General features: G+C 44.7%; 4 protein-coding genes across 12 annotated transcripts; all 4 read left to right on the forward strand.

Moving 5' to 3' along the window:
- The first annotated feature begins 2,911 nt into the window (after nucleotides 1-2,911).
- LOC120318628 (zinc finger protein 883-like) lies at nucleotides 2,912-14,783 on the forward strand. 5 transcript variants are annotated; one of them, XM_039366485.1, is made up of 6 exons: nucleotides 2,912-3,281; nucleotides 4,327-4,450; nucleotides 5,776-5,843; nucleotides 6,670-6,796; nucleotides 11,052-13,634; nucleotides 14,324-14,783. In XM_039366485.1, exons 1-5 carry the CDS (start codon nucleotides 3,171-3,173, stop codon nucleotides 13,001-13,003), a joined length of 2,382 nt encoding a protein of 793 aa, XP_039222419.1. In that variant the 5' UTR covers nucleotides 2,912-3,170; the 3' UTR covers nucleotides 13,004-13,634; nucleotides 14,324-14,783. The 5 variants fall into 5 exon arrangements, with proteins under 5 accessions (XP_039222419.1, XP_039222420.1, XP_039222422.1 ...); XM_039366486.1 differs by having other exon boundaries at nucleotides 4,333-4,450; XM_039366487.1 differs by having other exon boundaries at nucleotides 2,929-2,962; nucleotides 4,333-4,450.
- A 4,206-nt stretch (nucleotides 14,784-18,989) lies between these two features.
- On the forward strand, nucleotides 18,990-27,058 carry LOC120318629 (zinc finger protein 436-like). Of its 2 annotated transcripts, none has more exons than XM_039366492.1 (5): nucleotides 18,990-19,450; nucleotides 20,891-21,014; nucleotides 21,173-21,237; nucleotides 22,941-23,067; nucleotides 24,415-27,058. In XM_039366492.1, exons 1-5 carry the CDS (start codon nucleotides 19,076-19,078, stop codon nucleotides 25,866-25,868), a joined length of 2,145 nt encoding a protein of 714 aa, XP_039222426.1. In that variant the 5' UTR covers nucleotides 18,990-19,075; the 3' UTR covers nucleotides 25,869-27,058. The 2 variants fall into 2 exon arrangements, with proteins under 2 accessions (XP_039222426.1, XP_039222427.1); XM_039366493.1 differs by having other exon boundaries at nucleotides 20,897-21,014.
- Nucleotides 27,059-28,505: 1,447 nt separating this feature from the next.
- Nucleotides 28,506-42,481, forward strand: LOC120318625 (zinc finger protein 260-like). 3 transcript variants are annotated; one of them, XM_039366482.1, is made up of 6 exons: nucleotides 28,506-28,741; nucleotides 29,939-30,056; nucleotides 30,989-31,056; nucleotides 34,006-34,132; nucleotides 38,765-40,440; nucleotides 42,069-42,481. In XM_039366482.1, the coding sequence occupies exons 2-6, from the start codon at nucleotides 29,948-29,950 to the stop codon at nucleotides 42,336-42,338; spliced, it is 2,250 nt and encodes a 749-aa protein (XP_039222416.1). In that variant the 5' UTR covers nucleotides 28,506-28,741; nucleotides 29,939-29,947; the 3' UTR covers nucleotides 42,339-42,481. The 3 variants fall into 3 exon arrangements, with proteins under 3 accessions (XP_039222416.1, XP_039222415.1, XP_039222414.1); XM_039366481.1 differs by lacking the exon at nucleotides 42,069-42,481 and having other exon boundaries at nucleotides 29,933-30,056; nucleotides 38,765-41,390; XM_039366480.1 differs by lacking the exons at nucleotides 28,506-28,741; nucleotides 42,069-42,481 and adding an exon at nucleotides 28,761-29,099 and having other exon boundaries at nucleotides 38,765-41,390.
- A 1,565-nt stretch (nucleotides 42,482-44,046) lies between these two features.
- LOC120318623 (zinc finger protein 665-like) lies at nucleotides 44,047-54,542 on the forward strand. 2 transcript variants are annotated; one of them, XM_039366475.1, is made up of 6 exons: nucleotides 44,047-44,239; nucleotides 44,796-45,339; nucleotides 46,292-46,418; nucleotides 46,816-46,886; nucleotides 50,177-50,303; nucleotides 52,176-54,542. In XM_039366475.1, the coding sequence occupies exons 2-6, from the start codon at nucleotides 44,935-44,937 to the stop codon at nucleotides 54,212-54,214; spliced, it is 2,769 nt and encodes a 922-aa protein (XP_039222409.1). In that variant the 5' UTR covers nucleotides 44,047-44,239; nucleotides 44,796-44,934; the 3' UTR covers nucleotides 54,215-54,542. The 2 variants fall into 2 exon arrangements, with proteins under 2 accessions (XP_039222409.1, XP_039222408.1); XM_039366474.1 differs by lacking the exon at nucleotides 44,047-44,239 and having other exon boundaries at nucleotides 44,547-45,339.
- Nucleotides 54,543-58,675: the final 4,133 nt, after the last annotated feature.

Genomic DNA, 58,675 nt, shown 5'->3' on the forward strand with positions numbered 1-58,675 from the left:
TGGTATAGGGTTTCCTGCCTGAGCAGGGGGTTGTACTTGATGACCTCCAAGGTCCCTTCCAACTACATTATTATTAAATGTCTAATACATTCTACACATTATTAATACGTTACAGCAACACTATAGAAATGTCATGTCCAATTTCTAGTTAAGATGTCTCTGTTAAAATATTGTGGATTAGTACAGTGTGCAAGTCACAGAAAAAGCTTATTTATGGGGCTGTGGCATCATATTACCCTGACTGCTCTGAGAGCTTTAGGGAAGGTGGGGGGTTGATACCCTGCAGGTAGCCCTGAGGTACAGTGGGGGGGCAGAAGAGGCTCCGAGCATCCCCATCAGACTGAGGTTTTAAAGCCAGCCTTTGATTCTTTGATGGCCAAACAGTACTTTTTTGTGGCTTCTACTGGTCCTCCCTCCAAGATGCTAAATTAACCTTGATATAATCACTGTTGCTTTGTGCAGAAGAGAGCTGAGTGCAAGAGAATAACCCTGTCCCATGTCTATGGAGATTCCCAGTCATCCAGGTGATGGTTGTTCCAAAGGTGCTTTTTCACGAGGGGTCAAAGAGGCCATCTATGTCAAAACTAAAAAAGCCCTCTCTCAACAGAGGGGGAGGGATACGACATCATCTATCTCCAATCTACAATACGGTTCTTTCAGCAGTTCCAAGAAGGCTCCACGCCCATTTGCACCACCACTTGAGGACACAGAGAAATTTCCAAGTGGACTCAATGACTCTTTTAAAAAGAATGCAAATGACCAGTTGTCTTCAAGGAGTATGAATAATAATAATAGTAATTATTATTATTATTATTATTATGGATCATCGCACAGTCAGCTAGATGTTCAGACTGGATTTGGCATTTTGTCTACCTATCGAGTCCTTACCCAGGACCTGGGATAGGCAGATGTGGATGTTTGATGGTATTACAGGTATCGTTTCAGGATGGAAGCAGTTCCTAGTAAGGCCGCCTTTTGCAGTTGACTAGGAGCGAATTTGTCAATGCCCATGGTGTTCAAGTGGCGCTCCAGTTGTTTTGGGATTGCACCCAAGGAGCCTATTACTATTGGTACTACCCTTGCTTGCTTTTGCCACAGTCTTTCTATTTCTATTTGTAGGTCTTTGTATTTTGTTATCTTCTCCAGTTCTTTCTCTTCTATTCTGCTATCTCCAGGCACTGCCACGTCCACTATCCATACTTTTTTGTCTTTCTTATCGACAATTATTAAGTCTTGGGGTGTTATGTTTGCAGTTGCTTGTCTGTTTGAATTCCTAAATTATTATTATTATTAATATAATAATAATAATAATAATATAATGATGTTAGAAGGGTCATCTAGTCCAACCCCCTGCTCCAGTAGGAAACCCTATACCATTTCGGACCAAATGGCTGTTCCAGTCTCTTCTTAAAACTTCCAGTGTTGGGCTTCACCGCTTCTGGTAGGTAGGTTTTCCACTGTTTAATTGTTTCTAACTGTCAGGAAACGTTTCTCCTTTAGTTCTAATTGCTTTCTCTCCTGGATCGTTTCCACCCGTTCGTCTTGTCCTGCCGTCAGGCACTTTGGAGAATAGCTTGACCCCACTCTTCGTTGTGCGTCCCCTGATCCTTCTAAGAGAGGTGAAACATCTTCAGATAAAAACCAGAAAGTGCGTTTCTCTTGAAAAAGCACCTTTGGTTGCTGCAGTGACTAAAATGAATTAATCAGTGTTAAGCAAATCTGGCTTTCCCCTTGGGCTTTGCTTGCCGGTTCATAAAAGGGGATCGTATGAACCCCTGGGAAACACTGGAACTGTCCCTACGTATGACCAGTCTGCAAGCATCTGAACGTAAAATAGCCCATGACCCTGAGGATGCGGCACGGTAGTTTAAGTGTGAAAAAGGGTTCATTTTTTCCATGCTGATGTAACTTCCGAACGTTCACTAAATGACTGTTGTAAGGCGGACTACCAGTGGTAGCCACCTTGGCTCTTTTAATGCCTTGCGGACTTCCAACTCCCAGAATTCCTGAGCCAGCTACAATGGAAGTTGAATCCGCGACGCATAAAGAGCCAAGGTGGCCTACCCCTGGCCTATACCAGGGTAGGCAACCTCGGCTCTTTTTTGACTCATGGAGCTTCAACCTCCAGCTAGTGCTGACTCAGGAATTCCTGGGAGTTGAAGTCCATGAGTCATAAAATAGCCCAGATTGCCTATCCAGGGGTAGGTAACGTTTGGCTCTTTATTACTCGTGGACTTCAACTTCCCAGCTATGCTGACTCCGGAAATTCTCTGGGAGTTGAAGTCCATGAGTCATAAAAGAGCCCAGGTTGCCTATACCAAGGGGACAAGGGAGCTTCAACTGAGCCATGCTGGCTCAGGATTCCTGGATTGAAGTCCACCAGTCATAAAGCGGCCTAGGCCTTCAACTCCCAGATTCCTATCCGTCCTGAGCCAGCCATGCTGAGGGGAAAGGGAGAGGTTTCCAAGCTGAGCCAGGCTGGCTCAGGAATTCTGGGAGTTGAAGTCCATGAGTCATAAAAGAGCCAACGTTGCCTACCCCTGGTATACCAAGGAGGGTGGCCGGTGCGGGGGGGGGGAGAGGGATCGAGAGCTCGACAATAGCGCCCATCTCACTCCCGGGGATTCCCCCCGCAAACCTGCCCGGTCTTCAACCCTCCAGCGCTCCTACTATAGCAGCTTCCACCCCCCAACCCCCCCCCACACACTTCGGAATGTAACGGAGCATGCGCGAGGGATTTTTGCCAGCACTTGCTTCCCGCAAGACAAAAGGCGCAGAGGGATGGAAACCTTTTAAAGCGGGGTCCGGGGGGGGGGTGTTCGCCGGAGGCGAGCCTCTCTAGGAAGAGGCGCACGCTTGCCTCGTCGGAGGCGGAAGGGGCTTTGCGCTGCGGCGTGCGTGGGGAGGGGGCGCGGCGTGCGGGGAGGGGGTTGCCGCTCCGCTTTCCCTGCCTGCCCAGCTGGTGCGTTTCCCTTTCCCGGGAAGGAGGAGGAGGAGAGCGAGAGCTTGGGCCGCTGGGGCTGCCGGACGTCGGCGGGACCCTAGCCGGTCTTCTGCAGCCCCTGCAGCAGCCGCTTTGCCCCGGGTGGCTGAAGCCCGAGCCGAGCGGCCAAGTTGGACTGGCGGACCGGGGGATCCTGGAGCGGCTCCTGGCCGCGCAGTCCACGGAGATGGCGGGCTGGCTGCGGGAGTGCCGGGCGGAGAGCGGCGCCCAGGCGGGTGCTCCGGCCGAGGGCTGCTCCCTGCTCAGCCCGGCCCGGGAGGAGCGGAGGCGGCGGCAGGTGAAGAGGGGGGGAGGATCCCCTCCTGGGAGGAAGGATCCCAAGGGGATCTGGTTTCCTTTAACTGCCTTGTCCTTCCATGAGGATCTCATCCTGGGAGGAAGGATCCCAAGGGGATCTGGTTTCCTTTAACTGCCTTGTCCTTCTGGGAGGATCCCCTCCTGTGAGGAAGGATCCCCTGGGGATCTGGTTTCCTTTAACTGTATGGTCCTTCTGGGAGGATCCCCTCCTGGGAGGAAGGATCCTAAGGGGATCTGGTTTCCCTTAACTGCCTTGTCCTGGGAGGATCTCCTCCTAGGAGGAAGGATCCCAAGGGGATCTGGTTTCCTTTAATTGCCTTGTCCTTCTGGGAGGATCCCCTCCTGGGAGGAAGGATCCCAAGGGGATCTGGTTTCCTTTAACTGCCTTGTCCTTTGGGGAGGATCTCCTCCTGGGAGGAAGCATCCGAAGGGGATCTGGTTTCCTTTAACTGCCTTGTCCTGGGAGGATCCCCTCCTGGGAGGAAGGATCCCCTGGGGATTTGGTTTCCTTTAACTGCATGGTCCTTCTGGGAGGATCTCCTGGGAGGAAGGATCCCAAGGGGATCTGGTTTCCTTTCATTGCCTTCTCCTGGCAGGATCCCCTCCTGGGAGGAAAGGTCACTTTGCCTCACCTTGCTCAAGTGCATCAATAGAGGACAGACCTTGGTTTTCCCTCCCTTTCGCTCCCAGACCTCTGGTTCCCCACCCAGGTTATTCCATAGGATGGAGAAGGGAATCCTGAGGGAATTTGCATCTCCAACTATGGTTATGACACAGTCCAGCTTTGGAGACACAAATGCAGGTCGTGACAGTAGAAGAGACTCTGGTTTCCTTCCACTTTTGGTCCTAGAGTGATGTTTCCCCATCCAAATTATTCCACAGGGAGAAGTGGAATCCCAAGGGAATTTGCATCTCCCAACTAGGGATATAACACAGGCCAATTTTGGAGACACAAGATGATCCCCTTGTTCCCATGTTCAATTGTTTTAACTTTTGTTCTTCTTTGACCCTGGTTATATTTTAAGTTGCAGGGCCAGCTGATGAAGATGGCCATGATACCTTCTGAAAGCAGAAAAGCTCTCTCTGGTCTCTCTGTGGAGCAGCTGTTGGGCTTCTCAGAGGAGGATCCAACTCTGGTCTTGTTGACAGGTAAGTGACAGGTTACTTCTGAGGCCATGAACCTGAAGTCATTTCATTCTTGTGTTTCTTCTACACAAAAGCCTGGCTTTAATTTTATAGTGCTTCCCTATAGGTGGCTCACCCAGGTTACAGATCTTCCAAATAAGGAGCTGTGGCGGCACAGTAGTTAGGATGCAGTATTGAAGACTCACTCTGTCTGCTGCCAGGAGTTCAATCCTGACTGGCTCAAGGTTGACTTAGCCTGCTACCTTTCCGAGGTCGGTAAAATGAGGACCCCGATTGTTGGGGGCAACAGGCTGACTCTTTAAATCGCTCAGAGAATGCTGTAAAGCACTATGAAGCGTTATATAATAATAATAATAATAATAATAATAATAATAATAATAACAACAACAACAACAATAATTCTGGCTGCTCAAGACCAAGCCTTAAGGACAAATGACAACAACAACAACAACAATAATTCTGGCTGCTCAAGACCAAGCCTTAAGGACAAATGCATATAAAATCAAAATTGAAAAGACAGCAACAGACATTAAGTGCCGCCTATGCAAAGAAGCTGAAGAAACAGTGGACCACCTGGCAAGCTGTTGCAAGAAGATTGCACAGACTGACTACAAGCAGCGGCATGACAAAGTAGCAACAATGGTGCATTGGAAGATCTGCAAAAAATATCATTTGCCTGTAAGCAAAAACTGGTGGGATCATAAAATAGAGAAAGTCATAGAAAATGATAAATTAAACTGCTCTGGGACTTCAGAATTCAAACAGACAAGCACCTGCAACATAACACCCCAGACTTAACAATTGTCGATAAGAAAGACAAAAAAGTTTGGATAGTGGACGTGGCAGTGCCTGGAGATAGCAGAATAGAAGAGAAAGAACTGGAGAAGATAACAAAATACAAAGACCTACAAATAGAAATAGAAAGACTGTGCAAAAGCAAGCAAGGGTAGTACCAATAGTCATAGGCTCCTTGGGTGCAATCCCAAAACAACGGGAGCACCACTTGAACACCATTGGCATTGACAAATTCGCTATTAGTCAATTGCAAAAGGCAGCCTTATTAGGAACTGCTTCCATCCTGCGACGATATCTGTAATACCATCAAACATCCACATCTGCCTATCCAGGTCCTGGGTAAGGACTCGATAGGTAGACAAAATGCCAAATCCAGTCTGAACATCTGGCTGACTGTGCGATGATCCATAATAATAATAATAAAAAAGTTGGAAGGGACCTTGGAGGTCATCTAGTCCAACCCCCTGCTCAATCCTTATTAAGTCCTTATGCTGTTGCTATTACTTATCCATCTCCTTTTATCTTGATCACAGGGACCCCAAGGTTGTTGATGGAAACCACTGAAACATCTCCTTTGTGTGGTGGAACTGCAACAGCTCAGGTTGGGAGCCTCATTTAGGGCAGGAAAATTGGGGGGGGGGATTTGTGCCATGAGAGTCCACACATAGGTTATTAAGGAGGTCAAGTGTTGAGATTAAAATTTAGCTTGATTCCTAACTTCCAAGATGTCCCAAAGATGCATTTTCATGAGGCAACTGTTCTTCCTTTTTTCTCTTTGAAGACGTTTTGCTTCTCATCCAAGAAGCTTCTTCAGATCTCACTGGATGGTGGGGACTGGAAGGATTTTAGGCTCCACACCCATTTCCAAAACTCACTCAACAAATTTCTCACTTAGCAACATAAATGTTGGGCTCAGTTGTTGTCGTAAGTCGAGGACTTCCTGTAAATCCTTTGTATCTGAGGTATATGCAAAACAAGGAATTATCTAGCCCCCCCCCAAAAAATGAAAGCACTGGAGTCATTTTTAATTTGTTAAGTTCCATTAAAACATTAATAGGCCGACTGACACCCCATTAAACAAATCAGAGCAGTTACATTAGGGCACATGTCGAAGCAGGTCCAGTTAAAAGTTTTATATATGTGAGGTATGGATTTTTTTATATCAAAATGGCAGTTTGTGGGGGGGGGGAAATGAAAGTTTTGACACAAAAGGAGATGCGACAGACTGGTTTATCTGAGATGAATTGTGGAAAGAAGAAATTCTAACCAGACAGGTAGCTGGTCAGAGAGACAGCTATTAAACCTGGCAGTACACTGTGTCAGAAAAGGAGCATTTTTCTCCCTTGTGAAACTCACTTTTAGGATAATGTAATTTGGGAGAGAGGCTTCTGGCACTTCTGCTGAGGAACATTTTCTATGATTTTCAGGGTTCAGTGTCCTTTGAGGAGGTGGCTGTGTATTTCACAGAGGAAGAATGGAGGCTGCTAGATCCCAGCCAGAGAGCTTTATATGTGGATGTCATGCTGGAGAATTCTAGGAATGTGGCCATTCTTGGTAAGGACCCATTTTGCTCTGGGTTTAGCTAATTGTGGGAAGTCTTTTTATCATCCAAACGCTGACAAAGCACGTTCAAGATTGAGGAAGAAATTCTGTTTTTTTATTTTGTTTTTTAACATTGTTGTTGTTAATTGCGAAGTCGTGTCCGACCCATCGCGACCCCATGGACAATGTTCCTCCAGGTCTTCCTGTCCTCTATCATCTTCTGGAGTCCATTTAAGTTCACACCTACTGCTTCAGTGACTCCATCCAGCCATCTCATTCTCTGTCCCCTTCTTCTATTGCCCTCAATCTTTCCCAGCATTAGGCTCTTCTCCAGTGAGTCCTTCCTTCTCATTAGGTGGCCAAAGTATTTGAGTTTCAACTTCAGGATCTGGCCTTCTAAAGAGCAGTCGGGGTTGATCTCTTCTAGGACTGACCGGTTTGAACGCCTTGCAGTCCAAGGGACTCGCAGGAGTCTTCTCCAGCACCATAGTTCAAAGGCCTCAATTCTTTGGCGCTCAGCCTTTCTTATGGTCCAACTTTCACAGCCATACATTGCAACTGGGAAAACCATGGCCTTTACTATACGCACTTTTGTTGGCAGGGTGATGTCTCTGTTTTTTAACATAATTCCAAATAAATGGAAAATTTGGTAGATGCTTCCATTGGTAGATGCTTCACAGGATTCTTTCTCAACTGAGCTTTTATTCTCATCTTAAAGTTTACTTATTTATCAGAGGATCATCATGTTGGAAAGGATTCGCCTTTGCACAGTTCAGGGGACACCAGCCTAAGAAACAAATGTCACACAGGCTAAAACTGGTTTTATAGTATACCTCTAGAAGCCAAAGTAGGTTCTTCTCCCTCTCTTGAAAGGGAATAATGGACTGTCAATGCAGACCAGACTAGGAAGTCAAAGTCATGCATGACAATACTACTTTTATTTGCAATAGTGGCGAATATCTGTAGGTTGGCTGTAGGATGAGGGTGAAGGTTCGTTCTCCGAGCATGTGGGTTGGTTTCTGAACGTTTCGTTACCAGGCTAGGTAACATCATCATCATCATCATCATAAAGTTGGAAGGGATCTTGGAGGTCATCTAGTCTTCAGCAGAGTTTAGGGCATCTCAGGAGATGCTGCAGTTACCAGCTGGGATTGCTTACCAGAAGTAGAGTAGAGTAGTAGAGTAGAATAGAGTAGAGTAGAGTAGAGTAGAGTAGAGTAGAGTAGAGTAGAGTAGAGTAGAGAATTGGAAGGGACCTGCTCATGCAGGAAACCCTATACCATTTTGGACAAATGGCTGTCCAGTCTCTTCTTGAAAACTTCCAGTGTTGGCGCATTCACCGCTTCTGGAGGCAGGTTGTTCCACTGGTTAATTGTTCTAACTGTCAGGAAGTTTCTCCTTAGTTCTCGGTTGCTTCTCTCTTTGGTTAGTTTCCATCCGTTGCTTCTTGTCCTGCCTTCAGGCGCTTTGGAGAATAGCTTGACTCCCTCTTCTTTGGGGCAGCCCCTGGGAACAACTGCCATCATTCTTACTCAATGCTGAGTAAAAAGGGTTGTGAGATTATCTGCTGAGAAATAATATTAATAATAGTAATGATAATAATAATAATAAAGTTGGAAGGGACCTTGGAGGTCATCTAGTCCAACACTCTGCTCAGACAGGAAACCCTACACCATTTCGGACAAATGGCTGTCCAGTCTCTTCTTAAAAACTTCCAGTGATGGACCATTCACCGCTTCTGGAGGCAGGTTGTTCCACTGGTTAATTGTTCTAACTGTCAGGAAGTTTCTCCTTAGTTCTAGGTTCCTCAAGGTCATTCCTTCTGCACGTTACAAGTTCTTATCCTTGCCGGAAATAACTCAATTTCAGTTTGTATTTCAAACATTGTATTTTCAGAAAGTTCTTGACGGGCCAACTTCGCTGTGGGACAGATAGGGCGGGGACTTATCAGATGTCCTTTTCCCTGTTACCTGAAATGTCCTCATGAATTTCAGCCAGTGTGTGACTATACAGTGTAGGATATTTCTGAAGATGCATTTGCTTGGATAAATGTCAAGGGATGAGACGAAGAGGCTACACCCACAGAAGGCACATTAGGATTTATAGATGGCATTTAACACCGGCGAGATTGGCCAAAATGCAATATGCGAGTGATAGTGGGTGCTCCTCGATACACCCACATTACACCTATCCTCCGTGAGCTGCACTGGTTGCCTATTGGTCTCCGGGTCCAATTCAAGGTGTTGGTTATTACCTTTAAAGCCCTATATGGCTCAGGGCCAGGCTATTTGCGCGACCGCCTACTACCTCATAGTTCCCTTCATCCGGTTAGATCCCACAGGCTGGGCCTCCTTCAGGTCCCGTCGGCCAAGCAGTGCCATTTGGTGGCCAAGCAGTGCCATTTGGCGGGGCCACGGGGGAGGGCTTTCTCTGTGATGGCGCCCACATCTTGGAACCAGCTCCCCCCGGAGATTAGGACCGCTCCCACCCTGTTGGTTTTCCGTAAGCTGCTTAAGACCTGGCTTTTCCGGCAGGCCTGGGGTTTATAAAACCTGACCCCTGGATGACTGTCTTTGCATTGTTTGTTTTGTTATGTTTTATATTGTTTTATTGTTAGCCGCCCAGAGTCCTACGGGAGTGGGGCGGTTTATAAATTTTAAAAATAAAATAAATAAATAAATAAATAAATAAAAACATGGACCCGAAGTGCTGGAAATGTAAAATCAGAGAAGGAACATTTTATCATATGTGGTGGCTGTGCCCTAAAGCAAAAAACTATTGGGAACGAATAAGAGATTGGATACAGGAGATAACGGAGGTACAAATGGACTTCAAACCGGAATTATTTCTTTGGGGCATAATAAATTTAAAGATTGAAAAACAACTCCAACACATCACTATACACATATTGACTGAGCGCGGATAGCATATGCTCAATGTTGGAAGAGTGAAAATGCACCCACAAATGACAGGATTATGTATAAAATCTTGGAATGTGCAGAAATGAATAAACTTACACTAGAATTAAAAGACAAGGAGGCGACAGAATTTTATGAAATTTGGAATAAATGTTATAATTGGCTAGAACAGAGAAAGAAAAAGATATAATTAATGATGTAAATAAAATGTAAATAAGATGTAAAGAATGGTTAAAATGTACAGCACTGTTCTGTTAAAAGAAAAGATTTATGTTTATGTATTTTAAACATATTGGTGTATGGTGTATGTATTTTAAACATATTGGTGTATGGTGTATGGTGAAAAATAAAAAAATAAAAAGGGCACTTTAGACTCAGCTCAGGAGTTCATGGCCACCGTGACAGCCAAGGGTCCATCCTGCTTATCCAATGCATAATATTTGTCACTTGCTTGACCTGTTGTTTTTTTTTTCTGGCTGTGCAGTGGCAAAGTGATCTGATTGGAGGGGAGATTTCCGTTTCTCCACTGTCATGGTCAAATCACCCTTTGCCACTCCGCCCTGGCTGACCCCGAGGCCTTCCAAGAGAGAGAGAATAGCCCATGTAATTTGAAGAATGTATGGTCTGACCTTCTTGGGAGGTAAATTTTAGAAGGCCTCAGAAGCCTTCTGAACAACCCGTATTATTTGAAGAACGATATAAAAGCCCTTGGGAAGAAGGGCTGTTGCCTCACTAGGGCCAGGCCAGCCATGCCTCGTCATCATCAGGAGGAAGACGGTGAACATCAGCCGGGGGCAACAGGGCCAGCAAGGATAGAGTGGCAAGGCCAGAAGGATGAGGGCAGGGGCAGTGTGTTAAGTAAGGTGAGCAGAGTGTAGGCCAGCAAAGTGGTGGAACAAGAGGAGTTTGAATAGAATTCTTTATTGGCCAAGTGGGATTGGACACACAAGGAATTTGTCTCCGGGGCATAAGTTGTAAGTGTAAATACAAATGAGTGATAAATCATGATCATGAATCGTGAAGTGGCAAAATGGTGGCTGGCCAGGTGTAGAGATAAGCAGGGGAGGGGAGTTGAAGCACCCCTGTAGTTGTGAGTGACGAGGGTCCACATTTTGTTTACATGATCACAGGAGCATTGAAACAGGTATCATTTTGGAGGCTGGGGATAACTACCATTTGTTCATTGCCGTTGTAACTTTGACGGCTGAACAAATGGTCTTATATTTAAGAGAACCACACAAAGAGGAGCCTAGCAAAGTCTTGGATATGCGGAAATCACAGGTGTACCATTTTCTAGGATGAAAGTAATGATTAACTTTTCTTTTTTTCTTTTCTTTTTTTCAAATTAGCTTATGGGCAGGAGCAGCAGAATAACAAGAAGCCTAGCATAGTGGTTTTCCAAATGATAAAGTCTGAAGAAGACACGCTTGGAAATCGAGGACCATCACAAAGGAGTACAAAAAGTTGCCGAATGAATGAAGGAAACAAAATGTCTCCTGCGGGTCACAATGAAACCCGTGACCTCCCAATCCAGCAAATTCCCCAACGAGAAGCAGGAAAGTATCTCAGATGTGCCAAAAGAGACCGAGAGAAATCTGATTTCAGTAAACATTGTACAGTGCAGAATAAAGAGGAGGAACATGAATATGAAGAGGACAGACAAAGTTTCGATCGTATCTCTTCTCTTGCTCAACGTAACCCATCATATATCAAAGAGACGCCATACATATTTATAAATTGTGGGGAAAATTTCAGCTTGAACAGTCCTCTTATTTCCCATAAAAATAAGAAACCATATGAGTGTGCAAAGGAATTTAACCGGAAACAACTGCTTCTTTTACCCCCCAAAAATCCCTCAAGAGAGAAGCCTTATAAATGCCTGCAGTGTGAAAAGACGTTTACCCAGAAAGGTAAACTTAGCATACATGAAAGGATCCACACAGGGGAGAAAACCTATGAATGTCTGGAGTGTGGAAAGATTTTCACCGAGAGGCGTAAGCTTATCATACATGAAAGGATCCACACAGGGGAGAAACCGTATGTATGCCTGGTGTGTGGAAGAAAATTCAATCAAAGCGGTCAACTGACAAGACATCAGCGAACTCACACGGGGGAGAAACCGTATAGCTGCCTGCAGTGTGGAAAGAAATTTAGTGGAAGTTCCAACCTGATGATACACGTCAGAAGACACACGGAGGAGAAGCCGTATATATGTTTGGAGTGTGGAAAAAGCTTCCGTGACAACAGTGTCCTTGTCTGCCATAAAAGAATCCACACAGGAGAAAAACCATACCGATGCCTGGAGTGTGGAAAGAGCTTCAGTCAAAACAGTAGCCTTTTGCGACACAAAAGAATCCACACAGGGGAGAAGCCGTATCAATGCCCCGAGTGTGGAAAGAGCTTCCGTCAGAAAAGCAGCCTTTTGCAACATAGAAGAATGCACACAGGAGAAAAACCGTACACCTGCCTGGAATGTGGAAAGAGCTTCAACCAGAGCAGTCATTTTATGTGCCATAAAAGGATTCACACGGGAGAAAAACCATACAAATGCATGGAATGCGGAAAAGATTTCCGCCAGAACAGTAGCCTTTTGCAACATAAAAGAATTCACACGGGAGAGAATCCGTACCAATGCACTGAGTGTGGGAAAGGGTTTGGTAAGAACTATAAGCTTTTGCAACATCAAAGGATTCACACGGGGGAGAAACCGTACACGTGCAAGGAATGTGGGAAGAGTTTCAGTTGCAGCAGCTACTTTATTTGCCATAAAAGGATCCACACAGGGGAGAAACCATATAAATGTCCGGAGTGCGGAAAAGGTTTTAATAAAAGCAGCCATCTTACATCTCACAAAAGAAAACACACAGGAGAGAAGCCATACCAATGCACGGAGTGCGGAAAAAGATTTTCTTATAATTTTGTCCTCCGATATCATCAACGAACTCATACAGGGGAAAAACCATATGCATGCCTGATTTGTGGAAAGAGGTTCAGTGGGCGTTCAAACCTTAGAGTCCACGTAAGAATCCACACGGGGGAGAAACCACATAAATGTGCAGACTGTGGAAAGAGCTTCCGTAAGGACAGTAATTTCATTTGCCATAAAAGGATCCACACGGGAGAAAAACCCTACAAATGCCAGGAATGCGGAAAGGGCTTTACTCAGAACGCGAACCTTATCAAACACAAAAGAATTCACACGGGAGAGAAACCGTACAAATGCGCAGACTGTGGGAAAAGCTTCAACCAGACAAACCACCTTTCTCAACATGAACTAATCCATAAAAGAAGGAAATCATAATCTGAGAGCTTAATCCCAAATCGTGTTAGATTTTTTTTTTGTCTCCAAAATGAACAATAGAAATTGTGTATTATGTTGTGAAATATTGTTCAGTTAGAAGAGTAGCCTTATCAGACCGAAAGGAATCCATGGGGGAGAACCTATAGAAATACCTGAAGCGTGAAAAGGGGGCCTTGCTCCTATTTCCACTAAGAGGTTTTATTTTGTGAGGAACACTGGAATTATAGAGATGTTTTCAGTATTTTGTGAGGAACGCTGGAATTATAGAGATGCTTTCAGTACCCGCTCTGGCTTCTGTTTTTAAGAGAAATTGTAGGAGCAAACTCGCATAAAGATAAATACGTGAATTCAAGTAAGCTACATGGAGTTTAAATGTGCAGCGTGTAGAAAAAGCTGATTCATTTAGGAGAAACTTTTAACAAAATATACCATCGTAGATTGCAAAGTGGTTCCCCTCAGCAGAGAAAACTGGAAATGAACACGGAAAAAGTAGGGAGGGCTGAGACTTCTTCAAGATGGAAGCCTCCTTGTCATTACTTGAAAATGAATTGGAATCATTGCTATTCCCCCCCCCCCGATTTCTTTCCGATTAATAAAGAAGGTGGCTGCCTCAGGGTCCGTCATTTCTGAGGTAAGTGCACCTGTGGGTAAATGGCAATGGGAAAAATAGATGTCCTTCTTAGGATCACTCCACTATAAATCCAGTTTCTGCCATCCCTCTGGGCAATGCTAGGGTCTTCCAGTTCTCTGTAGAATTCCGTTGGTGGGGTATTCTCAGCCATCTTAGTGAATCAGAATAGAGCTAGAAGGGAGCTTGGAGGTCAAGCAGGAGACCCTACCAGTGTTTCCCAAACTTGACAATTTTAAGGCATGTGGACTTCAACTCCCAGAATTCCACAGCCAGCATTGCTGACTGTGGAATCATGGGAATTGAAGTCCACATGCCTTAAAATTGTCAAGGTTGAGAAACACTGTACTAGACAGTTATGCATGACACCAAACTTCCCCTTCCTGTTCTCCCCACTGAATGGATAGATTGACTTTCTCTATGTGTTGCCTGGGCCAGCTGATGCCTTTTGATCAGTGTGGAGTGAATTATGTTGCTGATCTGTTCACCCAAAAGCAAAGCCACAATATAAGCAGAATTTGAATTTATGCACATAAAAGAGGGAGGATTGACTGTGCCATTGTGGATATCAGTTTGACCCCGTGCAGATGCCCTTGACTGATAATACTGGAGCCGAATTTGAATTCGTCCATTATGTTCTCTGCAGTATTACTGGACCAGCTTGATATTTTTAATTGTTTCTTTTCTTCCAGCCTGCACCAGTGATAGTCCAGGTGATCCAAATTCTGCTGGCCCAACTTAGCCTTCTGAAAATCTGCTTGGGTTGGTAACTGCTGCTACCTGTTGAGGCTTAAATGTATATTCACAAAAAAATGTTCTATAAGAAAAAGAAAATGTGGCGAATGGAACACCTGAAAAGAGGAAAAAAGAAGCCTCCAAGAAGAATGCTGTCATAGAGCATGGAGTTGCGGTGAGGGTATTGGGAATGTTCAAGGAAATGTGAAAAGAATGAAACTGGAAAACGTGAAACCACAAAGTGGAGCACCCTGAACTAAATGAAGTGAATTGTACCAGGAAGGGCCAGCTGAACTTCAGTGGTTTTGAGAAACTCTATTCAAAGCAGGACCATCGAAAGCAATGCGGCGTCCATTCAGAGAGGATCCTCTGACTTTGTGTCCATAACTCATTAAACAAAGGTTTTTTCTGCCATCACTTCTCGTCCAGTCAAAGCAATGCTATCAACGTTTCACATGGGTGGCTGTTTCCCAATTGTTCTTTGATGTTCTTCAGTTTGGCTTTCAGGGCTTCTGCGCTCCCCAATTTCATTTTTTAATGGATGTTTTCTGAGGTTTTCGCGGGTGTTTGTATGTAGGTCTTTGGTTGTTCGGGTTTTCTGCTGCGTAAAATTGGAAGTGTCTTGGCGACGTTTTGATGAAGTCCCATTCGTCATCTTCAGGCTGGTGTTTTCAGCTTCATGCTTCAAGGAGCAAATTGCTCCTCAAAGCACGAAGCTGAAAACACCAGTCTGAAGATGATGAATGGGACTTCGTCGAAACGTTGCCAAGACACTTCCAATTTTACGCGGGAGAAAACCCGAACAACCAAAGACCTACATACAAACACCCACGAAAACCTTAGAAAATATATATATATATATATCTTGCCAAAAGATATATCTGGCCAGCACACAACAATAAATAAAACAACCAATGTAAAACAGATTACAAAAATCTGAAAAACTCACAGCAGTAACTATCATAAAAACAAAAATATTAACCATAGGCGGAGGATGGATAAAAATGGCCGCCCACTGCAATGGAGCTATTTATTGAGACAAATCTCTGGTTCCCTGGAAGGCCGAGGGCTGGCAGTATAAGCAAAATCTTGAGGGCCTTTCAAAAAATTAAAAGGAGTGGAGCAAGTATGTCAGGGGGAGGATGTTCCACTCTGTAGCAGAGAAGGCATGTTTCTTGGGTCTCGGCACATATAGGTTCCAAGAGGTAGGTACAGTATAGGTCAGTGATGGTGAACCATTTAGAGACCGAGTACCCAAACTGCAACCCAAAACCCACTTATGTATCGTCGGGTGTTGGGTGGGTGTGGCCCATTGGGTGGGCGTGGCTTTGGTGGTAACAGACTGGGTGGGACTAAAAAGTTCGATCAATTCCAACTTTGCAAAATCTTTTTTTTCCTGTGAGAAGTTGAAATTGGTTGATTGATTGAACCTTTTTTTTTTTTTTTTTTGCACACAGCAGCGGAGGCCTAAAGCGAAAAGGTTTTATAAAACCCAGCTGAAGGCCTCGGACTGGGGCGATGGCATGTGTGCCCACAGAGAGGGCTCTGCGTGCCACCTGTGGCACGTGTGCCATGGGTTCGCCACCACGGGTATAGGTGGTACCTGGCTCAATAGTAGTAACTGTGAGAGGGATCTTGGAGTCCTAGTGGACAATCACTTAAAAAGGAGCCAATAGTGTGCTGCAGCTGCCAAAAAAGCCAACACAGTTCTAGGTTGCATTAACGGATAGAATTAAGATCATGTGAAGTGTAAGGCCACACTTGGAATATAGCATCCAGTTTTGGTCACCATGATGTAAAAAAGACGAGACTAGAAAGAGTGCAGAGAAGAGCAGCAAAGATGATTAGGGGACTGGAGGCTAAAACATAGAAAACGGTTGCTGGAATTGGGTATGTCTAGTTTAATGAAGAGAAGGACTAGAGGTGACATGATAACAGTGTTCCAATATCCCAGGGGTTGCCACAAAGAAGGGGGGGGCTCAAGCTATTCTCCAAAGCACCTGAAGTCAGGTCAAGAAGCAAGGGATGGAAACTCATCACGGCGAGAAACAACCTAGAACTAAGAAGAAATTTCCTGATAGTGAACAATTAACCAGTGGAACAACTTGCCTCCAGAAGTTGTGAATGCTCTAATTGGAAGTTTTAAAGAAGAGATTGGACAACCAATTGTCTGAAATGGTATAGGGTTTCCTGCCTGAGCAGGGGGTTGGACTAGATGACCTCTAAGGTCCCAACTCTGCTATTCTATTCTAATTCTATTCCTATTGTAATTACATTACGTTACATTATATTATATTATTATATTCTCTATTCTAACGGCACCCTCAACGTGCCTTCTCTGCAAACTCTAATGGGCCAGCCAGATGTAACTGGGGACACAGTCCCTCAACACACAAGGGACTTTTTTTGTACCATCACACTCTGAAAAAACATGTTAGTCATTACTCTTTGTTTGCCTGACTGCGTTCCTCAGAGGTATTCTCTTCCCCCTTCAGACCAAGGGCAATTTTTGGGAAGAAGGGGAGCTGCCCATATTTAGCAGGCAGGAAAACAACCAGATTAAAAAGAATCCAGAGCTGAGATGTGATTTTACAAGATGGATAAGGAAGTAGCATCTTTGACACTGAAGGACATATTTCACTGAGGGAAGAAAAGAGTTTCCTTATTTAGAGGAAAAGCTTTAATTTTGTGGCAGTAGAGGAAGTCTGCTGGGAAAAAACGCTGGAAAAAAGCAAGATTTAACATCTCAGTTGGAGAGACAGTTAAGTCTAGTGGTTAAAGCACCAGGCAAGAAAGCAGACGACTAGTCCCGTCTTAGCTGTGAAAACCAGCTGGGTGACTTTGGGCCAGGCACTCTCAGCCCAACCTACCTCACAGGGTTGTTATGGAAATGGGAGGAAGATGGTGTGTAGGATAGGTTTGCTGTATTCCATTATTTGTAAACGGAACAGTGGGACACAAAATAAATAAATCTCCCCTGTGCATGACATCTTGCGTAGCTTTCTCAATCACGCTGTATCGAGCAAGTTCCTTGACGAGGCTCCCATTTTGTCAGCATCCCAGACAAAAGGATTTTACAGCTGCCCTTTGATCCAGTGGTTGCCTAAAAGCACCATTTGTTACTTTTTGCTGGTCTCCCCAAGAGGCCAAAATTAAAGTTTGATTTCACAGATTTTTGCCTTGGTTCCCAGACTGTCATGGGAACAGTTGGAGGCTGAGTGCAAGAAGATATTTTAACAATAAAAAAAAGGTGAAAATCGCAATTAACCCCCTTTTCCGCTGATGTGGAGCAGAGAGCTCCATGCCCCAAAGAAGTACCTCATCTCCCATCATGCACTCCTCTGAAGGTTGGGCGGGGAGGAGGGGGTATTCTAGTCTGATCTCTGAACAGGGCAGAAATCCCTCAGGCCAGATGAAATCCAGTCCAATCCTGATTCAGAGCCTTCGTGAGGGAGCCCTGCAGTTCCAGGCCTTCCACGGCTTAAAGAACACGCAGTCCTCGAATTAGCGACCACAACTGAGCCCAAAACCGTTGCTAAGCATGACATTTGTTAAGGGAGTTTCGTCCCATTTCACGACCTTTCTTGCCCACAGCTGCTAAGCGAATTGCTGCAGTCGTGAAGTTAGTCACACGGTTGTTAAGTGAACCTGACTTTCCCCCACTGACTTTGCTTCTCATAAGGTCGCCAAAGGGGATCCACACGATCCCGGGACACTGCATCGGTCATAAGTATGAGTCAGCTGTCAAGCGTCTCTATTTAGATCCCCTGACCATGGCGATGCCACAAGGTCGTCAAGTGTGAAAAGCAGTCCTAAGTTCCTTTCCGCTGTGCTGTTGTAATTTCCAACGGTCGCCAAATCAACTGTTGTAAGTCGAGGACTAGCTGAACAAAGAGGGGGAGGGGAAGGTGTGAGTTCAATACCACAATAGCGCCCACCCTCCCACCCACCCCCTCCCTGGATCCCCTTCCAGAGGGATCCTTGGGATCTTTTCCTCGGGGTGGGAGAACACAAGGCAGCTTTTCCAGGACTAGCTGAACAAATAGGGGGAGGGGAAGGTGTGAATTCAATATACCACAATAGCTCCCACCCACTCCCTGGATCCCCTTCCAGAGAGATCCTTGGGATCTTTTCCTCGGGGTGGGAGAACACAAGGCAGCTTTTCCAGGACTAGCTGAACAAATAGGGGGAGGGGAAGGTGTGAATTCAATATACCACAATAGCTCCCACCCACCCACCCACCCACCCCCTCCCTGGATCCCCTTCCAGAGGGATCCTTGGGATCTTTTCCTCGGGGTGGGAGAACACAAGGCAGCTTTTCCAGGACTAGCTGAACAAATAGGGGGAGGGGAAGGTGTGAATTCAATATACCACAATAGCTCCCACCCACCCACTCCCTCCCTGGATCCCCTTCCAGAGGGATCCTTGGGATCTGTTCCTCGGGGTGGGAGAACACAAGGCAGCTTTGCCAGGCGCGGCCTCCTGTGACAAAGGGGCGGAGAAGGGTGGTCGCCGGGATCCATTTAAATGGAGGGGGGCGCAGGAGGGGAGGGGGGCTGTCGGAGCCTCGTCTCTCTAGGAAGAAGAGCTCGCTCGTTCGCCCGGAGAGGGGAGGGGGATCCGAGGGATCTCGGATCAGCGGCTGGGCGTCCAGCGGAGGCTGAACCAGGAGGAGGCGCCGCCGCGGGGAAGGGAGCTCGGCCCGCCCGATGGCCTCGACCAGGCCGGGAGCAGCGCCGGGCCCTCCTGCCGCAGAGACCGAGGAGGGGCCGGCGCCGGCGCCGCCGGACTCCGGGGAGGCGGAGGGCTTCCCCCGCTGGGGCTGCCGGGCGTCGTCGGAGCCCCGGCCGGTCTTCTGCAGCCGCCTGCAGCAGCCGCGGCTTTGCCCCGGCTGGCTGAAGCCCGAGCCGAGCGGCCAAGCCGGGCTGGCGGACCGGGGGATCCTGGAGCGGCTCCTGGCCGCGCTGCCCCCGGAGATGGCGGGCTGGCTGCGGGGGTGCCGGGCGGAGAGCGGCGCCCAGGCGGGGACCCCGGCCGAGGGATTCCTGCTCGGCCGGGCCCGGGAAGAGCGGAGGCGGCGGCAGGTGAGGAGAGGGGAGGATCCCCTCCTCTGGAAGGGCCGCTTTCCTTGCCCGGCTGAAGCGCATCGATAGAGAAAGAGACTTGGATCTTCCCCTCCCCTTTCAGTTCCAGAGCGGGATTATCCTCCTCCAGATTATTGCATGGGATGGAGAAGGGAATCCCAAGGGAATCTGCATCTCCAACTATGGACCCAAAACACAATCCATCTTTGGAGTCACAAATGCAGGTTGTAACAATTGAAGAGGCTTCGGTTTCCTTCCATTTTCAGTCCCAGAGTGGTGTTTCTCCCCCCCCCTCCAGATTATTCTATATAGGATGGAGAAGGTAATCCAGAGGGAATTTGCATCTCCAACTATGGATATAGCACAGCCCAGCTTTGGAGACAGAAATGCAGATTGTGACAGTGGCAGAGACTTTAGTTTCTCCCCATTTTCAGTTCCAGAGTGGGATTATCCTCCTCCAGATTATTGCATGGGATGGAGAAGGGAATCCCAAGGGAATTTGCATCTCCAACTATGGACCCAAAACACAATCCAGCTTTGGAGACACAAATGCAGATTATAACAATTGAAGAGGCTTTGGTTTCCTTCCATTTTCAGTCCCAGAGTGGTGTTTCTCCCCCCCCCTCCAGATTATTCTATATAGGATGGAGAAGATAATCCAGAGGGAATTTGCATCTCCAACTATGGATATAACACAGCCCAGCTTTGGAGACAGAAATGCAGATTGTGACAGTGGAAGAGACTTTAGTTTCTCTCCATTTTCAGTTCCAGAGTGGGATTATCCTCCTCCAGATTATTCCATAGGATGGAGAAGGGAATCCCAAGGGAATTTGCATCTCCAACTATGGACCCAAAACACAATCCAGCTTTGGAGACACAAATGCAGGTTATAACAATTGAAGAGGCTTTGGTTTCCTTCCATTTTCAGTCCCAGAGTGGTGTTTCTCCCCCCCCCTCCAGATTATTCTATATAGGATGGAGAAGATAATCCAGAGGGAATTTGCATCTCCAACTATGGATATAACACAGCCCAGCTTTGGAGACAGAAATGCAGATTGTGACAGTGGAAGAGACTTTAGTTTCTCTCCATTTTCAGTTCCAGAGTGGGATTATCCTCCTCCAGATTATTCCATAGGATGGAGAAGGGAATCCCAAGGGAATTTGCATCTCCAACTATGGACCCAAAACACAATCCAGCTTTGGAGACACAAATGCACGTTGTAGCAATAGAAGAGACCTTGGTTTCCTTCCACTTTGGGTCCAGAGTGGGGGTCCCCCATCCAGATTATTCCACAGGAAGAAGGGGGAATCCGGAGGGAATTTGCGTCTCCAGCTAGGGTTATAAACACGGTCTAGTTTTTGGGGCAGAGAAGAATCCCCTCCTTCCCGTGTTCAGTTGTTTTAATTTTTCTTCTTCTTTGACCCTGGCTATATTTTAAGTTGCAGGGCCAGTTGATGAAGATGGCCACGGTACCTTGTGAAAGCAGAGAAGATCTCTGTGGTCTCGCTATGAAGCAGCAGTTAAGCTTCTCACAAGAGGATCCAACTCTGGTCTTGTTGACAGGTAAGTGACAGGTTACCTTTGCGGGCAGTGAAGCCTGAAGCCATTTCATTCTTAGTGCTTCTCCTACAGATATTTCTGCCTTTCATTGACAGCGCTTCCAATAACTGATTCAACTCAGTTTCAAAATATTCTTTATCCGTCTTTTCTCTTGATTACAGGACAGCCCAAGTTGTCGATGGAAACGGCTGAAACATCTCTGTCTGGTGGAGCCGCAACAGCTCAGGTAGGGAGCTTTATCAGAGCAGGAAATGCTTTAAGGCCAGCGGTCCACAACCTTTGCGGTTCGCCCACCCAGCTGGGGATGGAGAGGGGAACTGGACTGTGCGAGTGGCAGGCTGGTGCACACACGCGCGAGTGCCCGCTGCCCCACAACTCTCACAAGTTGAGCTCCGGCCAGCCACTTAGAGGCCCAATTCTGAATAGGCTCCAGGCCCAGGAGTTGGGGACCCCTGCTTTTGGGGGGTTAATTTGTATCCTGAGAGTCTACACAAAGCTTGTTAAGAAAGTCAAGTGTTGAGATCAAAATTTAGCTTGGTTCCGCTTTCACAGTGATTGTTTAAGCACAAGGTACAGAAGGGACAGTCCTCCAAGGCAAACTTGAAACCAAAGACATGGAAGGTAATACCACTTCCTTTGTAGGGTTATACCAGGGGTCTTGAACCTTGGCCCTTTTATGACTTGTGGACTTTAACTCCCAGAATTCTTCAGCCAGCTGAGGAATTCTGGGAGTTGAAGTCCACAAGTCATAAAAGGGCTAAGTTTCAAGACCCCTGGGTTACACTAACACAGTGTTTCCCAAACTTGACAATTTTAAGGCATGAGGACTTCAACTCCTAGAATTCCACAGCCAGCAACGCTGGCTGTGGAATTCTGGGAGTTGAAGTCCACATGCCTTAAAATTGTCAAGTTTGGGAAACACTGCACTAACAGATTCTTGCAAGTCTAAGTGCATCTGCCCCCGCCCTCCCTTTATTTTGACAAGAACTAGGGAGTGTCACACCTGAGATCGTTCCTCAAATTATATTTCTGTCTCCGACTCAGATTTCTTTTGCATGACGATTGTCTTAGTAGGAGCTTATCCCCCTAGCTCTCATGATCATTGGTTTGCTCCATTAAAATCATATTGGCATACTGACTTCATTGATGGAATCATACGTTTAGGTTTCTTATACCTGTAATGAGTTACATTAATTTATTTAAGATAAATCCTTTGCTGTCTGAAGTATGTGGAAAACCCCAGGAATCGGCTAGCAAGAAATAAAGACAGTTTGGTCTGGTGGTTAAGGCACCAGCTAGAAAGCAAGAGATTGCGGCTTCTAATCCTGCCTTAGCCATGAAAGCCAGCTATGCAACTTTGGGCCAGTCACACTCTCTTAGCCCAATTCACCTCACAGGGTTGTTATTGTGGGGATAAATAGGACATATAAGGTGTGTTGAATATGTTTGACACCTTGAATTACTTGTAAAAACAATAAAGGGAAGATGTGAATAAATAAATAAAAGCCAGGAATTATTTTTAACATTAAATTTTATTGAAGCATTAGTAAGACAACTCAGAACAAATGAAAAAAAAAAATCAGAGCAGTTAAATTGTGGCAATATGTCCAAGGAGATCCAGTTAAAAGTTATATATGTGTGGTATGAAATTATTTCATCAAAATGGTAGCTTGTGCAAAGGAGAAAAAAAAAAACAAACTGAAAGTTTTCACACTGAAGGAGATGTAAGAAAGTGACCTACTTCTTCAAAGTCTTCAAGAAATTTTAACCAGAGGTGGATTGTCGGAGCGAGAGCTAAAAAACCCTTGTAGTACATTATGTCAGAAAAGAAGCATTCTTCTATCTTACCAAACTCATTTTTAGGATATTGGAAATGTGGGAGAGAACTTCCTGGGACTTCTGTTGAGAAACATTTACTTGGATTTTCAGGGCTTAGTAACCTTTGAGGAGGTGGCTGTGTATTTCACGGAGGACGAGTGGGCGCTGCTGAATCCCAGCCAGAGAGCTTTATACGGGGAAGTCATGCTGGAGAATTCTAGAAATGTGGCCGATCTTGGTAAGGACCTGTTTTGCTCTGGATTCAGCTATTTGTGGAAAGTCTTTGGTTGCCATAAGTCCTCAAAAAGAACATTCTGGGGCTTCTTTTTCAAAGACTAAAGTAAAATGGAGAAGTTGGTAGATGCTTTACAAGATCATATCTCATCTGAGCTTTTGAGAAAGTTATTTAGCGAAGATTACCGCTTCTCTTTGGACTGATTCCAGAGCAGATAACTGGAACCATTTTAGGTGAGGAAGATACTTCTCTGAATCTAGGACAGGGATAGGCAACCTTGGCTCTTTTATGACTCGTGGACTTCAGTTCCCAGAATTCCTGAGCCAGCATGGCTCAGCTTGGAAACCTCTCCCTTTCTCCTCAGCATGGCTGGCTCAGGAATTCTGGGAGTTGAAGTCCACCAGTCATAAAAGAGCCAAGGTTGCCTACCCCTGATCTAGGAGATAGGGCAGTTGTTCCTTAAACCACCCTATCTGCTAGGTTGCTAATAATCAGTGGCAGCTTCTCATACCATCTCTTTGGATAAAAGACCCTCCGTCTCTCAATAAAATCATGTGTAAGCTCCCTGTAGTGATCAGAACAACTGGACATTTTTCCCTGGATGGTTCAACACTTAGTACTATGTGATACTGTGTATTTGATCTAAAGGGGGAATCACAACACTGAGGAGAACAAAGCTTTATTGCAAGGATTGTTGAGTACCTGCTTTACAAGAAAGAGCGACTCTGAAAAAAATGTAAATGAAAGGTATTTCTAGAAGTTAAAAGGTTTCAAGCTGAGAAATCTGGAGAATTGAAGAGGTCAGTTTGTTCTTGATACCCCATGCTTCTGATTATTTAATCTTCCAGATAAGGGATTACCTCAGAAAATAAAACATACCTCAGAAAAATAAGCGTGGAATTGTCCAAAGGGATATAATGTCTGAGGTAGAACCATAAATGAAAGCTTGAGGCACCCAAAGCGAAATCCAGCAAATTCTTGAAATTGAACAATAATGGATTTTTTTCTGTGATGAAAAAAATTAACTAAATAATTAAAATAATGTGTTGAGGTAGCTGGCAAAGGGTAGAGACAGGTGGGGGGACCCATGGTTATAAGTTTGGGTGGGCTGCCAAGCACCCATGTTTTTTTCACATGAATGTGGGGACCAGCAACAGATGTAACTTTGAGGGTAAATATCATTCATTAAACACCACGGTAAGTTTCCGTGGTGGCTGAATGAATAACACAATTCCTGTCTATAAGAAAACCATACAGAGAACCTAGCATATCCAGGAAATGTGCAGAAATAACAGGTGCACCGTATTCTGTGATGAAAATAATGAACATTTTTTTCTTTTTTCAAATAAGCTTATGGGCAGGAGCCCGAGTATAATAAGGAGCCGAGCCTAACGCTATTTCAAGTGCTCCAGTCTGAAAAAGGAATACTTGGAAATCGGGGGGCACCTCAAAAGAGTACGAAAAGCTGCCTAAAGAATGGAAGGAAGAAGTCTTCTAGTCACAATGAAGTCCTTGGCCTCCCAACCCTGCAACTTCAGCAAAGGAAAGAAGTTGGAAAACATTTCAGATATGGCAAAATAGACAAAGCAACATCTCTTTTCGGTAAATATTATCCGAACCAAACTGAAGAGGAACAATGTGAACATCAAGAGCATGGGCAAAATATCAGTCTTAACTCCTCTCTTGTTTTACATCACCCATCATACATCCCAGAGACACCATATGGAATTTTAAATTGTGGGGAAAAATTCACTTTGAATAGTCATCTAATGTCACATAAAGACGAGAATCTATATGCGTGTGGAAAGGGTTTCAGCCAGAAACAGTTGCTTATTTTACCCCCAGAAAATGTCCCAATGGAGAAACGGTATAAATGTCTGGAGTGTGGAAAGACCTTCACTCACAAATGTAAACTTACTGTCCATGAACGGACCCACACGGGGGAGAAACCATATATATGCCTGGTGTGTGGAAAAAAATTCAGTCAGACGGGTCACCTTACCAGACATCAACGAACCCACACTGGGGAGAAACCATATTCGTGCCTGCAGTGTGGAAGGAAGTATAGTGGAAGTTCCAGCCTTATCAAGCATGTAAGGAGCCACACGGGGGAGAAACCATACAAATGTTCAGAGTGTGATAAGAGCTTCAATCAGAGCAGTCATTTTATTCGCCACAAAATGATCCACACAGGAGAGAAACCATACAAGTGCCTGGAATGCGGAAAGAGCTTCGGGCGTAATTTTAGCCTTATGCAACACAAAAGAACTCACACAGGGGAGAAACCGTATCAGTGCTTGGTGTGTGGAAAGAGTTTCAGTGGCTCCTCGGATCTTATGTACCATAAGAGGATTCACACAGGGGAGAGACCGTATAAGTGCCTGGAGTGCGGAAAGCGATTCAGTAGGCGAAGTCGCCTTACAGCTCACAAAAGAAAGCACACAGGACAGAAACCGTATATATGCCTGGTGTGCGGAAGGAGATTCAGTCAGAGCGGCCACCTTACAAGTCATAAAAGAACTCACACTGGGGAGAAACCATATACCTGCCTGAAATGTGGAAGGAAGTTTGGTAGAAGATCTAGCCTTGTGATACATGTAAGAATCCACACGGGGGAGAACCCATACAAGTGTATCGAGTGTGGAAAGGGCTTCCGTCAGAGAACGACCTATATTTACCATCGAAGGATCCACACAGGAGAAAAACCATACAAATGCCTGGAATGTGGGAAGAACTTTAGACGAAACTGCCACCTTAAGAAACATAAAAAAATGCACACTGTGAAGAAAGCATATCAGTGTTAGAACTCTGAAAAGAACTTCAGCTTACACTCAGATATGACTTATCGTAGACATATTCATACAGGGGAGAAACCAGATGAGTGGAATGTGGAAAGAGCTTCAATTGCAGCAGTTATTTTATTTGCCATAAAAGGATTCACATGGGAGAAACCATCCTAATGCTCAGAGTGCGGAAAGAACTTCAGTCAGAAAAATCACCTTTCCCAACAAGAGAAAAAAACGTAGCTTGGGAGCTTTCATCTTGTTTTCTTCCCATAAAGAGACTCATATCTGAAATACAGAAATAATAATGATGATTGGAGTGACATTCAGTTTGAAATGTCATCTCGTCAGACCTAAATGAATCCATAGGGGAGAACCATAAAAATGCCTGAAGTGTGGAAATGGATTAAAACGTGGCACTGCCCTTGTTTCCCATAGGAAGTCCTATGAGTGTAAATGAACTTTCGGTACCAGTACTGGCCCTCCCCCAAGAAAATATATACATATCTGAGTTTGGTTAAGTTTTATGAATGCTAAACCTGCGGACTGAAGAGCTGATCCATACAGGAGAGACAATACATCAAGGAATGAAGTAAAACCACTATTTTAAGAAGATGTGTCTTCTTAAATTACCAGAAAATTTCCACTTAGGAGAGAAACTGTATAAAAGAGTGGAACATGGAAAGAGTTGGTGTTTTGTTTTTTGTTTTTTGGCTTAAGCCTTCATCAATGAATTATGAGCCCCTCTCCACATTGTTAGACTAATCTTGACTATTTTTCCTGATGTAATCTGGGACTGCTGTATCAGAGGCTGACGAGGATTATATGGTTGGTTAAGGTTAAAGTCTCATGAAAACAGACTGAGGCTGATGGGACTATTTAACCCTGTAAAAAAAAAAAAACCCAACCAAGAAGGATTTAATATCCCTATGGAAGCATTTGATGTGGTGTCCCATAGAAGAAAGCAAAAGTTTGTCCTGCAGTGCAGAATAAACACAACAGAATCAGATTTAATGTTACAAAAATATTATGATAGCGATGAAACTCTCAAACGCTCAGTAACTACCTCTGCCAACACCCCTCCCTTAATAAAAACAGGAAAACACTTCCTCCTCTCCACAAATCCCCATTTTTATGCAACTTTGTAAAGATTTACTATAGTGCTTGTCCTTTAATTTCACAATAAAATATTTGAGGTTTTATTTTCGTTTCTAAGGGCTGTGGCTAGTACTTGCTTAGCAACTATTTGAATTTACGATGGACCCTCTCCCAAAAGATAATTATGAACTAGTTCTGGACTTGGAATGACAGCACACACCAATCAGAATAGAATCAAAATAGAACAATAGAACAGAACTGAATAGAATATTGAGAATAGAATAGAATCGAATCTTTATTAAGAATAGGATAGAATAGAATAGAACATAGAATAGCATAGAATGAAACAATAGAATAGTATAGAACAAAACAGAATGGAATGGAATATAGAATAGAATAAGAAATACAATAGCAGAGTTGGAAGGGACCTTGGAGGTCTTCTAGTCCAACTCCCTGCTCAGGTAGGAAAGCCTATAATGTTTCAGACAAATGGTTGTCCAGATTAACTTGAGATTCAAACCCTCCAGGAAGGTAGCCGTCCAATTCCAGGCAGAAGGTCGGTCCATGGCTTAAAAATACTAATGGAGGGAGGAGGAGAGAGTTGCTCCCTAGGTTGATTGTTATCCTCTCCGAATCCTTTTGAGAGACCTACAAAAGGCAAAGCCAAATCCACCCACCCGCAGGCTTTGCAAACGGGAGTCCTGACAACTTCAGACAACTTTGGTCACTATGATGTAAAAAAGATGTTGAGTCTCTAGAAAGTGCAAAGAGCAACAAAGATGATCAGGGGACTGCAAGCTAAAACATACTAAGAACGGTTACAGGAATTGGGTATGTTGAGTTTAATGAAGAGAAGGACGAGGGGGGGACATGATAGCAGAGTTCCAATATCTGTGGGGCTGCGACAAAGAAGAGGGAATTAAGCTATTCTCCAAAGCACCTGAGGGCAGGACAAGAAGCAACGGATGGAAACTAATCAAGGAGAGAAGCAACCTAGAACTAAGGAGAAATTTCCTGACAGAACAACTTGCTTCCAGAAGTTGTGAATGTTCCAACACTGGAAATTTTTAAGAAGAGATTGGACAACCATTTGTCTGGAATGGTGTTGGGTTTTCCTGCCTGAGCAGAGGGTTGGACTAGAAGACCTCCAAGGTCCATTCCATCTATTCTATTCTATTCTATTCTATTCTATTCTATTCTACTCTACTCCATATTCTATTCTATTCTATTCTTATTCTTCTACCCCTATTCTATTTTATTCTATTCTTATTCTTCTACCCCTATTCTATTCTATTCTATTCTATTCTATTCTATTCTATTCTTATTTTTCTACCCCTATTCTATTCTATTCTATTCTATTCTATTCTATTCTATTCTTATTCTTCTACCCCTATTCTCTTCTCTTCCATTCCATTTTCTATTCTAGTCTAGTCTAGTCTAGTCTATTCTTATTCTTCTACCCCTATTCTATTCTATTCTATTCTATTCTATTCTATTCTATTCTATTCTATTCTATTCCATCCCTATCCCTATCCCTATCCCTACCTGGGGGAAGCAAGCGTGGGAGTCCTCGCGAGCCGTGCCCCTCTGCAGGAAAGAGACGGACTGGCTGGCCGCCGGGGACGTTTCAAAGGAGACTCACTCCCCTTCAAAGGAGGCGACAGAGACTACCCGAGAGCTTTCCTAGGAAGAAGCGCGCTGTCGCCTTCCCAGAGGCCGAGAGGGCCTTACGCTGAAGTCGGAGCCGAGAGCCGGGGGTGAATGGCAGCTGCGCTTGCCCCGATCCCGCTTAGCCGGTAGGCTTCCCCCCCACACCTTTCCCGGGAAGGAGGAGGCGGCCGGGAGTGGAGGATGGGAGGGAATCCGGAGGGATCCCGGGGCGGCGCGCAGCGGATCGGCATCCGGCGGAGGCTCCCGGCCAGAGGCGGGCAGGGAAGGAGTGGAGGCTGAACCAGGAGGAGGCACCACCGGTCAAGGGAGCCCGGCCCGGCCGGGCCGACGGCCTCGTCTAGGCTGAGAGCAGCGCCGGGCTCTCCTGCCACCGAGACAGCGGGCTGGCTGCGGGGGTGCCGGGCGGAGAGCGTCGCCCAGGAGGAGACCCTGACCGAGAGATTCCTGCTCAGCCGGGCCCGGGAGGAGCGGCGGCGGCGGCGGGTGAGGAGAGGGAAGGATCCCCTCCTGGGAGGAAGGATCCCCCGTGGATCTGGCTTCCTTGTCCTTCTGGGAGGATCCCCTCCAGGGAGGAAGGGCCGCTTTCCGTTGCCCGGCTCAAGTGCCTCAATCTAGGAAAGACCTTGGTTTTCTCTTCCCTTTCCCTCCCAGAGGCCTGTTTTCCTCCTCCAGGTTATTCCATAGGAGGAAATTGGAATCCAAAGCGAATTTGCATCTCCACCTATGGATACAACACGGTCCAGCTTTGGAGACACAAATGCAGGCGGTGACAGTGGAAGAGACTTTAGTTCCCCTCCATTTTCACTCCCAGAGTGGTGTTTCCCCTTCCAGATTATTCCACAGGAAGAAGGGGAATCCCAACGGAATTTGCGGCTCCAACCATGGATCTAGTTCAGTGGTTCTCAACTTTTTTAATGCCATGACCCCAACTGGTCGTAAGTCAAGGACTACTCAACTGGTGCAGCACTGTTTGCAGAATGGGACTTTTGGTGGGCTCAGAAAGGCAGAGACAGCCTGGACAATACCTATTGGCTTTGGAAAGCCAATAGAATTAGACTCTATTCAAGAGAGTCTATTCTATTGGCTTTCAAAAGCCAATAGAATAAAAGGGAGTAGCACAGCTAAGGAAAAGGGGAAAAAAATGGCGGACTACGTTGGTTGGCGACTCCCGTGAAATGGTCGTTCGACCCCAAATGGGGTCCCAACCCACAGGTTGAGAACCACTGATCTAGTTGGATATGGATATAACATAGTCTCACTTTGGAGGCACAAAAGGATCCCCTTGTTCCAGCGTTCAGTTGTTTTAATATTTTAAGTTGCAGGGCCAGTTGATGAAGATGGCCACGGTACCTCCTGAAGGCGGAGGAGATCTCTCTGGTTTCTCTGTGGAGCAGCTGTTGGGCTTCTCAGAGGAGGAACCAGCTCAGGTCTTGTTGCCACGTAAGTGATAGGTTACTTCTGCGGGCAATGAAGCCTGAAGCCATTTCATTCTTGTGCTCCTTCTACACCAGTGGTTCTCAACCTGTGGGTCGGGACCCCATTTGGGGTCGAACGACCATTTCGCGGGGGTCGCCAAACAAGGCTGTCCGCCATTTTCCCCCCTTTTCTTTGGCCGTGCCCCTGGCACCTGATGATGTATAAGTGGTTGGGGGTCACCACAACATGGGGAACTGTATTATGGGGTCGCGGCATTAGAAAGGTTGAGAACCACTGTTCTACACATACTACTGCCTTCAGTGTGTAGTGCTTCCCAATATGGGCACTAGGGACAGGTTCTATGGGTGGGTTTGTTTGCTGTCTGAATCCCACAGATGGGGTGTTGCTTGTTTATGCAGACCGGTTGCTGGCATCCTGCGGCCCAGTACTGGTCCATGGACCGGGGGTTGGGAACCCCCGCAATAGCCAACTCATAGGGGACTGGAGGCTAAAGCATATAAGGAACGGTTGCTAGAATTGGGTATGTCTAGTTTAACGAAGAGAAGGACAAGGGGGGACATGATAGCAGTATTCCAATATCTCAGGGGCTGCCATAAAGAAGAGGGAATTAAGCTATTTTCCAAAGCACTGAAGGCAGGACAAGAAGCAACGGGTGGAAACTAATCAAGGAGAGAAGCAACCTAGAACTAAGGAGAAACTTCCTGACAGTGAGAACAATTAATCAGTGGAACAACCTGCCTCCAGAAGTGGTAAATGCTCCAACACTGGAAGTTTTTAAGAAGAGACTGGACAGCCATTTGTCCGAAATGGGTAGGGTTTCCTGCCTGAGCAGGGGGTTGGACTAGATGACCTCCAAGGTCCCTTCCAACTTTACTACTATTACTATTCAGCTTCCAAACATTTTTTTTGTCCATCTCCTTTTATCTTGATCACAGGGAACACAAGGTTTTCTATAGAAGCCACTGAAACATCTCGTCTGTCTGATGGAGCCGCAACAGCTCAGGTAAGGAGGCTTATCAGAGCAGGAAATTCCTGAGGGGGGAGAGTGTCGTTTGTGGCATGACAGTCTACACAAAGCTTGTTAAGGAGGTCAAGGGTTGAGATCAAAATTTAGCTCAGCTCCACTTTCAAGATGATTGTTTAAATCAGAGGTCCCCAACCCCCAGACTGGTCCCCAACCCCCGGACTGGTACCAGACTACAGCATGCCAGCGACACAAACAAGCAAAGCCTAATCCGTGGGATGCAGGCAGCACACAAAACCACGCACCTCCGGTCCGTGGAAAAACTTAACTCAACGGAACTGGTCCCTGGTGCCGAAAAGGTTAGGGACCTCTGGTTTAAACACAAGCTACAGAAGGAACATTCCTCCGAGGTAGACCAAACTTGAAACCAAGGACAGGGAAGGTAATACCACTTTTTTTGTAGGGTTACACCAGGGGTCTTCAAACTTGGCCCTTTTATGACTTGTGGACTTCAACTCCCAGAATTCCTCAGCCGGCTAAGGAATTCTGGGAGTTGAAGTCCACAAGTCATAAAAGGGCCAGGTTTGAAGACCCGTGGGTTACACCAACAGAATCTTGCAAATCTGAATGCATCTGCCTCCACCCTCCCTTTATCTTGACAAGAACTAGGGAGTGTCATACCTGAGACATTTTCTCAAATTATATTTCTGTCCCAGATTCCAATTTCTTTTTATGACCATTGTCTTGGTAAGGGCTTTTCCTGCCTTCCTTATTGGTTTGCCCCATTATAGCCCTATCAAAATTTCATTTATGGAATCAGTTGAGCTTTTAAGTTAGTTGTCCCTTCAGTGGATTACATTAATTTATTTAAAATAAATCCTTTGCTATCTGAAGTATGTGCAAAGCCAGGAGTCAGCTAGCAAAAAATGAAAAGCAGAAGTCAATTTTAATTCATTAAGTTTCATTAAAAGATTAGTAGGCCAATTCTTCAGTTGAAGAAATCAGAGCAGTTAAATTATGGCACATGTCCAAGCAGAGCCAGTTAAAATTATAGATATATATATATAGGCTTTCCCAAGCATCTTGAACTGTTTTTCCTTTTAGTATTTAGTATGGAAACTAACCAAGGAGGGAAGCAACCTAGAACTAAGGAGAAATTTCCTGACAGTTAGAACAATTAATCAGTAGAACAACCTGTCTCCAGAAGCAGTGAATGCTCCAACACTGGAAGTTTTTAAGAAGAGACTGGACAACCATTTATCTGGAATGGTATAGGGTTTCCTGCCTGAGCAGGGGGTTGGACTAGATGACCTCCAAGGTCCCTTCCAACATTATTATTATTACTATTATTATTATCATTATCATTAATCATCACACAGTCAGCCAGATGTTCAGACTGGATTTGGCATTTTTGTCTACCTATCGAGTCCTTACCCAGGACCTGGGATAGGCAGATGTGGATGTTTGATGGCATTACAGATATCGTCGCAGGATGGAAGCAGTTCCTAGTAAGGCCGCCTTTTGCAATTGACTAATGGCGAATTTGTCAATGCCAATGGTGTTCAAGTGGTGCTCCAGTTGTTTTGGGATTGCACCCAAGGCGCCTATGACTATTGGTGCTATCCTTGCTTGCCTTTGCCACAGTCTTTCTATTTCTATTTGTAGGTCTTTGTATTATTATTGTTGTTGTTGTTATTGTTGTTATTATTATTATTATTAAATTACTATTATTCCCATCCATGGAATATTCCCTAGTCTCTTTCTTAACATTGAAATCACTTCTCTTAAAGTCTAAAACACTAGTCTGATTTCCAAAGGTGCTTTTTTGCAAGGCAATTGGACTTTCTTGTTTTTCTTTGAAGACATTTCGCTTCTTGTCCAAGAAGCTTCTTTAGGAGCTGAAGATGCTTTTAGAATGAGAAGCAAAACGTCTTTGAAGAAAAACAAGAAAGCCCAGTTGCCTTCTGAAAAAGCATCTTTGGGATAACTGATGACCTGGATGACTCTCCATAGACGTTTAACTAGTCTGACTTGTTCAAGCAAGATTCAGTTAATATTCAGATAAGAGTGATAGGTATGAGAGGTATGGAGTTATTGCATCAAAATGGTAGCTTCTGCAAAAAAAAACCAGAAGTTTTCACTCAGAAAAAGAGGTGACAAAATGGCATACCTCTTCAACGTCTTTCTCCGAAGTGAATTGTGGTAGGAAGTCATTCTAACCCAGGGGTGTCAAACTCAATTTCATTGAGGGCCGCATCAGCATTGCAGTTGCAATTAATTGTGGTGGTGGCCGGGGGAGGGGTGTGTGCGGCCTACTGGATGGGCATGGATGGAATGGGTGTGGCCTACTGGATGGGCGTGGCCAGCTCTACATCATTCGCATCAAGGGTGCCTGTGGGGGCGTGGGCAGGAGTGGGACAGATCTGAGGGTCTCTGGCAGAAAGGGGTGGGACCAGGGCAGAGCCCATCAATCCGGATATGTGAAGTAGACGAGGGCCATTTGCTGGCCACTTCCAGGCGATGGTGCATTTCTTCATTCCTCACACAGAGGGGCACCTCCCCAGCATGCACCCAGGGTATGGGGCCGACGTGGCAGGGGCTGGTTCCTTGGTGTTTCTAGACGGCCTTGTGGAGCTAAGACTGAATGCGTTTCAGCATAGAGGGCCACCACAAAATTGTACATTGGCTCCCGCCCGGCCTGGACCAGGGCCAAGGCAGCAGGGGCCATTCCCTCACTGTTTCCAGGATGGCTTCACGGGCCACATGAAACCACTTCTCGGGCCGCATCAGGCCCACGGGCATTGTGTTTGACATGTCTGTTCTAACCAGACAGGTGGATTGTCGGAGAGGCAGCTATGAAACCTAGTAGAAGATTATGTCACAAAAGCAGCATTTTCTGTCTTGTAAAACTTACTTTTGGGATATTGGAAACGTGGAAGAGAATTTTCTGGGTTGTCTCCGCTGAGGATCATTTCCTTTGAATTTCAGGGCTCCGTATCCTTTGAGGAGGTGGCTGTGTATTTCACGGAAGAGGAATGGGCTCTGCTGGATTCTAGCCAGAGAGCCTTACACAGAGACGTCATGCTGGAGAATTCTAGGAATGTGGCCATTCTGGGTAAGGATCTGTTTTGCTCTGGTATTCAGGCATTTGTGGAAGTCTTTTGTTGTCGTAAGTGCTCAGAAAGCAGCTTCTACCTAGAAGGACGGTCTGCGACTTTTTTTTTGGTTAAATCAGGGGTAGACAACCTTGGCTCTTTTATGATTCGTGGAGTTCAACTCCCAGAATTCCTGAGCCAGCATGGCTGGCTCAGGAATTCTGGGAGTTGAAGTCCACGAGTCATAAAAGAGCCAAGGTTGCCTAGCCCTGGCTTAAACGGACAAGTTGATAGATCCTTTAGAACAGTGATGGCGAACCTATGGCATGCGTGCCAGAGGCGGCACTCAGAGCCCTCTCTGTGGGCACACTTGCCGCCACCACCACCAGCTCGCGCAGATCCATTAGGCCACTGCTTGCACCCGGAGCGGCAGCCCCACCCAGCACAAAGGAGGCGAAGCAGCTGGCTAGCAAGCTTGAGCAGAGGTGATAGACCATGCCCCCATGTGCTCACTGGTCTCTGTGTGCGGGGGGCTGATGGTATCAGGCAGCAGCCCCCCCTGCTTTGCCTTGCCCCACAGTAATGGCACCCCCGCCTTACCCCCTGCCTCACCCCGCAGGATGAGCCTCCTGCCCACCGCCGGAGTGGGGTTAATAGACAATAGTGGCGGCCAGTAGGCCACGGCCCGGCAGTGGGGCGCAGACCATAGGTTGGGGACCTCTGCTTTAGGTGAAGAATGATTGTCTATTCCTTGTAACTGCTACATCTCTAAGGTTGCCTAATAATCTGTGGCAGTTTCTCATACCATCTGTTTGGACAAAAGGGCCCCCCCTTTATCTCTGTGTTGAAGATGTGTAAGTTGCCTGCAGAGATCAGAACAAGTGACATTTTTTCCCCCCTTGGGTGCTTTAACACAACGTAGTATTAGAAGCTGCTGTGGATTGGGTCTAAAGAAGAATTACAACGCTGAGGAAAAGAATTGAGCTTTTTTGCAAGGATTGTTGAGTACCTGCTTTACAAGAAAGAGGGGCCCAGAGTAATAGTAAAGCGATGGTTTTTCTAGAAGTTAATTGTTACAAGCTGGAAAATCCCACAGATCTGATTGGCTAAGCAGTTTGTGGAAGCTAGACAAATCCTGGGGTTACAATAATTCTCTTTTAGTGACTGCAGTTGGGACCAGCAACTCTTTCGTGAAACAAAGTAGTCAATAAGTGAAAAAACTATATGATCACGATTTTGCTTATGAATATACTTCAGCTTTACATAGGGCTCAGATCCCCAACAGCTGGATAACCCCAAACAGAGAAGCTTTGTGGAAGTTCATAGCCCTTTTTCTCCATTTATGCTTTGGAATGCTCACCCTGATGCTGGGATAAATCACATATAGAGAATCATTTTCATATTCATTGGAGAGAGAGGGATTACAAGAGAGCAAGCAGACACACAATGAAGAGTATAGATTGAAGCAATACAAGCTGTTTACCTTGAGGAGGCAAAAAAAGCCTTGAAGGTGACATTGATTAGGGTCTTGTCAGTGTTAGGCAGTAGCTGCAATCAACAATTCTGGTCTGTTTTGTTAGTGACATTAGCAGAGATGTGCTGCCCTGCAAAGAAAAGCAGCTAAGGAAGAAGTAGCTTGTTTAGGCAATCTCTCCACTCTGCGAAAACAAACATGTACTGACTGATTTCACTGGGGAACACATGGCTGAGAGAAATGCTGTGAATGTCATAAACGTGAGCCTTGACTTTTTTTTTTATTAAAAAGTTTTTATTTTCCATTTTTCAATACATTCATATAAAAATACCTTTAATAAAATAAAATAAATTCATACACATAACTTTAGGTGTCGCTCGCCCATTTCCCCTCAGACTGCATCTGCCCTCTCTACCTTCCTTCCTTACTTCCCTCTTCTTCCTCTCCTCTCCTCACCTCTCTCTTCCCCTCCTCCTTTCCTCCCATCCCTTCCTCCTCCCCTCTCATCCCTCTTCGGATACAGTTCAGGGGAAATACCCGAGCAGCCCCTCTCTCAAAATTACCCTGTCTATATTATACATTAATAGTCCTATTTGTCTAACCTACTTAACCTCAACCCCCACCCACCCCCTACCCCCCCCCCACTTCCCAGAGCAGAATACAGGGTTATTATGGACAAAATAAACAAAATCTACTTAACTTTAAAAAATTATACAATAAACAAATTCATACTTAACCCTTAACTCCCTCTAAACCAGTGGTTCTCAACCTTTCTAATGCCGCGACCCCATAATACAGCTCCCCATGTTGTGGTGACCCCCAACCATTTATACATCACCGGGTGCCAGGGGCGTGGCCAAAGAAAAGGGGGAAAAAATGGCGGACAGCCTTGTTTGGCGACCCCCGTGAAATGGTCGTTCGACCCCAAATGGGGTCCCGACCCACAGGTTGAGAACCACTGCTCTAAACTTTAACATCATAATAATATAAACAAATCCATTATAAAACATTTGTTATAAAATTCTATAAATAATAATTAGTATTTTAAAAAAATTAATCATAAAATAAATGGAACTTTTGAGTTCCATATTTATGAGCCTTGACTTTTTTCATCGCCTTCATAACTGAATGGTCACTCTCTGAGGCAGTTACTAATCAAGGAATACCTGTAGTTCTGCTGTTTGGCAAGACGGGCCTTTCAAAAGGGCAGCATAGCTAAAGAAGTCCATTGTTCAGGAGAGGGAATGTTGAAGTCTGATGATGGAGAATGGAAGGTTTGGACTTGTCTGTGTTGCAGTTCCCTTTTAAGGGCGGCCTTGGGCTGTACTAGGAGTGGATAAGACTTCTGTTCTTTGGTTTGATGGGACTGCAGGGGGGCAGGTTGTCTAGAGCAGTGGTTCTCAACCTGTGGGTCGGGACCCCATTTGAGGTCGAACGACCATTTCACGGGGGTCGCCAAACAACGCAGTCCGCCATTTTTTCCCCCTTTTCCTTAGCTGTACTACTCCCTTTTATTCTATTGGCTTTCGAAAGTCAATAGAATAGACTCTCTTGAATAGAGTCTAATTCTATTGGCTTTCAAAAGCCAATAGGAATTGTCCAGGCTGTCTCTGCCCTGCTGAGCCCGCCAAAAGTCCCATTCTGCAAACAGTGCGGCACCAGTTGAGTAGTCCTCGACTTACGACCGGTTGAGTAGTCCTCGACTTACGACCGGTTGGGGGGTCACGGCATTAAAGTTGAGAACCACTGGTCTAGAGCAAGGAGGATCAATTCAGGTCTGATAGGGCTAGGTAAAGAGATGACCTGGGTTTTAATCCAACTCATGTCTAAAAGGCGGGGAGGCAAACAAGTGCAGCCTCCATTTTGTTTGTTAGATTTATTTCTTCCACAAGAGGAAATAAATATAGGGAAGGATTGGCAGCAGTGACAAGGAACACCTGCCTCCCCCACCTGATCCTAGGGCACAGAGAGTAGAGCGGGAGGAAGCTTCTCCTTACCAGGAAAATTCAATTTTAGTTTGTACTTTCAACCAGGAAATTCTCAAGAGATTTCTTTTATGTTTGAGGGTGATGTTCACCTTAGGAGAGATAAGACTAATGATTACAAGATGTCATTTCAAATGCCTTCATGAATTCAGGCTAGGTGTGTCGGTATATAATGTAAGGCATTCTTGAAACTGAATTTGCTGTAGTGAACATCAAGGCATCAATTGCTTCATACATTTTATATAATAATAATAATAGTAGTAAAGTTGGAAGGGACCTTGGAGGTCATCTAGTCCAACCCCCTGCTCAGGCAGGAAACCCTACACCATTTCGGACAAAAGGCTGTCCAGTCTCTTCTTAAAAACTTCCAGTGTTGGAGCATTTACTGCTTCTGGAGGCAGGCTGTTCCACTGATTAATTGTTCTCACTGTCAGGAAGTTTCTCCTTAGTTCTAGGTTGCTTCTCTCCTTGATTAGTTTCCACCCGTTCCTTCTTGTCCTGCCTTCAGGTGCTTTGGAAAATAGCTTAATTCCCTCTTCTTTATGGCAGCCCCTGAGATATTGGAATACTGCTATCATGTCCCCCCTTGTCCTTCTCTTCGTTAAACTAGACATACCCAATTCTAGCAACCTTTCCTTATATGTTTTAGCCTCCAGTCCCCTAATCATCTTTGTTGCTCTTCTCTGTACTCTTTCTAGAATCTCAACATCTTTTTTACATCGAGGTGACCAAAACTGGATGCAGTATTAAGTGTGGCCTTACCAAGGCATTGTAGAGTAGTATTAATACTTCATGTGATCTTGATTCTATCCCTCTGTTAATGCAGCCTAGTACTGTGTTGGCCTTTTTGGCAGCCGCAGCACACGGCTGGCTCATATTTAGGTGATTGTCTAAATCACCTAAATATGGTTTGTTCTTGATATCCCTTGCTCCTGATTATTCAGTCTTCAGATAACAAAAATGTAGGGGGGGGTTCTACAAGGGTAGGAAGAAAAACCAAAATACCTCATAAAAATTAAGTAGGGAATCGCCCAAAAGATATATAATGTTTGAGGTAGAACCTTAAATGAAACGAAAGATTTACGCCATACAAAGAGTAATCTAGCAAAATGTTGGAAAAGCAAAAATAACAGTTGCAGCATTTTTCTGTGATGAACGTAATGATTATTTTTTTCTTTTCTTCGTCAAATCAGGTTTTGGGCAGGAGCAGGAGAATTACCAGGAACCCAACCTAGCGCTATTCCAGTTTGAAGAAAAGATGCTCGGAATCAAGGGGGTACTTCAAAAAACTTCAAAAAACTGCCTAAAGAGTGGAAGGAAGAAGTCTTCTCCTTCTGATCACAATAAAGTCCTTGGCCTCCCAGTCCAGCAACTTCAGCAACAAGAAGAAGTTGGAAAATATCTTGGATGTGACAAGACAGACAAAGCGAAATTTGTTTTTAGTGAATATTATACATACCAGACTGAAAAGGAACAATATGAATATCAAGAGTACGGGGAAAGTATCAGCCTTAGCTCTTCTCTTGTTTTACATCACCCATCATACATCCCAGAGACACCATATGGAATTATAAATTGTGTCAAAAAATTCACGTTGAACAATCATTTTATGTCGCATAAAAAGGAGAACCCGTATGAGTGTGAAAAGAGTTTTAGCCAGAAACAGTTGCTTATTTTACCCCCAGAAAATGCCCCAATGGAAAAACGGTATAAATGTCTGGAATGTGGAAAGACCTTCAGTCACAGATGTAAACTTACTGTCCATGAACGGACCCACACTGGGGAGAAACCATATATATGCCTAGTGTGTGGAAAAAAATTCAGTCAGACGGGTCACCTTACCAGACATCAACGAACCCACACTGGGGAGAAACCGTATTCGTGTCTTCACTGTGGAAGGAAGTTCAGTGGAAGTTCAAACCTTATCAAACATGTAAGGAGCCACACGGGGGAGAAACCATACAAATGTACAGAGTGTGATAAGAGCTTCAGTCGGAAAACTACCTTTATTTACCATAAAAGGATCCACACAGGAGAAAAACCATACAAGTGTCTGGAGTGTGGAAAGTGTTTCGGGCGGAACAGTAGCCTTATGCAACACAAAAGAACTCACACAGGGGAGAAACCGTATCAATGCCTGGTGTGTGGAAAGAGTTTTAGTGGCTCCTCGGATCTTACGTATCATAAGAGGATTCACACAGGGGAGAGACCGTATAAATGCCTGGAGTGCGGAAAGCGATTCAGTAGGAGAAGTCGCCTTACAGCTCACAAAAGAAAGCACACGGGACAGAAACCGTATATATGCCTGGTGTGCGGAAGAAGATTCAGTCAGAGCGGTCACCTTACAAGACATAAAAGAACTCACACTGGGGAGAAACCATATCCTTGCTTGAAGTGTGGAAGGAACTTCAGTGGAAGATCTAGCCTGGTGATACATATAAGAATCCACACGGGGGAGAAGCCGTATAAATGTTCCGAGTGTGGGCGATGCTTCCGTCAGAAAACGACCTTTATTTACCATCGAAGGATCCACACAGGAGAAAAACCATACAAATGCCTGGAGTGCGGGAAGAACTTCAGGCGAAACTGTCATCTTAAGAAACACAAAAGAATGCATACCGGTGAGAAACCTTACAAGTGCTTCGAGTGTGGAAAGAACTTCAGTGTTCGCTCCAATCTGAATTGTCACAGGAGGATCCATACAGGGGAGAAACCTTATAAGTGTTTGGAATGTGGAAAGAGTTTCAAATGCCTGAGTCATTTTATTTGCCATAAAAGGATTCATATGGGGGAGAAACCATTCAAATGCTCCGAGTGTGGAAAGGGCTTCAGTCAGAAAAATCACCTTTCACAACACACAAGAATCCACATAAGAGAGAAACCATACGCTCGGGAGCGTTCATCACAAGTGTTTTCTTCTAAGAGAGACCCACGTGCGAAAAACACCAGAAATATGTTGATTTTGCAGTAACGTTCAGTTGAAAAAGGAGCCTCATCAGATCTAAATGAATCCATGTTGGAGAACTGTAAAGTGTAGAAGTGTAGAAATGGGTTAAAATGTGTCACTGTCCTTATTTCCCATAGGACAGACTATGCCCTCCAAGAAAATACATATCTGAGTTTGGATGAACTTCATGGATGCTAAACCTGCCGACTGAAGAGCTAATCCATACAGGAGAGACAGTACATCAAGAAACGGAGCAATGCAACTATTTTAAGGGGACATGTCTTCTTAAATATCAGAAAAGTTCCGCTCAGGAGAAAAAACTGTGGAACATGGAGAGGGTTGGTGGGGTTTTTTGCTTAAGACTTCACCAACAGATCATGAGTCCCTCTCCCTATTGTTAGACCAATTTTGAATATTTTTCCTGAGGTAATCAGGGACTGTTTTATCAGAGGCTGACGAGGATCATATGGTTGGTCAGGATTAAAGTCCCATGAAAACAGACTGAGGCTAATGGGAATATTTAGCTTTGTAAAAAAACAAAAACAACAACCCAGGAAGCATATAATATTCCCGTGGAAGCATTTGATGCGATGTCCCATAGAACAAAGGAAAGATTTATCCTGCAGTGCAGAATGAACTTGGCAGAATCTGATTTAATGTTTTAAAAAATTATTGTGATAGTGGTAAAACTTAAAACACACAATAACTACCTCTGCTGACACCAATCCCATAATTTAAAAAAAAAACAGGATTACATCTCCTCCTCTCCAAAACTCCACATTTTGTGCAACTTTATAAAAAGTTTATTACAGTGCTTGTCCTTTAATTTTAGAATAAAATATTTGAGGGGTGTTTTTTCCCCCTAAGGAGCACACTTACTTTCTTATGCTGTATCTTTTTTTTTTTTTGCTACAACAGTATATAAATTTTCCTCATTTTTTATTTTGTATCTCTAGATAGGGGTCCATTGCTTCAAATTAGTGTTGTTTTCCTCATTATTCAAAGTCATAAGTCTCTGTTATTCTGAATAAATAAATGGAACAGAGAGAAGTATTATATGGAATGTAAGAATGGATTAGGGAGGAAAGGAGGAAAACCACCATACTTTACCTGTTACAGCATTTAGTTAATCCTCTGTGAACTTGGTTCCCATAATAGGTTTGTGAGAGGGAATGAGGAGTTAATGGAAATGGGGACCGGGTGGACTAAGGAGCTGCAGTCTTGTATAAGGAAATAAAAAGGCTTGACAGTTGATCAGAAAACAAAGCTTCCCCTTTTATTAGAAGAACGTTTAATGATATAGTAGTCTGGAATTTGCTGTTGACTGTTCCAAGTTGTATGATTGGTAAGCAAGATTGGAGCAGCGGAAGTATCATGAGAAGGGTTAAATTATGTAGGACAGTTTCTCTAAATGTTAGGATTTTAGGGATGTTATAAACAGCTAGAATACAACTGTTTTTTTAAAAGATATATTAATCTATCTGGTTATGACACAGGAAAAGCGTAAGTGAAAAGAGCTTCAGTCAGAAGCGAAACATAAATGTATCCACAGAGGAGAAAAACCATACAATTGCCTGGAGTGTGGAAAGAACTTCACTTTCAGCAGCCAATTTATTTACCATAGAAGGGTTCACACGGGGGAGAAACCGTATAAATGTGTGGAGTGTGGAAAAAGTTTCAGCACAAGCTCACATCTCATGTATCATTCAAGAGTGCACACAGGAGAGAAACTGTATGAAAGCACGGAGTGTGGAAAGAGCTTCAGTCAGAACAGTAACCTTATGAAACATAAACGAATTCACACAGGAGAGAAACTGTAATTCTTGTAAAGGAGCCACATGGGAAAAACGAAAAATATGTAGAGTGTAGGAAGATGTGCTGTCAGAAGTGTGTCCTTATGTATTTATTTTCTGTGCTTTATCTTTTTAAATAAATAACTCAAGTGATGAACATACTGTCAAGTTCCGGCTAAGAAGCCCAGTGAAGCAAAACAGCAGAGACATTGCGATTTCTAATGTAAATTTTATTAGGCATTAGCAAACTGGTACGATGGAAAGAAAGCTAGCTCTGAGAATATAGCAGAAAACAGATAATTAAAAAGTAAAACTTTCCCTCTGCTCTCTGACCGTTCAGGTCACATTGTCCAATTAATCTTCCAATAATTATGAGAAGAAACTTCGGTTCCCCAAAACATCTCTTCAGCGGCTTCGGCTTTCATGCTGATAGGGAGGACCTATGGATCCCAAACTCTTCTCCCCTCCCCCCTGTACCTTTAGACAAGCTAGAAGCGCTATGGTGGTCCTAAAGACAGTAAATTTCATAGCTTAACACATACCTAATTACTCATTCCTATCCTCCCCACAACAACAACTCTATGAGGTAGTTTAAGTTGAGAGACAGTGCCTGGCCCAAAATTATCCATATGAAATGTAAAGGAATGTGAAGGAAAATGTAATAACAGCTGGTGTATGGAAATGTTTCAAAAATCACTGCCTTCAGGTTTCATAAATGGCTGTTATACAACTTACAAAAAGTTGTAAGAAATTTCTGATTCTCATACTGCCCTTATGAAAGAAAACACAAAAGAAAACTGACAAAAATCTCTTTGATTGGGTGCCACCCAGGAGTTGTTGAAAGATGGGTGGCTATATAAATATTTTAAATGCAGTTATGTCAAAGGTGCCTAAAGAAGGATATAAACGATTGTTGACCATCAGTTCAAATGAAATAAAAGAACGGAAAGGTTTAATTTCTGTTGATCTGGTTGAAAAGAAAAATGTTATTATGATAGTAGTAAAATGATCAAGGAAGGCCAATGATCTTATCAGCAATAAGTTCCTTGGTGCTCTCTGATCTTGGTTGTTTTCTTGCAGACGTTTCATTACCCAAACTACATTGACTAGCTATTGGAATACATGTTAGAACAGTGTTTCTCAACCTCAAAAACTTTACAATTTGTGGACTTCAAGTCCCAAAATTCCTCAGCCGGCATGCTGGCTGGAGAATTCTGGGAGTTGAAGTCCACATATCTTAAAATTGTTGAGGTTGAGAAACACGGTGTTAGAATGTATTTTGTATTGCAACAACTGCAGAAATATTCAGTGCTTAGTGTGCATCTATGGTTATAACGTATGGTTTCTTTATGTTCTAGAGAATAGTTTGACGCCCTCTTCTTTGTGGACCCTTCCAGCTCCGTTATTGAGCCTCGCGGATCCCCTCTCAAAGACAATTGGAATCCTCCCTTCAAATCCCCTGGAAACCACAGATTCAAATCCATCCAATAATCCTGCAAGCGTTGTAGTTTTTCCGCTCTCCTCCCTTCAGACTGGGACGGAGCATGCGCCGGAGAGCTTGGCGAGCAATTGGCTACTGCAGGAAAAAAGCGCGGGGGGGGCGCCCTTTAAGGATGGGTGGGAGGCTGCCGGAATGTTGCCTCTCTAGGAAGATGCGCTTTCGCTTGTCCCGCATTCCGAACCTTCCCCCCCTCCCCCCGGAGTCGGCGAGGGTGGGGGGGGGGGTTGCCGGAGTGTTGCCTCTCTAGGAAGAAGCGCTCTCTCTTTTTCTCTCGCCCCGCATTCCAAGCTCCCCCCCCCCGCGAGGCGGCGAGGGCGGGGCTAATTGAAGAGCCGGGATTTTTGTTGCCCAGAATCGGGGATCGTGGGGAAGCACGAACCCGCGTGTTCAAAAGGCTTTCTTTCTCGGGAAGGCTGGGAGGGAGGTGGTGAGTGGGGCGTCCCAAAAAGAGGGTGCGTGGGTGGGTGAGTGAAGCCCCACGCAGGCAGAGAGAGGCCGGTTCAGCTCCGCTCCGGCTTTCCCCGCTGTGTGTCTCCTTCGGCGGGTACCGCGATCCGGGGAGGAGCGTCTGAATCGCCTCCCCCGCCGGCCAGCCGTGGGATTGACTTAGAGGACCCAGGAGGCAAAGGGGAGGCGACGCTCGCCTGCTTTGCAATTGGGTTTATGGCCCTGGGTGGCTTAGCAAGCGGGTGAGCCGGTCGTGGGAACCAGATCGTGGGGGGGGGGGGGGGGAACCGGCAAGAAGCGCATCTCGGAGGCCTTCCAGAAGTGGTGGCTGCTCCATCCCCTAGAAGCTTTCCAGAAACGATTGGGACCGCCACCCGTCTGAATGGGTATATAGGGTCTTCCGCTTGAGCAAAGGGGTTGGATTAGATGACCTCCAAGGTCCCTTCCAGCTCTCTAGCCCGACGGATTGATTGAAGCCTTATTTGTAGGTGTGAGATTGCTCAGCTTTTGCTTCAGACTCTTCCTCCCTGTCTTAGAAGCCCTTGCAGGTGGTGTATCTGCTGGTCCACAGCAAAGCTGTTCAACGTCCCAGAGGCTCCTCGCTAGATGCGGGCCGAGAAGGAGAGGAGCTGAATTGACGCCCGTGAAGGAAGCTCGGCCTGCCTGGCCCGCAAGATGGACGTGCCGAAGTCAGGCAGAGAGTGGAGAAGAGCTTCAGGCCTTCCTGAAGCTGAGCCCGAGGAAGGTGGAGAGGCCTGGGCCGCCGGAGCCAAGCGGGAGACCCTCCCCGAGGACCCGCCGGACTCAGAGGCCCAGCGCTTCCGCCCCTTTGGCTACCAGGAGTCGGCGGGGCCCCGGGCAGTCTGCACCCGCCTGCAGCAGCTTTGCTATCGATGGCTGAAGCCCGAGAAGAGCAGCAAAGCTCAAGTGGTGGACCTGGTGATCCTGGAGCAGTTCCTGGCCGTGCTGCCCCCGGAGATGGCGGGCTGGCTGAGGGAGTGCGGAGCGGAGAGCTGCTCCCAGGCGGTGGCCCTGGCCGAAGGCTTCTTGCTGAGCCAGGCCGAGGAATGGAAGCAGCAGGTGAGAGGCTCCGTCCTCGGAGGATGCCCTCAGGAGGATGGTCCTTCTTTCCTTTGCTGCGTTGCTCACCACAAATGCGGGTTGTAGCAATTGAAGTGGTTGCCCTCCCCCTTCGGTGCCATCCAGACTTCTATTTCTTTGTCCAGATCATTCCACAGGAGGGAGGAGAATCCCAAGGGAGTTTGCATCTTCACCTATGGCAGTGTTTCCCAAACTTGACAATTTTAAGGCATGTGGACTTCAACTCCCAGAATTCCACAGCCAGCGTTGCTGGCTGTGGAATTCTGGGAGTTGAAGTCCTCATGCCTTAAAATTGTCAAGTTTGGGAAACACTGACCTATGGCAGGGGTAGGCCACCTTGGCTCTTTTATGACTCCTAGACTTCAACTCCCAGAATTCCTGAGCCAGCCATCTGAGGGGAAAGGGAGAGGTTTCCAAGCTGAGCCAGGCTGGCTCAGGAATTCTGGGAGTTGAAGTCCATAAGTCATAAAGCGGCCTAGGCCTAAGCCAGAGGTAGGCAAACTTGGGCCTTTTATGATTTGTGGACTTCAACTCCCAGAATTCCTGAGCCAGCCATGCTGAGGGGAAAGGGAGAGGTTTCCAAGCTGAGCCATGCTGGCTCAGGAATTCTGGGAGTTGAAGTCCACGAGTCATAAAGCGGCCTAGGCCTAGGCCAGGTAGGCAACCTTGGCTCTTTTATGACTCGTGGACTTCAACTCCCAGAATCCCTGAGCCAGCCATGCTGAGGAGAAAGGGAGAGGTTTCCAAGCTGAGCCATGCTGGCTCAGGAATTCTGGGAGTTGAAGTCCACGAGTCATAAAAGAGCCAAGGTTGCCTACCCCTGGCCTATGGATATAAGATGGTCCAGCTTTGAAGGCAAAACAGAATTCCCTTGTTCCAATGTTCAGTTGTTGTAACTTTGGTTCTCCTGTGATTCTGGCTGTTATTTCAGAGGCAGGAGCCTTTAATGAAGGCAGTTGTGGTATCTCCCAAAAGAAAGGAAGGTCTTTCTGGTCCCTCTATGCAGCAACCGTTGGGAAGGATCCCCGAGGAGGATCCAAGTCGGTTCATGTTGCCACGTAAGTGAAAATCAGTTCTGAGGGCCTTGAAGTTTGAAGTGCTTTCGTTCATGTGCTGTTTTTACACACAATCGCAAAATTTGGGCCGGGGTTAATTTATAGTGAGCCGAGGTGGCGCAGCAGTTAGAGTGCAGTACTGCAGGCCACTTTAGCTGACTCTGTTCAGCAGGTCAGCGGTTCAAATCTCACCGGCTCAAGGTTGACTCAGCCTTCCATCCTTCCGAGGTAGGTAAAATGAGGACCCAGATTGTTGGGGGGCAATGTAAATATATATATACATTGCTTACTGGTGTACACCGCTTAGAGAATGCTTGCACTTAAAGCGGTATATAAGTCTCATAAATAAATAAATAAATAAATAAATAAATAAATAAATAGTGCTTCCCTTCTATCTCAGTCACAGGGAGTGGGAGGCTGCTGATGGAAATTGCTGAAGCATCTCCTCTGGGTGGGGGAACAACAGCTCAGGTAGGCACAGAAATCTTTGTGGGGCAGTGGGGATGTCTGGTTTTGCCATGGGATTCGATGCAGAGCCTTGAGATCAGGAGTTGGTTTGGCCCCACTTTCAAATGGTTGTTTAAGCACAACCCTGTTGTTGGTAATTGTGAAGTCGTGTCCGACCCATCGCGACCCCATGGATAACGTTCCTCCAGGCTTCCTGTCCTCTACCATCTTCTGGAGTCCATTTAAGGTCACACCTACTGCTTCAGTGACTCCATCCATCCATCTCATTCTCTGTCGTCCCCTTCTTCTATTGCCCTCAATCTTTCCCAGCATTAGGCCCTTCTCCAGTGAGTCCTTCCTTCTCATTAGGTGGCCAAAGTATTTGAGTTTCAACTTCAGGATCTGGCCTTCTAAAGAGCAGTCGGGGTTGATCTCTTCTAGGACTGACCGGTTTGAATGCCTTGCAGTCCAAGGGACTCGCAGGAGTCTTCTCCAGCTCCATAGTTCAAAGGCCTCAATTCTTTGGCGTTCAGCCTTTCTTATGGTCCAACTTTCACAGCCATACATTGCAAACTGGGAAAACCATGGCCTTGACTATATATACTTTTTTTTGGCAGGGTGATGTCTCTGCACAATCCTATGTCACACCAAAAGCGAAACCAAAGCTGGAGATACACGTAACAATTCCCCAATACAAAGTTAAAAAAAAATCCCTCCCCTAAAGCTATGGAAGCAACTACGTTCCCCAATACATCTTCTTGGTGGGCTTTATTTGCAACGCCCAGCCTACAGTCTCAGGAGCAGCTGATGATCTTGGTTCCCATGGGACAAAAGATTATTTTGACTAGCGAAGCAGCTGGCAACCCCCCTCCCTCTATTCTATATGGCAACCCAAAATGAGTAGGAATAATGGCTGCAGCCATGCTCGTTTGTGGAGTTGACACCCTACAGAACAGTATAATTTGTGTAAATAGCTGAGTATTTAGGTTTCTTGTTCCTCCAGTCGTTTACAGTATTTTACTTTAAAATAAATCCCTTGCTGGCAGATGCAAGAAGAATCGGATAGCACGTTATGAAAGCAAAGAGTCATTTTAATATATTTACTTTTATTAAACCATTAGTAGGACTCCTCACAATGTGTTAATAAATACAGCAATTAAATGATAACACTAAGAATTGATTAGCATTAAATCAGTTGTCCCAAGGTGCTTTTTCACAAGGCAACTGGACTTTTTCATTTTTCTTTGAAGACGTTTCACGTCTCATCCAAGAAGCTTTTTCAGCTCTGACTGGATGGTGGGGAAGGGAAGAATTTATACTCCTTGCAAACAGCTGGTCATTTGCCTTCTTTAATTTAGAGAGTCATGGAGGCCACCTGGAGGTTTATCTGTGTCATCAGGATAGTGAGTAGTGCACCTGTGTAGTGCAAATGGCTGTGCAGCCTTCTTGGAACTGTTGAAAAGACTGTGGTGTAGACTGGAGATAGATGATGTCGTATCCCTCCCCCTCTGTTCAGAGGGGACTGTTCAGTTTTGACATAGATGGCCTCTTTGACCCCTCTTTCAAACCAGCAATCCTCTCTGTCCAAAATGTGGACTTTGCTGTCTTTGTGTCTTGGATGAGAAGGGAAATGTAAGGACCCACCCCACTTGCATCTTAAGACAGAACTCTTGGAATAATTCTTCCAACAGGAATCCTTTATTAAGAAGAAGTGGTTGCAGGCGTGCTAGACAGGACTTGGGGTCCAAGCTCTCCCATTCAAGGTTTTAAGGGGTTCCCCAGCAGTCCCACCCAATCACCCCCCCTTCCAGTGATAGTTTCAGGCATCACAATCCCACCCCTGTGATGCTTTCTTCCGTCTGGATGGAGACTTCAGATAAACTACATGAAAGGTAAATAGCCCCTTTGTCATGGTAAGGTTCTTTGGTGCTATTTACATTCAAACTCTTTGAGGTTGCAATAAACACATTCAAATCCTTAGAAGTATACTGAAGGAAGTGAGGGCCATAAAGCCCCTTTGTTCTCCCCCTTCTCTCCCTCTTATGGCAGAATCCAAAGAAGGCAGAATTGGGGTTTTCTATATTTGATGATTAAAGATGAAATATAATTGGATTCTGACAGGAAACCTCTTCAAAGAAAAACAAGAAAGTCCAGTTGCTTCATGAAACAGCATCATTGGGACAACCATGACCTGGATGACTGAGAATCTCCATAGACATTAAATAAGTTCATAAACACATCAGATTAAAATATGTTTATACCAAGTTTGTATTTATACAAGGTGGTTGCTCCTGCAAAAATAAATCTTGGGGTGTAAAAAAAGAAATAAAAGATAATAATAGTAGTAGTAGTAGTAGTAGTAGTAGTAGTAGTAGTAGTAGTAGTAGTAGTAGTAGTAGTAGTAGTAAAGTTGGAAGGGACCTTGGAAGTTATCTAGTCCAACCCCCTGCTCAGGCAGGAAACCCTATATCATTTTGGACAAATGGCTGTCCAGTCTCTTCTTAAAAACTTCCAGTGTTGGAGCATTCTCCGCTTCTGGAGGCAGGTTGTTTCACTGGTTAATTGTTCTAACTGTCAGGAAGTTTCTCCTTAGTTCTAGGTTGCTTCTCTCCTTGCTTAGTTTCCATCCATTGCTTCTTTTCCTGCCTTCAGGCGCCTTTGAAAATAGCTTGACTCCCTCTTCTTTGTGGCAGCCCCTGAGATATTGAAACACTGCTATCATGTTTCAAAGAGAAGCATGTCAGACAAATTCACACAGTTCTGAAGATGAATCATGCCAGGAAGAAACTCCAACCGTGCAAATGGATCAGGGTGCCACTCCTCCCCTGCACACCTCTATGATTCCATGTTCTCCCAAGGAAGAATTCTCAAAGATGGCCGCATTATTAAACTGCAACCTAGAGGTTCAAGTTCCATCTTTGTTGCATTTGTGAATATTCCAAAGGGGTAGTAAATCTTACAAGAGGCATCTGATTTTGTAAAAAAAAAAAAAAAAAAAGCATTTTCTTTTTTACAAAACTTTGCTATTTAAGATACACGAAGTCTGGGACAGAACTTCCGGGATGTTTTCTGAAGAACATACCCTTTGATTTCCAGAGCTTTGTGTCTCTCCAGGATGGTTATGTTTTTACTTCAATATGCATGTTTTGTGCACTTGTGAATGCTTCCAAAGTGAATTTAAATCTAATCTAAAACCAGGTAGTACGTCCTGTGAGAAAAGGGGTGTTTTCTCTCTTGGAAAATGGGGGGGTATTGGAAATCTAGAAGGAGACTTTCTGGGACTTCTGCTGAGGAACATATCCTTTGACTTTCAGGGTTTGATATCCTTTGAGGAGGTGGCTGTGTATTTCACAGAGGAGGAATGGAGGCTGCTGGATCCCAGCCAGAGAGCCTTACACGGGGAAGTCATGCTGGAGAATGCTAGGAATGTGGCCGCTCTGGGTAAGGACCTGTTTTGCTCTGAGTTCAATTAATTGAGGAAAGTCTTTTGTCCTAAGTGCTAAGAGCACCTGGCTAGAATAAGCACAGGAAAAATATGCCCTGTGTCTCCCTCTTGATTTCTGTTCCTAATAATAAGGTGACCAACTTTTTTACAATGAGAAGGACACAAATAAATTGAAGACAAAAAATATCGTAAATAAAACATTTTATTCATTGCAACAATACAGAATACACTATAATACAATGGTGGCGAACCTATGGCATGGGTGCCAGAGGCGGCACTCAGATCCCTCTCTGTGAGCACATGCGCCGTTGTCCCAGTCCTAGGCCTTCAGCTGGGTTTTATGAAACCTTTTCACTTTAGGCCTCTACAGAAAAAAAAAGGTTCAATCAGTCAATTTCAAGTTCTTGTGGGAAAAAAAAAGATCTTGCAAAGTTGGAATTGATTGATTGAACTTTTTAGTCCCACCCAGTCTGCTGTTACCACTGTAGCCACGCCCACCCAGTGGGCCACACCCACCCGGCACCCGACGATGCATAAGTGGGTTTTGGGTTGCAGTTGGGGCACTCGGTCTCTAAAAGGTTCGCCATCACTGCTATAATACGATAAATGTATAATAAAAAACGTTTGTAACAATAACATTTTATATTGTAATTATGCTTACGTTCCTATTAATTATTATTTAAATGAGTACAAAAGAAGGACTGCCCTCCCTAAAGGAGGACGATTGGTCACCTTACTAATAATCATCCGATTTCCTAGGTCAGTGATGGCGAACCCTTTAGAGACCGAATGCCCAAACTGCAACCTAAAACCCACTTATGCATTGTCGAGTGCCTGGTGGGTGTGGCCTATTGGCTGGGCGTGGCCACAGTGGTAATGGCAGACTGGTTGAGATTAAAGAGTTCAATCAATCAATTCCAACTTTGCAAGATCTTTTTTTTTCCCGTGAGAAGTTGAAACTGACTGATTGAACTTTTTTTTTTTTGCACACGGCGGCAGAGGCCTAAAGCAAAAAGGTTTTATAAAACCCAGCTGAAGGCCTAGGACTGGGGCGATGGTGCGCGTGCCCACAGAGAGGGGTGAGGGTTTCTGGGAGGGTAGGGAGATAGTGGGAGAGGGATTTTATTGTAAAATTGCAAAAAAATTAAATTAAAAACACACACACACACACACACACAAAAACCAGAAATACCTCATAATACCCCATAGAGCACAGAGAAGAACAACAAAGATGATCAGGGGACTGGAGGCTAAAACATATAAAGAACGGTTGCTGGAATCAGTTGCTGGAATTGGGTATGTCTAGTTTAATGAAGAGAAGGACGAGGGGGGACATGATAGCAGCCTTCCAATATCTCAGGGGCTGCCCCAAAGAACAGGGGGGTCAAGCTATTCTCCAAAGCGCCTGAAGGCAGGACAAGAAGCAATGGATGGAAACTAATCAAGTAGAGAAGCAACCTAGAACTAAGGAGAACTTTCCTGACAGTTATAATAATTAATCAATGGAACAACCTGCCTCCAGAAGTTGTGAATGCTCCAACACTGGAAGTTTTTAAGAAGAGATTGGATAACTATTTGTCTGAAATGGGTATAGGGTTTCCTGCATATTCTATTCTATTCTATTCTATTCTACTCTACTCTACCCTACCCTACCCTACCCTACCCTACCCTACCCTACCCTACTCTACTCTACTCTACTCATAAAATTAAGAGGGAATAATTGCAAAGGCACTATTAAAAAATAAAATAGAAATTTGGTTCTTTTCAATCATACAAAGAACTCAGTAAAATCTTAGATATACAGAAATAACAGGTGCAGCTTTTTTTTCTATTGTGTAATGATGAACTTTTTTTTCTCTCCAAACCAGGTTATAGACAGGAGCAAATTAATTATAAGGAGCCCGGTGTAGCGCTATTACAAATGATCAAGTCTGAAGACGGAATGCTTGGAAATCAAGGGACATCACAAAGCAGTAAGAAAAGTTGCATAATGTATGGAAGGAAGAGCTCTTCTCCTTTTGGATATAATGAATTCCTTGACTTCTCAACCCAGCGAGCTCAACAACGAGAAGATAAAGGAAAATTTAGTGGATGTGGTGAAAGAGACAACAGGAAGTTTGGTTTCCGTAAATATTGTATAACCCAGACTGATGAGGAACAATGTGAATATCAAGAGGATGGGAAGAAGGTCAATTATACCTCTTCTGTTAATTTACATTACCAATCGTATCTCAAAGACACGCCCTATGCATTTATAAATTGTGAGGAAAGTTTTGATTTGAGCAGTCATCCTATTTCCCATAACAGTGAAAAACAGTGTGAGTATGAAGAGAATTCCAGTAAGAAACAGTTGCTTATTTCACCCGCAGAAACTCCCCCAAAGGAAAAACCATATAAATGTTTGCAGTGCGGAAAGGCCTTCACACAGAGATGTAAACTTACCATACATGAAAGAATCCACACAGGGGAAAAGCCGTACGTGTGCCTGGTCTGTGGAAAGACCTTCACTCAGAGATGTAAATTAATCATACACGAAAGGATCCATACAGGGGAGAAACCGTATATATGCCTGGTGTGTGGAAGGAGATTCAACCAGAGTGGTCACCTTACAAGACATAAAAGAACCCACACTGGGGAGAAACCATACACTTGTCTGAAGTGTGGAAGGCAATTCAGTGAAAGTTCAAGCCTTGTGATGCACGTAAGAAGCCACACAGGAGAGAAACCATATATATGTACAGAATGCGGAAAGAGCTTCCGTCAAAACAGTGTCTTTGTTTGCCACAGAAGGATCCACACAGGAGAGAAACCGTACAAATGCTTGGAGTGTGGAAAGAGCTTCAGTCAGAACAGTAGCCTTTTGAAACATAAAAGAATCCATACAGGGGAAAAACCATATCAGTGCCTGGACTGTGGAAAGAGTTTCAGTGTGCGCTCGGATCTTACCTATCATAGAAAAATGCACACGGGAGAGAAATCATTTCAGTGTTCGGAATGCGGGAAGAGCTTCAATTGCAGCCGTTACTTTATTCGTCACAAAAAGATCCACACAGGAGAAAAACCATACAAATGCGTGGAGTGTGGAAAGAGTTTCAGTCAGAACAGTCACCTTGTCAAACATAAAAGGATTCACACCGGGGAGAAACCGTATCAGTGCCTGGAGTGTGGTAAGAGTTTTACTGCAGCCTTACACCTTACATATCACAGAAGAATGCACACGGGGGAAAAACCGTATAAGTGTTTGGAATGCGGAAAGAGTTTCAACTGCAGCAGTTATTTTATTTGCCATAAAAGGATACACACGGGGGAGAAACCTTACAAGTGTTTGGAATGTGGAAAGCGGTTCAATAGAAGCAGTCATCTCTCTTATCATAAAAGGATGCATACAGGAGAGAAACCGTATAAATGCACAGAGTGTGGAAAAAGCTTTTCGTATAACAATGGTCTTAGATACCATCAAAGAATCCATACTGGGGAGAAACCATATACCTGCTTGAAGTGTGGAAAGACGTTCAGTGCCAGTGCAAATCTGATGATGCATGTAAGAATCCACACAGGGGAGAAACCGTATAAATGTCTGGAGTGCGGAAAGAGCTTCCGTCAGAACAGTGTCTTTATTTGCCATAAAAGGATCCACACGGGGGAGAAGCCGTACAAATGCACGGAGTGCGGCAAGAATTTCCGTCAGAACAGCAACCTTATCATACATAAAATAATTCACACGGGAGAGAAACCGTACAACTGCACAGAGTGTGGAAAGAGCTTCAGTCACAAAAGTCACCTCACGAGACATAAAAAAATCCACACGGGAGAGAAGCCCTGCAAGTGCACAGATTGTGGAAAAAGTTTTAGTCGAAATAGTCACCTTACGAAGCATAAAAGAATCCACACAAGAGAGAAATCGTAACTTGGGAGTTTTCATCACTCAAGTATTTTCTTCTCACAAAGGGACATAACAAGGAAAGAAACAATAGAAATTTGTTGACTGTTCAGTTGCAGCAGTAAGTAGCCTTATCAGACCTAAAGGAATTCACATATGGGAGAACCATAAAAACACCTGAAGTTCATTTCTCATTAAAAGTCGTATTGTGGGAAGAATGCCTGGAATAAATGAAAATTGATTACTGTATATGCCGGCGTATAAGACGACTTCCGGAAGCGCTAAACTCGGCGCCAAAGACGGGGGTCGTCTTATACGCCGAGTCGTCTTATACGCCGGAAATACTGGTAGTTTCCGGCATATAAGATGACGTTCTAGGAAGGCGACTCGGCGATAAAGACGGGGGTCGTCTTATACGCCAGGTCGCCTAATACGCCGGCATATACGGTACCAGGACTGCCTTTTTTTTCCTTAAAAAAACAACAACACAAGAGAAAACAGATAAATGTGTGAGTTTGGTTGAGCTACATGGTCTTAAATGTGCAGTGTGTAGAAAGACTGTATCCATTTGGTATAAAAAGTACACCTAGAATGGATCAAAGAAACTGTTTCAATGAGACCCCTTCAGCTTACATCCCAGAGACCTTCCACTCAGGAGAGAAACTGTAAATGAGTGGAATATCGAAAGGATAGTGATGGCTGAACCTGCAAGGTGGCCCTGATAAAAAGCAACTTCATTTTGTTACTCAAAAAGGAATCATAATCGTTGCCAAATAATATTTCTGACTGGTTCATCTCACATGTTAAGCCGTATTTCTTTGAAGGTGATACACGTAAGTGAAGATGAAGAGTTTTGATCATGACCTGTGGGTATCATTTTGATCCCCTGAAGAGATCTCTGATTAAAATCCTGGATCTGAGCTTTACTTCTTATAACTTCCTCCATTTGGTTCTTCTCAGCATTATTACCAACCAATAATTATGAAATTTTGTAATTACTATTTTTTCTTCTTCCAAACAACTTGCAGTGTTTAATGTTCCAGATGGCCCAAGTTAGGCTTCGTTCCTCAAGTAGGCCTCAGTCGGTAACATTTGTTGAAACCAACAAACAAAAAAATCCTAAATATCCATTCAAAACGTCTATGAAGATTCCCAGTCATCCAGGTCATAGTTTCCTGAATTTGGATTTCCACCATCCAGTCAGAGCTGAAGAAGCTTCTTGGATGAGAAGTGAAAGGTCTTCAAAGAAAAACAAGAAAGTCCAGTTGCCTGGTGGAAAAGCATCTTTGGGATACATCCAAAACATTTTCTCTGACAATAAAGAAAATGCGAAAAGAGGAGAAAAGTTTGAAAGGACTCTAAAAAGGAATGCCTGAAGAAGGAGGAATTATTGCTATTTATTATGATTATTATATATACACCAGAATGTGAAATCATAGCCGCCAGTTCTTTAGCTAGTGATGGTCTTCATATTATTATGGTTTGTTGCACAGTCAGCCATTTGTTTAGACTGGATTTGGCATTATTACTATATTTTTAATCTCTCTTTTTTTATATATTCGAACACTCCGAGGTGGCAAATACAGGTCCTTGACTTACGACCACAATTGAGCCCAGAATTTATATTGCTAAGTGAGAAATTCGTTAAGTGAGTTTTGCCCCATTTTACGACTTGCCACATTTGATAACTGAATCCCTGCAGTTGTTAAATTAGTCACACGGTTGTTAAGTGAATCCGGCTTCCCCATTGACTTTGCTTGTCAGAAGGTCGCAGAAGGGGATCGCATGACCCTGGGATGCAGTAATGGTCATAAATGTGAGTCAGTTGTCAAGCATCCAAATGTGAATCACGTGACCACAGGGATGGTGCCACAATCGTGTGAAAAAATGGTCTTAAGTCACTTTTTCAGTGCTGTTGTATCTTCGAATGGTCACTAAATGAACTGTTGTAAGTTGGGGACCACCTGTATACACAAATCTTTGCCTTTGTTCATAATACCCAAATCTCTCCTACTTCCCCCAAAATAATAGTCCTGTGCGGTGGCAAAGGTCAGGCTGAGAGCGAGCGATTGATAAAAGTCGCCCAAAATGTTTTGGTTAAAAATGAAAAGGTTGGCAAGGAGCATTTTAAAAAGGGACTTGAAGAAAACAAGCTATCAGTATACCCAATTGGTATCTATCAGTGGATTTGGTCAAAGGGGGAGAAAAAAATAGAACTTTTATTTTGCCTCATTTGTTGTGACCAAGGAAGTATGAATCCCTGTCCCCATTGTGAGAGCCAACATTAAGTAGTTCCCCCATTTAAGAGTGTCTGTGGAGATTCTGAGTCATCCAGGTCATGATTATCCCAAAGGTGCTGTTTTCACAAGGCAGATGGACTTGTTTTCTTTTGAAGACGTTTCGCTTCTCATCCGAGAAGCTTCTTCAGCTCTGACTGGATGGTGGGGAATGGAAGGATTTATATTCCTTGCAGAGAGCTGGTCATTTGCATTCTTTTAGAGGGTTGTTGAGGCCACCTGGAGGTTTATCTGTCCTCAGGGTCATCTGAGTGGTGCAAATGGGTGTCAAAATTGAACAGCTTTCTCTCAATAGACAGAATCTATCTCCAGTCCACAACACAGTCCTTTCAGCAGTTCCAAGAAGGCTCCACACCCATTTGCACTACTCGGGTGACCCTGAGGACACAGATAAACCTCCAGGTGGCCTCAACAACTGTCAAAAAGAATGTAAATGACCAGCTGTCTGCAAGGATTTAAAATCCTTCCATTCCTCACCATCCTGTCAGAGGTGAAGAAGCTTCTTGGATGAGAAGCGAAACGTCTTCAAGGAAAAACAAAGTCCAGCTGCCTCATGAAAAAAGCACTTCTGGGACCCCATTTAAGAGATTCAGACTGGAACTAGATTGGAGCCCAATGAGGTTCATCAGAGTTCAACTTAAATGCCATGAAAACAGACTGAAGCAGGTAGGAATGTTGAAAAAAAGGCAATCAGGAGGGATATAATATCCCCGTTGAAGCATTTGATGAAATGCCCTTTTGAAGAAAGCAAAGGCTTGTCTTGGATCGTCCCACGCTGCCGGATAAGTAATTGAATTTTACAAAAATGCCACGATGATGATAGTGGTGAAACTATCAAATACTCAATAAGTTCCTCAACTGAATCCCTGATTAAAAGCAGGAACGCACTTCCTCATCTCAAAAAGCCCATTTTTACCAACTCCGTAAAATGTTTGCTACAGTCTTGTCCCTTAATTTAAGAAGAATCAATTATTTAGGACTTCCCCCCCCCCTTTTCCTAAGGAGCACATTATTTTCTCCTCCATTTTTTGTCAGTAAAAGAGTAATTGAATTTCCCTCTTTTTTTCCTGATTCTGCATCTCCAGATAGGTGAGTTGCTTCAAATTAGTGCTGTGTTTTCTTCATTTTTTTCCAAAAGGGTGTGAAGGTGTAGCATAGCATGTGAAAAAAAGGAAACTACATTCTTAGAAACTTAAGACAACAAAATAAAGAGGGAACACATTTAACTAAACAAACTGAATTGGACCAGCAGGAAGGGCCACCTCAAATCCAATGATTATGTGAAATACTGTTCTGAGCGTGAGACCATCTGAAATAATGGGGGGGCCATGATACTCAGGACTTTGCTGACTCTGCCCCATCCATGTTTATTAAACAAGATCCATCGTTTCCCAGCCAACAAAATCTATGCAGTAAGTATCTCGGATCGATGGCTGATGCTTAGTGTTGCTTTGGCATTTTTTGGTTTGCCTTTGACGGTTCCTCTATTCTTCAAATGTTTGAGCGCCTTCTGCTCTGAGACATGTGGTAGTCACACTGCTGTTTGGTTGCCTGACCACATTCCTCAGAGGTGTTCTCCCCTCTTCAGACCAAGTGCCATTTACTCTGGGAAGAAAGAGAGCTTCCCATATTTGAGGGTGAAGGTTCGTTCTCCGAGCTTGTGGGCTGGTTTCTGAATGTTTCGTTACCCAACTAGGTAACATCTTCAGTAGAGTTTAAATCCCCTAAACCAGGGCTTTTCAACTGGTGGTGGTACGCGAGCACCTGGCTGATGGTACGCAGCATTGCCTTCTCCCCCGCTATGCTCCTTCCCAGCTCGCTTGCAGAAAACATGCTGCTTGGTGGCGGTCTGCAGGAACCCTACCGAGGGTGCGCGAAGAGCGCAGGCGCAGAGCGAGGCCCCGCCCTCCCCAGGGACTCATTGTCCAGCAACCGGATTGACTTCTTCTCGTACAGGATCTGTGTTTCCCTTCCCCCCTCTTCTTCAGAAGCAAGCGCGAGTCTGAAGGGGACAGAGCCATCCACTTCCTTGACAGGTAGGTGTTTGAGACTGCCCGCGTCGCAGCCCTGACCACCAACCTCACAACCGCCCCTCCTTTCCCCCCTTCTCTGTCTTTGTTGTGGCCTCACTCTCTTCCATTTTCTTTTCCTCTCTCCCCTCCCGCGAGCTTGTGATACCCCTCATGGCCCT

The sequence above is a fragment of the Crotalus tigris genome, unplaced genomic scaffold, assembly GCF_016545835.1.
Source record: "Crotalus tigris isolate CLP2741 ecotype Arizona unplaced genomic scaffold, ASM1654583v1 scf7180000020326.198739, whole genome shotgun sequence".
Classification (NCBI taxonomy): domain Eukaryota; kingdom Metazoa; phylum Chordata; class Lepidosauria; order Squamata; family Viperidae; genus Crotalus; species Crotalus tigris.

Excerpts from the sequence above, each read along its gene's own strand:
- LOC120318629 (XM_039366492.1), top strand. The coding sequence starts at position 19,076 with ATGGCCTCGACCAGGCCGGGAGCAGCGCCGGGCCCTCCTGCCGCAGAG. Across the intron at positions 21,015-21,172 it reads AACTCTGGTCTTGTTGACAG|GACAGCCCAAGTTGTCGATG; the intron begins GTAAGTGACAGG and ends TCTTGATTACAG. Across the intron at positions 21,238-22,940 it reads GTGGAGCCGCAACAGCTCAG|GGCTTAGTAACCTTTGAGGA; the intron begins GTAGGGAGCTTT and ends TTGGATTTTCAG.
- LOC120318628 (XM_039366485.1), top strand. The coding sequence starts at position 3,171 with ATGGCGGGCTGGCTGCGGGAGTGCCGGGCGGAGAGCGGCGCCCAGGCG. Across the intron at positions 3,282-4,326 it reads AGGAGCGGAGGCGGCGGCAG|TTGCAGGGCCAGCTGATGAA; the intron begins GTGAAGAGGGGG and ends TTATATTTTAAG. Across the intron at positions 5,844-6,669 it reads GTGGAACTGCAACAGCTCAG|GGTTCAGTGTCCTTTGAGGA; the intron begins GTTGGGAGCCTC and ends TATGATTTTCAG.
- LOC120318625 (XM_039366482.1), top strand. The coding sequence starts at position 29,948 with ATGAAGATGGCCACGGTACCTCCTGAAGGCGGAGGAGATCTCTCTGGT. Across the intron at positions 34,133-38,764 it reads TAGGAATGTGGCCATTCTGG|GTTTTGGGCAGGAGCAGGAG; the intron begins GTAAGGATCTGT and ends TCGTCAAATCAG. Across the intron at positions 40,441-42,068 it reads CACAACACACAAGAATCCAC|AGAGGAGAAAAACCATACAA; the intron begins ATAAGAGAGAAA and ends AAATGTATCCAC.
- LOC120318623 (XM_039366475.1), top strand. The coding sequence starts at position 44,935 with ATGGACGTGCCGAAGTCAGGCAGAGAGTGGAGAAGAGCTTCAGGCCTT. Across the intron at positions 45,340-46,291 it reads CCGAGGAATGGAAGCAGCAG|AGGCAGGAGCCTTTAATGAA; the intron begins GTGAGAGGCTCC and ends CTGTTATTTCAG. Across the intron at positions 50,304-52,175 it reads TAGGAATGTGGCCGCTCTGG|GTTATAGACAGGAGCAAATT; the intron begins GTAAGGACCTGT and ends TCTCCAAACCAG.